General features: G+C 40.0%; 1 long non-coding RNA gene across 1 annotated transcript; it reads left to right on the top strand.

Annotated features, from left to right (window-relative positions):
* Positions 1–52,538: 52,538 nt before the first annotated feature.
* Positions 52,539–70,224, top strand: LOC126198718 (uncharacterized). Its single transcript, XR_007540095.1, has 2 exons — positions 52,539–53,020; positions 69,837–70,224. It is a non-coding gene; the product is annotated as an uncharacterized LOC126198718 (long non-coding RNA).
* The last annotated feature ends 1,865 nt before the right edge of the window (positions 70,225–72,089 follow it).

Genomic DNA, 72,089 nt, shown 5'->3' with positions numbered 1-72,089 from the left:
TATATTAAAACCTCATTTTATCATCATTTTCTGACTTCCATAATCACTATAAGGTTTTTCATTTATCGCCCTTTTAAAACTAATTAAAATATAAAAGACTGCACAAAATAACCATTAATAACACACACTTTGGTCATCTGATATGCAACAAAGAAATGAGAACACAGGGATGTCAAGAGAGCTGCTATTTAGGTGTGTCCATTGTTGTTTGTGAGTGCTTCTAAGTACCCTTTTTTGAATAGTGGTTCCTGTAATCTGTTGATATTATAATTGTGACTCCAGATGTGGTAGAAGCACAAGAGATGTGTAAAACATTTTGAAAGACCACGCAGGATTGCAACTGGTGCATGCTTGCTAAAGCTTTGGAAAAGTACATTATGTACAATACATTATTGTCATTTTGTTACAGAGAAGTATTTTATGATAGTAATTAAGTATGTCAGATAATCTGGTGCCCAGTTACTCATGAGGTGGGTAATTGAGAGTACACTGTACTTTGATTATTTCAAATACAACAGAATTAACTTCACTATGACCAGTTAGTATTCGAATTACGTACCTTAATTTTAAGTTGAGAATTGTAAAAGTGTAAAGTCAAGCAAATTTTATGATTTTTTTAAATTGATTTTGAGGTTATCTTACAAAGTCTAATGATGAAAAATTTAGTATTTTATTACAGCATTCTTCCTTCATCAGATGCCTTAAAGAGAAACAGAATTGCTGTTTTCACAGTGTGTCATTTCCTTTCTTTCTTAAGTAGGGTAAAGTCCATCCCTGATTAAATTTATGGGAGGTCGACTTTAGAATATTATAAGAATGTAGTCGATCAGTAAAAATAATAAATATATTAGCTATCTACAAGTTTCATTATTTATACTTTATTATCTAATTAAAGTCATATCCAAAAAGAATATTTGAATGTTTATTTTAATACAGAGGACACTGTTACAACTATTATTCATATAATTAATGTGAAGTTCCTTTGTGTTCTGATTAATAAAATAACACTTTACACAATATACAAACATAGAATCACTGTTAATGGAAATGAAATGATCACAAAGAAAGTTTTTCTTATTCAGCATCTTTTAAATTACTCATAGAAATGAGTCCAAATCTTCCCTTTCTTATGACTCGAGTTGCCACTCTTGTCACTATATCATTAGGGTTGACAATTTCATCTCCTGTCATTGCAATTATTTTGGTGATGTAAGATTTATTTTAGTCTCTTTTTTTACGTTTTGAATGTGACTAAAACCAAGTTACCAACCTCATACATATTTTTGTTATGCTGTTCTTGATTTCCTTCTGCATCAGTGAAATCTAAACCATTGCTTCCTTCATTTGTTGCTTCTGAACACTCAAGATTTTCACCAGGTTCCAAGCATAGAAGACTATCAATTCTTCCATCTTCCTGTTTTTGACATCAAAAGCTAAGACACCTTTTCCTAGAAATACTTTTAAACCTTCCCCCCACCCGCACCCCCCTGTGTGTGTGTGTGTGTGTGTGTGTGTGTGTGTATGTGTGTGTGTGTGACAGACAGAGAAGAATCTGCAGAGCTACTCTTTTCCTTGTCATCAGGAATTTTGGATCCCTCCTTCACACCAACCATGACATAAGTGTTTGGCTTTATAAAGTGCATATAGAAGGGGAGGAGCTCAATCAGCAGATGTAGCCATCACTACATTCGTGCTAGTCTTTTAGGTATCTATCATCCTTTCCACGTGCTTTATACCATGCTCAACTAAGACTTTTATGGACCCAGGATCATCACGAAAGTTAGTTTCATCAAAATTTATTATGTTTTTTGAGGACACTCCATCAACAAATTCTTGATGGTTCTCAAAGCAGTTTTTCATTTCTTTTCTAGTGATAATGCATCTTGATCACTTCACATTCTCAGGCATTCTGTGTAAAAGGTCTTTGTGATGGAAGAAACTTTTCATCCAATCCTTGCCAGGTCCATTGTCTTTGAAACACTTCTTGCACCTGCTCTTATGATTCAGATAGTTCTGAGCAATATCCGCAACATCTCTAGCATGTACTGGAAGTCCCCATGCTACACAAAGCATGATACCTTCTGTTAAATTCTTTTTACCCTCAGCATTAAGTGCAATTTGGCGGCCATAACTAAGAGGATGTCTGTTATGGATTCCGTCATTCAGTGTTGTGTATGGCACGCTATACTCCACTGATGCTCAGCTAATACTCATTCTACCAGATTGGACAGCCTTCGATGCCAGTTCCAGATACTTAGGAGAATAATTTTTTTTTCCCACAGTCCAACCTCCACCTTGTAATTATAATCTTCTTGTAATCATGATCGACTTTACCCTAAAAAAATTATAAATTTTCTTATACTGATAAATAACTACTTTAATATTTATGATTTAAGGAACCCCCAATTCGGGCTACGATCGGAAAGTAATTTATTTATGTGTTCTTACTCCTTTCCCATTCTGACGAAAATACAACTCTGTGCTGCAATTTGATTTCGTCTTATAGAAGAGAATTGAAAATAACACCTTTCATTCAAATGAATGTTAAGTATAAAATGCATTGTTATCACGGAATTTCTTCATTCATAGAAGTTCCTCTTACTATTTTAACTATGAGTCAGTGTTGCCACCTAGCAAAATACTAAAATTTGTCAATGATAGTAGACAGAATATAGAGAAAGGCGCAAGTGATCTATTTTACCCTGTTTTGCGGAACCACGTGAAACATTGTGTTGTGTATGACACAACATAACAATGCGTGGATTAAGAATTGAACAACAGGCTACAAGTAAGATCTTGTAAGCTATGTAATTATGTGGAGATAAGGCTGTGTCAAACAGAGAATGGCTGTCAGAGTATTCAGAACGTTCTGCAGTCAGCTGTGGTCAGACAGCACGGCCAGTTGTCAAATGGCGGTCATTGCGAGTGAGTCAGCTGCTGTCCAGTAAACGTGAGTAGCAGCTCTGATCATGGTCAACTGTTGCCTCTATTTGCAAGCACAGTGAGGAAAGGAAGAAAGTGAAAATATAAAACTATCACTAAATGACAACATGGCCGGGAATTTCACCGTCTTTGCAAGGAACTGTGGTCATGTGAAGCCAGTTCTTCAGTTATTTGTCAATGTCTTGCCAAACAACTGGAAACGTTACACAAGCTCATGTAACCAAAAATTTCAATCAAAATGTTTGAGGCAATCCCGTTATTTATGATTTTAATTGATTCTTGATTGATTCTGCTGGGTAAAACATTATTTATGATCAAACATTATTTATGGTGAAAAGCATTTATTATTTACCATATCTACATACAGGATGAATCACCTAACATTTGCACTGCAGCTATCGTGGAAATGGAATGTGCTGTTGATGTGCGGCTCTCACGGAATGGTCTGGGGCTCGTATTGTTAGTCAGTTAACAGATTGTAATAATACTTAGAAAGTGTATTCTGTGTGCAAACATACACCTATTTAAATTGAACAATGCCTCTTGACATTCACAAACTAAAAGTAAGCTAAATTAGAATAAAGTGACTTTTGTTGCAGTATTCTAGTGCGAGTCATTTGTGAGATACCATATTTCGAAAAGTTTTCACACTGACCCTTGTTTTTGCTATTTAACCTGCATAGTTGCTAGGTATGATGTTATTGTGTTTGCTTACAGTGTGCTTGTGTTTTCCTTTAGTGCATTGCAACTTGTTAGTCAGTTAATGTGGGACAGTCGAAGCAGTCCCACTAGGTCATGAGTGGAAGATGGGATTTACCAACGCAGAGAAAGCTGACATGCTCATACTAGTAGTGCGGTAAAGGGGCTTCTGGTGCATTTTGTTTGTGTGGGTTGCATACCTTCAGGGGCAAGCATACAGTCAGGGATGAAGAATCCTCCTCCCTCTCCCCCTAACCTGTCGTTATGCTAAGTGAGATATGACCCCCCCCCCCCCCTCCCAGGGATAATCTGTCCTCCTGAGAAGCCCATCCCTCTCTCTCATCCTCTCCACCCCTCTGGGAAAAGCGATAGTTTTTTTGTCAGCCTCTCCCCAGTTCGGTTCTGAGCCACATTTCCTTCTCCTGGGAAATCCCCCAGTACTCCCCTCTCCCACTTCCCTCTTCCCTACCACCATCTGGAAATTGGCGGGAAAAAAACTCAGTCTGTGCAGAGCTGTTGGTGTGGAAGGATCTCATGATGTGAAATTCAAATCAGTGTCTTTTGACAGAACAATATACTGTTCAATTCAATTTAAATATTCTTTATATTTTGCAGGAGACAAGACTCTTCCCCTCCACTCCCCTACTTGTAAATTGGTGGGAAAAAGACTCAGTCTGTGCTGAGTTGCTGGACTGGAGGATCTGATGATGCAAAATGGGCGGTAAATTCGAACAACATGTTTTTATTTATTTAAACATTAATACCCTAGAAATTGCCTCTGAGCCACCTCCGCTCTCTCTCAAGTGGCTACTTCCGTTGTAACACCTGCACCTCAGACCTGTACACCAAGGTGTTCTCCCCCCATCACCCCCCCCCCCCCCCACTTCCCCTCTCCCAATAGTGATTTGGTGGGAAAAAGCTGTTGCAGAGTTCTAAGAGCATGCTCTGTCTTTGTCACAGAATGCCTCCTCACATTCAAACTCTTGAGGTATTCAAATGCCTCATCACCTACAAAGTCCCTTAAGGTAATCAAGTAGTGGCACAAAGGAATTGTAAATATGAGGTTAATACTGCATATCACTTTATGAATTCAGTAATATATCTGATTTCGTTAAGCTGACCATTTCTCCCTGTGCAGGTGGGAGATTGAAATTTCATTAAAAGATCTAGCAGCAGTTAGGAACACTCTCATTACCACTCTAACTCATGAATCATATCTGAGGCATTCCTGGCTTTGTTTCCACCTGCCTGGTTGCATGTCATTCTTTCAAAATTGCTTGACTAATTAATTAAGTTGGTCATGACAGTCCCTTTGCACGGTGAGTAATATTTTTCCCCCTGAAGTCATATTACATTTGCCTAGTAACTCAGATGGGGATCCCTGGAGCGAAGGTGATGTTCTTTTGAGAAACACTACTAATAACTGACCTTAGAAACTGACTGCAGAAGGATTCTACTACCACCAACATGGCGTGAGGACTACAAAGAGAAGTAGTGAGAAATTAGTGATCATACGGAGGCAGATCACCCTTTCTTCCCCTCACTCTATATGTGTGTGGAACAGAAAAGGAAATGTGGTACAGGGCAGCCTTTACCATGCCCTTTACAATGGCTTGCGAAGTATGCGTATAGGTGTAGGTGTAAATTTATCTATTAAGATGTTAGTCCATCCATTTATACACACACAAAACTCATGAAATAATGTTACCTATTATTTAACTTCTGCTGCAGATTGTCTCTCAGTAAAAACCTTTGCATTAGCCTCTAATTTTCTCATTGCAGTTACTATGTGAGATGCTGTAATATATTTGTCCACAACTCTTATAAGAAGGAGTATAGAATTGACCTCTAACTCAGAGTATTACCTACCCACCATATTATCACGGATCTTCCAGTCTTTGATATATAACATTTGAATCCACATGACTTTGACAAGTAAGAGTTTTCCCCACATTAAGTTGCCCCCGATACTGGTCTCGAAATCCCATCATGTTCTGACAGAACTGCTCCATTAGTTACAAGTCTGTCCACTCCATCACCTGTCACTGACTGGGTAGGGAGGTACCCCACAGCCATATCGCCATGGCTGCCCTGCACTTCCTATTTATCTTTTTCCTAAGGTAGTTATTTTCATGGGGGGGGGGGGGGGGAGACTGGGGCCAGAGCCCTGGCACACATAGCACCTGTGCCCCCCCCCCCCCCCCCCCCCGCCCAGTCCCCGGCTAATCCACTTTCAAGTGCCATCCCTGACATTTGTGGGTGGAACCACCTTTGAAGCCTTTCCCAGCTATAACACACAGTGGAATCACTTTTGAAGCATATCCCAGATATAACACATCGTGGAACCACCTTTGAAGCCTATCCCAGCTATAACTCATGGTGGAATCACATTTGAAGCCTTCCCCATCCCATCCCAAATCTACCCTGTACCGCAGGGTAGATACACACACGCAGAAAAATTGTGCAATTGCTCTAAGTGTTTTCAAATGTACAACATTTACGAGCAAATTTAAAATATGTGGACTGACGTTTGTGGATGTTAGCACGTCTAGCACTTGTCTGTATGTATCACTGTGTTCGAGCTTTTTGTGAGTGCGGGAGTTGGCTGTAGTTGACACGCATACATATATAAAATCCAACATTGCTGACAGGTACTATACCCAGTTTCACAATACTTGTAATCCAATTCACCTCTGTGTGCTGCTATGCGCACATAGAAGGTACAGTGATAATGTTTCGAGTGAGTTGGCTTAACCTAGTCTAAGTACCACTGCCTGTCAGTACCTGCAGGTGCAGGTCTCTGCTTATCAGTCACACCTCGATCGTGTCTGCTCGCAAAGGCATTCTTCAATCATTGTACCTGCCATGGGCAGTGTAGCAGGAATGTGCAAGTCAAATATTTACCTGAACTCTCTGAAGTGTGGAGAAGGAAAATAGGAAACAAATAAGTAAATACATACATACATACTTACTAAGTTTTGATTTTTTTTTTAAATATTTATTGGTAAGCCAATTGAATATTAGATGTAAAGTTCCTGAAGCCTTCATAGAACCATGATGTCCATAACACCACCATCCATCGCCTCAGCGATTTGTGTGATAAAACTGTGTCAATACACCGCCACTTTCTGAGCACAGTGCAGTGATGTAAACAGTTTAGGTGAAGCAGCAGTTGTGAAATATCTTGTTATTACTTGTTGGGCATTAGAGAATGCAAGGAACGCAACATTTTTGACACAAATCGCCCATACTCGTAAAACGCTTGGGAGTCTGCTGCAATATTTGCTCTTTCAGGAATCATTGTGTAATGTGTAATAATGCCCCTGCATTTATACTACATGTTGTACTATTATTCCTGCTAGCGCAATAAATTTATGAGTTAGGTGTATAGTATTAATACATATACTGCAGTGCCTGCATGGAAGGGTTTTATGATTTGACTTTAATACATACCTCCACACTTTGCGACGTCACCATTTAGCATTGTTTTGACCAATGTATCACCACTACAGGTAATATAAAGCAACAATCCATCTCTGGATACGGTTTTACGGTGCTGTGGTTTATTGTGAATGCTTCCTGACAGAAGGAACGTTCCCACTAGAGTGGTGCAGAACGGCCCGCCACATCCTATGTGGCCGCTGGCCAGCAACGCGGATCCGGGCTGACGCCGCAGCCCACCGCACTGTGCAGGCTGCATCACCGCATGGGTGACGCTAGGTGGACATATCACTTAAACACTTACCTCGTGTCACTGGACAGGCAAAGGTCCAAAGTTTTAAGTTCGCACAGATGTTATACCATACACTCTACATGAGCACCAAGCGTTGCTCAAGAATGTCGAAACATACAAATCGACAGGTCCTTGTTTATTAAAGTCACAGCTTCAACAATCTGATCTCCCACCTCTTCAAGAGTAGCTGTCATAAGGTGCTTTTTATGCATATCTGAAGAAAAAAAACATCGCAAGGTGTGAGCTCCAGTGACGGGGGAGCCCAAAAGCAGTGAACAAGATCTTATCATCCACCTCTTCCAGTACAACGTTGTGGGATGCAGTTGTTAAGATAACACCCTATCTCAAGATGAAAAATGAGGCTTGGAGCTGTCATACATAAAAATGAAATCTTTGGAATCTTGGTGAAGTTGACAAAATAACCAGTTTTGTAGCATGTTCAGGTATGATATTCCTGTCCAGTTTCCTCTGCAAAAACAAAAGGTCCATGAACTTTGCGAATAGAAAAGGCACAAAACAATTCAGTTTCGTTGAGTCTCTTTCATATTCTACTCCAACACCAAGGTATTGTGAGTCTCAAATTCTTACATTACAGCGCTTTACTTTACCAGATAGATGAAACATCGATTCGTCTGAAAAGATGAGTCATTCACAAAAAGTGTCCTTTGACATATCCTGGAGAATGAAATGCAAAATTCTTACCTTCTGAGAAGCAACTTAAAAGGACTGTAGCCTTATTGGAGAAACAGCTGTAACATCTTGGCTGTAAAACTAAACAAACGGAGCATTGTCTGAACGTGGAAGAAATATTGGCTACGTGTGATGTAATCAAAGGAAGAACTACTGTGGAAACCAGTACAAAACTTGGAAATAATAAAGTAAGTGCATCAAATAGTTATAATGACAAACGTGATTCCACAAACAATGTCAATCAGAAACATATGAGTCCAGATAATAATTACAAGCAACAACAGCTGTGCACTGTAAATTTTTCGCACGTCGCATCCTAAACAAAGAAATGTGATTGACTGGCTTCAAGTGTGCAAAAAAGAACAAAAAGTGTTGATTTTTGCCGGTAATCATGGACGTCAGATAGTAGAAAAGGTAGCAGATACACAAACTAATGCAAGTGTCCAAGCCTTTCTCAAACCAGGAGCAGGCATAGCAGAAGTGACGTAACAGTGGTAAAATTGTGTGAAAACGTTAACCCAAAAGACTGTGTCGTAATTTGTGCAGGTGCGAATGATGTTGCCAGAGATAAAGGTAGTAAACTCATCACTGTTCTTGAAAGTGTGCTACCCAAATTGTTGTTGTTGTCTTCAGTCCTGAGACTGGTTTGATGCAGCTCTCCATGCTACTCTATCCTGTGCAAGCTTCTTCATCTCCCAGTACCTACTGCAACCTACATCCTTCTGAATCTGCTTAGTGTATTCATCTCCTGGTCTCCCCCTACGATTTTTACCCTCCACGCTGCCCTCCAATACTAAATTGGTGATCCCTTGATGCCTCAGAACATGTCCTACCAACCGATCCATTCTTCTGGTCAAGTTGTGCCACAAACTTCTCTTCTCCCCAATCCTATTCAGTACCTCCTCATTAGTTATGTGATCTACCCATCTAATCTTCAGCATTCTTCTGTAGCACCACATTTCGAAAGCTTCTATTCTCTTCTTGTCCAAACTATTTACCGTCCATGTTTCACTTCCATACATGGCTACACTCCATACAAATACTTTCAGAAATGACTTCCTGACATTTAAATCTATACTCGATGTTAACAAATTTCTCTTTTTCAGAAACACTTTCCTTGCCATTGCCAGTCTACATTTTATATCCTCTCTACTTCGACCATCATCAGTTATTTTGCTCCCCAAATAGCAAAACTCCTTTACTACTTTAAGTGTCTCATTTCCTAATCTAATACCCTCAACATCACCCGACTTAATTCGACTACATTCCATTATCCTCGTTTTGCTTTTGTTGATGTTCATCTTATATCCTCTCTTCAAGACACCATCCATTCCCTTCAACTGCTCTTCCAAGTCCTTTGCTGTCTCTGACAGAATAACAATGTCATCGGCGAACCTCAAAGTTTTTATTTCTTCTCCATGGATTTTAATACCTACTCCGAATTTTTCTTTTGTTTCCTTTACTGCTTGCTCAATATACAGATTGAATAACATCGGGGAGAGACTACAACCCTGTCTCACTCCCTTCCCAACCACTGCTCCCCTTTCATGTCCCTCGACTCTTATAACTTCCATCTGGTTTCTGTACAAATTGTAAATAGCCTTTCGCTCCCTGTATTTTACCCCTGCCACCTTTAGAATTTGAAAGAGAGTATTCCAGTCAACATTGTCAAAAGCTTTCTCTAAGTCTACAAATGCTAGAAACGTAGGTTTGCCTTTCCTTAATCTTTCTTCTAAGATAAGTCGTAAGGTCAGTATTGCCTCACGTGTTCCAGTATTTCTACGGAATCCAAACTGATCTTCCCCGAGGTCGGCTTCTACTAGTTTTTCCATTCGTCTGTAAAGAATTTGTGTTAGTATTTTGCAGCTGTGGCTTATTAAACTGATTGTTGGGTAATTCTCACATCTGTCAACACCTGTTTTCTTTGGGATTGGAATTATTATATTCTTCTTGAAGTCTGAGGGTGTTTCGCCTGTTTCATACATCTTGCTCACCAGATGGTAGAGTTTTGTCAGGGCTGGCTCTTCCAAGGCCATCAGTAGTTCCAATGGAATGTTGTCTACTCCGGGGGCCTTGTTTCGACTCAGGTCTTTCAGTGCTCTGTCAAACTCTTCACGCAGTATCGTATCTCACATTTCATCTTCATCTACATCCTCTTCCATTTCCATAATATTGTCCTCAATTACATCGCCCTTGTATAGACCCTCTATATACTCCTTCCACCTTTCTGCTTTCCCTTCTTTGCTTGGAACTGGGTTTCCATCTGAGCTCTTGACGTTCATACAAGTGGTTCTCTTATCTCCAAAGGTCTCTTTAATTTTCCTGTAGGCAGTATCTATCTTACCCCTAGTGTGATAAGCCTCTACATAGTTACATTTGTCCTCTATCCATCCCTGCTTAGCCATTTTGCACTTCCTGTCGATCTCATTTTTGAGACGTTTGTATTCCTTTTTGCCTGCTTCATTTACTGAATATTTATATTTTCTCCTTTCATCAATTAAATTCAATATTTCTTCTGTTACCCAAGGATTTCAACTAGCCCTCGTCTTTTTACCTACTTGATCCTCTGCTGCATTCACTACTTCATCCCTCAAAGCTACCCATTCTTCTTCTACTGTATTTCTTTCCCCCATTCCTGTCAATTGTTCCCTTATGCTCTCCCTGAAACTCTGTACAACCTCTGGTTCTTTCAGTTTATCCAGGTCCCATCTTCTTAAATTCCCACCTTTTTGCAGTTTCTTCAGTTTTAATCTACAGGTCATAACCAATAGATTGTGGTCAGAGTCCACATCTGCCCCTGGAAATGTCTTACAATTTAAAACCTGGTTCCTAAATCTCTGTCTTACCATTATATAATCTATCTGATACCTTTTAGTATCTCCAGAGTTCTTCCATGTATACAACCTTCTATCATGATTCTTAAACCAAGTGTTAGCTATGATTAAGTTGTGCTCTGTGCAAAATTCTACCAGGCGGCTTCCTCTTTCATTTCTTAGCCCCAATCCATATTCACCTACTACGTTTCCTTCGCTCCCTTTTCCTACACTCGAATTCCAGTCACCCATGACTATTAAATTTTCGTCTCCCTTCACTACCTGAATAATTTCTTTTATTTCATCATACATTTCTTCAATTTCTTCGTCATCTGCAGAGCTAGTTGGCATATAAACTTACACTACTGTAGTAGGTGTGGGCTTCGTGTCTATCTTGGCCACAATAATGCGTTCACTAAGCTGTTTGTAGTAGCTTACCCGCGTTCCTATTTTCCTATTCATTATTAAACCTACTCCTGCATTACCCCTATTGGACTTCGTGTTTATAGCCCTGTATTCACCTGACCAGAAGTCTTGTTCCTCCCGCCACCGAACTTCACTAATTCCCACTATATCTAACTTTAACCTATCCATTTCCCTTTTTAAATTTTCTAACCTACCTGCCCGATTAAGGGACCTGACATTCCACGCTCCGATCCGTAGAATGCCAGTTTTCTTTCTCCTGATAACGACATCCTCTTGAGTAGTCCCCGCCCTGAGATTCGAATGGGGGACTATTTTACCTCCGGAATATTTTACCCAAGAGGACGCCATCATCATTTAATCATACAGTAAAGTTGCATGCCCTCGGGAAAAATTACGGCCGTAGTTTCCCCTTGCTTTCAGCCGTTCGCAGTACTCATTAACAAACAAAGTTGATGAAATAAATATACTCCTCATTAGTGAATGGAAAGATGTTTCAGTGTTATGTTTTTGTGAGCATTGGCTACAAAGTGAGTATTTTCAGTACTTAAAAACATTACATTTTAACCTTGCAAATTGCTTTTGTAGAATGGAATCAAAACATGGGGGAACTTGTGTGTATATGTAAAAGAGAATGTAGATTATAAGAGTATAGCATGTGTTTGCAAACTTGGTTGTGAAAGAGACTTTGAAATCTCAGCTGTTGAGTTAATGTCTGAAAACACTATTATTTTATGTGTGTTTAGATCTCCTGTTAGCAACATAAGTCCTCTTTTTTTGTCTCTCTCTCTCTCCTCCAAAAAAATTGGACCTTGCTTTAGGCAAACTTAAGACAACTGGGAAAACAGTGGTACTATGTGGTGATTTTAATATTGACTTTCTGAGCCATAGCCCTCAAAGGGAAACTTTTTCAAATATTATAAAAGCCTACAATCTTTGTCGTACTGTTAGCTCTCCAACACATGTAACTAAAACTAGTGTCACTCTCCCTGATCAGGTATGTGTAAACATGTACAACAGAAAACTTTGATACCAGCTGTAGTGACCACCTTTCTCAATTACTGACCATACCTGTGAATCACATTTCGACCAGTATAGAAAATGTTACCCATAAAAGGATTTATAGTGGGAAAAATATTGAATACTTCCAGTACCTAATCAGCGAAGTCTTGGAGAGAAGTATATGATACCTCTAATACGAATGAAAAGATGGAACAATTTTTGAATATTTTCAAGCATAATTCTGACATAGCTTTTCAAACAAAGGAAAGTGATTTCCGAAAGCACAGACAGATTCAAAAACTGGATTACACCAGGTATCAGAGTATCTTGTAAAAAGAAGCGGGAACTTTTTCTGCAGTCAAAAATTCGCAGCAGTCCAGAATTTATTAATTATTTCAAAAAATACAAGCTAGTTTTGAAACGTGTCATAAAGGAGGCAAAAATTAAGGAAAATGACAAATATATTATGAAGTCATCCAATAAAACTAAGTCCATGTTGAAATCTGTCCAGGATCTTACCGGGAAGAAGACAACTCACAAAAATATTGTGATATCACATGATGGCAAAAATCTCACTGACCCTAGGGCAGTTGCAAACAGTTTCAATTCTTGCTATGCAACTGTTGCTGGAAAATTAGTGAAGGAAAAATTTGGAAATCCACCTAATACAACATGGAAAGAACTTTCATCTATTGAAGTAAATAATATATCCATGTTCCTCAGTCCAGTAAGCCCAACAGAGCTCCTAAATACCATTAATTCACTGAAGAGTAAGTATTCAACTGGTATTGATGATATTCCGGATTATATTATAAAAATAACAGCAAGACAAATACTTTCACCTTTATTGGACATATGCAAATTCATCCTTATCATGTGCTGTCTTCCCTCAGCAACTGAACTGGCAAAAGTAATACCCCTATATAAAAAAGGTGATCATCAATGTATGGGTAACTGTAGGCCTGTGTCTCTATTGTCAGGGTTTTCGAAAATTATTGAAAAAGTGTTCCTTTCAAAACTAATTACTTTCTTCAACAAGAATAATATTATTTCTGGATGTCAACATGGATTTAGACCACAGAGATTAATTGAAACTGCCACTTTCAATCTGATAAACCATGTCTTAAATGCAGCGGACAGCCACAGAAATATCTCTGGTTTATTCTTGGACCTAACAAAAGCTTTTGACGTGATTGATCGTTCTATACTCCTGAGGAAGCTCGAATGGTATGGTGTAAGACCAAATCAGTGAATTAAATCATATTTGGAATATCGTTCTCAGGTAACTGAAATTAAGTACATGGAAGGAAATGAACTCCAGGTACACCTTTCAGAACCGTGTAGACTGTCATGATGTTCCACAGGGCTCCATTTTAGGTCCCTTTCTTGTTTTGGTCTACATTAATGATTTCCCATCACACGTCAGTGATTCTGAACCAGTACTGATTGCAGATGACACCAGTCTATTGATTGAGGGAAATAATGAAGAAAAACTTACTGCATCTGCAAAAGATATTACAAAAGGAGTGTCTGAATGGTTTACTAGAAACAGGCTAATAGTTAATCCCCAAAAAACGGTACTCATGAATTTCCACACTGATCAAAATAAAAATCCGGCACAACCTGTAATATGTATGGATAACCAAAACATTAGTGCTGTCAATGAAACTAAATTTCTTGGGATTCATATCCAGGAAAATCTTAAATGGAACACTCATATCACAGCCCTAAATTCAAAACGAACAAAAATGAGGTATGTGATAAGAATTTTCTGCAACAGTACTAGTGCAGAAACAGTTAGGGCTGTATACTTTGCTCGTGTACATTCAATACTGAAGTGTGGTATCATTTTCTGGGGAAATGTACATCAGGCCATAACAGTTTTCAGGAAACAAAAGGCAATTATAAGAATAATGAAACAAGTGAGCAGCAGAAAATCATGCAAACCTTTCTTTAAAGGTCTAAAGATTCTACCCCTTTCCAGCATTTATATACTGGAAGTAGTCACGCATGTCAAAAAAAGCATACTGAGAAAAGAAAACCTTTTTCCTCAAAACAAAAGTGTCCATGATTACAGTACCAGGTCAGACAGTGACATACATGTTAATCATTGTAACATCACATTAAGCCAAAAAGGTGTATATCATGCAGGAACAAAACTTTACAACAGATTACCAAGACACACAAAATCTCTCACTGAACTACAAAGCTTTGTCTGTGACATCCCACCTTCTGAAAAACTGCTACTATTCAATCTCACAGTATCTTATGCAAGAAAAAATGTGATTTGTATCTTTAATTGTAGAAATAAGTTATAAATATACAGTATTTCAAAAATTTCTAATTATTAACTTTATAGATCCAATTTGTCATAAAAATTTATAAAATGTATGTTTGACATTTGAAAAACCAGTAGCTAAAAAGGTTTTCTGTCCAATATCCTGTGTACAATATATGTACTTAAAAAGATATTTATATGGACAAATAAATAAATAAATAAATAAACAATTGCTGCTGTAACTGCAAATTGTAAGGTTTCATTTGCAGGCATTGTTTCAGAATACGCCATACTGTTGTTTGAGGAAGTTAATGTTCCTCACCTCCATGTAGACACATCTTCGATACGCTCAACACATACCTTTGCATACACAACCAGCTTCCAAGAATTTCTGGATAGCCTCTCTCACTCTGATCAATTTGATCTACTACTTAATTAAATTGATCAGTTAATTAATCGCTCCCCCCCTCGGGTAAACCCCCACCCCTATCACCCTCTCTCCAAGAAATTGGCGGGAAAAAGACTCAGTTGATCGGTCATTTGGAAGTAATTCGATTGTAGTTTATGGAATATTGTTTAAACAATGTAGACAATGTATAGAATATTGTTTAGTTATTTATGGCAGTGTATGAAATATAGTTTATTTATTTAGTTAAGGAATTTGTCTGGACATCGATTACTGTGTATGGAATATTGTTTAAACAATTTTGACAATGTGTGGAATATTGTTTATTTAAACAATTTAGGGGATTCAAGGCAGTGTAAGAAATATAGTTTATTTATTTAAAGAATTTTTCAGGAAATCGATCACCACCCCCGCCACCCCATCCCTCGCCCCCCCTCCCCTGTCCCCATCCCCTCCTCCACCTGGAAATTGGCGGCCCTTCAAGAGTTTTTTTTTATTTTTATTTTTTTATTTTTTTATTTAATAAGAAAATCAGTATGCGGGGCTTTGATTTCTCTTACACATCATTCTCTGCTGTTTGGAAAGATGGTCTTGTGAGAAGTTACATCGATCGCATTTCTTTATTTATTCCGACTGCGCAAGGAATACCATCATGAAACACACATCACACATAACTACACGGTTAAAAATCATTCGATTGCAAAGCACGCACTGCCCGCCGTCCCAGGATTCTATCACACACGCTCCCAGGAGTTCGGTTGCACCGGCGGCCCCCGCAAAGTGATGCGGCTGTCAACTGCCAAACCATACACAGGTGTCAGTTCGGGTCCTGCACGGATGAGGTGGCGTCACGTGAGGAATACCTGTCGAAATATGTGCTCACCTCAGCACTGTTGCTGGAGCAATGACGCAGAGCTGCAGTCCAGCGTTGAGAGAGATGTTTGCATAACCTATCACCCTCAGTGAGATGTTTGCATAGCGGCTCACCCTCGCAGGCGCAGCTAAAAGGTTCTCACTGTTATACTGACATCACATGTATATGTAAATAAGAGCCAAGTCTACCTCTCGAAAATAGTAAAGTGCTGCAGAAATAGTTAACGGTCGCTTTTGTAGGAGCTTTCGTGATGTCTCAGCTTGTCTGCATGGAAATTTTGGTCTTCTGTACCTGTTCACGAAAATAGCCCGAATAACACAGAATTAATTCTTCTTGATGATCTAACAGGATAGCCTATTTCTTACTGGGTTTACCTGTCAAACTGCTGCTGCTGCCAGGGTGGGGGCACTGTCCACATTTTCTTTTTCTGCAGACGAGAATTTCAGTGGCAACAAACTATTTCGTACAGACCGCCATATTGCACTGACAAGTAAACACTGCAAAAGTGGTCTACAGATCGTCAAATACATCCCACGCAATCACCATGCTGCAGTGCAGCGCTGACGGAGGAAACTGCTGCTGTAAACATGGCCCATGACCCCAACTGCAGAAGTGCATGTCAGCTAGAGAGAGACCATGCGGCCATGGACGAGCACCACCCGAGGAGGGCATAAGTGGTAGGAGTTCGAATGCCAGCAATACTCCCAGTGCAAACACTTGTCGTATTGAATCTTCTCAAATTTCCGTTGAGTACACACACGACACATGCGGTCCCGAAGGCAGCTCAACGCAAACTGGGTATTAGTTCACTATTCACCCACCCAGGGGAGGGGGGGGGGGGGCGAGCCAAATTGTCATAAGCCAAAAGCTTTCTCGGACTCTCTGAACTGATGTACAAAGGATGGGCTAGCCCCATCTTGGAACAAAAATGTCCGCTGAGATGCTGTTTCTGGCCCTGTCCTGCTTGGTCGCTATATCTACTACTTTCAGCAATCGGTGTCGAAACAAACTAAGCTGAGTTAGTGTGACAGGACTGTGTCTTGACCATTCGATGGAAATGGGAGCATATTATCATAGCTCCACCAACAATACTCGATGTGTTAGGTCAGCGCCAAACGAAGCCCACTCCTGCAACACAAATTGGCATAAAAGACAGTATGGAAACTAGGAGAAGGACTGGGATTTTGCTACTGTGTTGTGGTGCGTCCCCAAAGTCCGTTCAAGTACTGCTGTCCAAAGCAGATCCGTGTCCCTCAGGGCCCATTCATGTCTATCACCCCAACATGCTATCTTCATTATTCTGTACCATCCAACTGTGTCGATGTTTGAAATTTTTTTTCTGCTGTAATACTCTTTGTACACTGCCATACATTATATTTTGTTTATTTTGGAACAATTTATTTAGGGACGGATTTGATATAGTATATTTATTACGCTGAAACAAAACACTCACCATGACGTGCTTGAGGTCGCAGTAAATAGTCTACAGGCCTGCAAACTACTCGTAAATAATGCAGTACACTGATGTGCAGAGACGCAAACACCTCGTACATTACCGAAATAATGCAGTTCTCAGCATACAGACATGCAAACTACTCGTAGATCACCGAAATAATGCATGTAAAGGCGCTGCAAACACGCTCACAAGGCTTAAACAGTCGAAAATAATTCAGTGCACAAACACCAATTGCACGTAAAAAAACGTGTTCGAACTATCATGAAAGTCATGTCTACAGTTAGAGTTCTTCGTGTGCTTACTGACTTCACATGTATAAATAAGAGGCAAGTCACCCTATGGGCCGCACCTGTGTTTACCGTTGCTGGCGTGAAGCACCTCTACCTCTGGATAATGACGTCACAGGTCACGCTATAGAAATCTGTTCCAATGCTTCCCAGAATAGCACAGGCTGCATTGTTTTGCGGTCCTAACGGGACATGCAAGACGTCTCTGGCCATGTATGTGGTTACCCAGCCACCACACTTACCTGTCAGTCCGGCGCAGGGCTAATTGCCAAGCAAGAGATGTCTGCATAGCGACTCACCCACGCAAGTGCTGTTAAATTCTCTCAACATTATACTGATGTCTCGTGTCTATGTAAATAACAGCCAAGCCCACTTCTGTATGCGCTATAGAAATCTTCTGCAATGCTTTCAAAAACTGTTAACGAAAATAGCCCAGAATAACACCAAATGCTTTCTCCCTCGTGATCTTAATGGGACAGCTTGTCCATTACTTATCAGTCCCTTCTAGGAATTGGTGAACTTTCACAGAACTAGTTAACCCTCACTTTCAGCTTGCCTGAATGAATATTCCTGTCCTGATATGACCTGTCCACGAAAATAGCCCAAAATAACACTGATCGCATTCTTCCTGATGGTCCTAACGAGGCACCCAATCCATCACATGTTACCCTTCCTGGAAATCGTTAAGTCCTGCTTTCAACAAACATCTCCAAAACACAAACGTTCCCACTACTATGTAGAGGCTCCTATGCCCCAGCACAAAGTATGTTTTGTGAATGAATGGAGCATTTTGATGCCTCTTACTGAATTTACCTGCCAAATTACTGATGCTGCCGGTGTGGAAGCACTGTCCGCCTTTTTTTCTGCAAAAGAGACTTTCAGCGACAATGAACTACGAGGGCTATCCACAAAGTACATTACGTTTTCGTTTGTGTCCGTTAGGGGCGGGGCTAGCGCGGCCATCTTGGTGTCATGGCATTTCGCCGCTCAGTCTGCATCCTGCTGTGCTAGTGAGAGGTTCGTGCTGTACTCCGTTGAGTTACTGTGACAGTTTGAAATGTCAGCGTTAATTGAAAATGCTGCGAAGTGTGAAGTGCGTGCTGTAATAAGGTTTCTGACTGCAAAAAACTGTGCACCGATAGAAATCTATTGGCAGCTTTGTGAAGTGTATGGGGACAACATAATCACTGAAGGTGGAGTGCATCAATGGGTCATAAAATTTAAAAATGGCCGAACTAACGTTCACGACGAAGAGCGAAGTGGAAGACCCAGCATAGTGACTCCCGAACTTGTCGAAAAAGTCGATGCCGCGGTCCGTGAAAACCGTAATTTCACAATAACGGAACTCTCTATGAGTTTTCCACGAATTTCACGAAGTTTGTTGCACGAAATCATTACCGAAAAGCTTGGTTATCACAAGTTTTGTGCAAGATGGATACCAAAAATCTTGACAGAGATTCACAAAAATCAGCGAATGGCTGCAGCGTTAAAGTTTTTGGACGCTTACGAGTAAGATGGCGACTCATTACTCGATCGCATCGTTACTGGTGACGAAAGATGGGTTAAGCATGTGAACTGCGAGACAAAATTGCAGTCAATGCAGTGGGGGCACACAAATTCCTCCCAAAAACCCAAGAAATGCATGCAGACAATGTCGGCAAGGAAGGTGATGGCGACTGTCTTTTGGACAGAAAAGGTGTGATTTTTGTGGATTTCCTGGAAAGAGGCACTACAATAAACTCTTAAAGGTATTGCCAAACTCTGCACAACCTCAGAAGAGCAATACAAAAGAAGTGCAGGGGAAAGTTGGGCTCAAAGATCTTGCTGATTCACGACAACGCCCGGGCCCACACGGCAAATGCCACTCGTGAAGTTCTCGAATATTTTAAGTGGGAGTTGTTCGCTCATCCGCCGTACAGTCCCGACCTGGCACCGAGCGACTTCCACTTATCCCCAGAAATGAAGAAGTGGTTGGCTATGCAGCGTTTTGATGACGATGCACAGCTTCAAGAAGTGGTAACCACGTGGTTGAAGGCGCAGGCGGCCGAATTTTACGACGAAGGAATTTCCAAGATCGTCCATCGCTACGATAAGTGCCTTAATTTAAATGGCAACTATGTAGAAAAGTAGTATTTAAGTGTGGCTTTCATCTGTATATAATAAAAAAAATTCCAATACTTTATTTATTTTTAATTCCAAAACGTAATGTACTTTGTGGATAGCCCTCGTATTTTGTACAGATCAACATATTGCACTGACAGTTAAACCCTGCAAAAGTGATCTACAGATCGCCAAAGACATCCCACATATTCACCGTGCTGTGCTGTGCAGCGCCAACGGAGGAAACTGCCACCCTAAACGCAGTCCATAGCTGCAGCCGCGGAAGAGTGTGTCAGCCAGAGAGAGAGGCCAGCTAGCCGTGGACGACCCGACATCCCAGGAGAACGCTATCAATACTCCCAGTGCAAACATTCATCATACTGAATCTCCTCAAATTTCCGCAGAGTACACACATGACACATGCCGTCCCAAAGGCAACACAACGCGAACTGGGTATTAGTTCACTATTCACCTGCGGGGGAGCCACGAGCCAAATTGTCATAAGCCATACGCTTTCTCAGACACTCTGAACTGATGTACAAAGGATGGGCAAGCCCCATCTCGGAACAAAGGCGTTACTGTTTCAGGCTCCAACCTGTTTGCTTGCTGTTACGCTTTTATACGGCCATCTCCAGACTCACAGGAATATTGGGAACCAGGCAGATATTTATCAGTGTAACTACAGTTAAATAGGATTGCTGCTGCAGTCTGACATCGAGCAATGTACTGGAAATATCTCCTCTTGACAGCTGTGCTTATTGAACTAATTTCAGTATCTATAGTGCACATAATTTTCCACGTAAAAAGAAAAAATCTTTCATTCCCCTAATGGCTATCGATGTGAATGTATACCTCCCTCATGATAGGACACGCAGTAGCGACCGCCAGACACTCGTACATACACCGACCGTGAAGACCACTGTACAAAGGCTTGGTCGGTTCCCTTCGACACAAAGGCGTCACTGTTTCTGGCCCTGACCTAATTGCTTGCTTTCTACACCCATCTCCAGACTCTTGGATTACAAGAACATATGTATTTTCACATGGTTGGCCAGAATATTATACCATTCACGTGATACTTCTCGATGTCAAGCACATAGCAGTATGCTACCGATCGCTCGCGCAACATAATTCCGAAGATATAGGCTAGAAATGATTTCTCTACAAAGCCGAAGCTTAGCGAGGTGGAGCGTACTATAAACCATTGAGTAACTAGAAACTTATCCTGTCTATGAAGACCTTTACGTGAAAACACGAAAAAAATAGAGGAAACTGATATTTCCACTCGCGAATACCGATGTTGGAGATATAACAGATTGCAAAACATCCTTACAATTTACAAACTCAGCTAAGGTGTTTCTCATGTCTAGAGAGCCAGCAAACGTGTCCTCAGTCCGTCTTTCACCTGCTAGATGCACTCAATACACACTACAATCGATGTTCTCTCAACCAAATAAAGACGGGAAATGTGAAGGAGCAGTCAATCGCATAATTTACAAGGGAGGGAATAATGGCCAAACGCAAACACATGTCCATATTGGATATTCTCAAATTTTTATGCGATCATGAAAGCTGTCAAACACATACTAAATATTAGTTTGCTATTCGGCAGTCTAGAGGACGACACGCTTTAAGTCAGCTACATTCCTGCATCCTAACAGGCCTTTCCATTCAGACAGCTCCTGCCATTAACGGGAAACGTGAATCATTCCCGGCACAGGCCACCGCCGGCGCGCCACACACCCCTAGACGGAAATGTCCTAGGAAATCGGTCGATTGATAGTGGTTCAAATGGATCTGAGCACTATGGGATTTAAATTCTGAGGGCATCAGTCCCCTAGAACTTAGAACTACTTAAACCTAACTAACCTAAGGACATCACACACATCCGTGCCCGAGGCAGAATTCGAACCAGCGACCGTAACGGTCGCGCGGTTCCAGACTGTAGCGCCTAGAACCGCTGGGCCACCAAGGCCGGCCCATTGATAGTGACCTGGCCAACTATCTCACGAAATAAGCATCAAACGAAAAAACTATAAAGAACGAAACTCTTCTAGCTTGAAGGTGGAAAGCTGATGGCACTATGTTTGGCCCGCTAGATGGCGCTGCCATAGGTCAAACGGATATCAACTGCGTTTTTTTTAAATAGGAACCCCCATTTTATTACATATTCGTGTAGTACGTAAAGAAATATGAATGTTTTTGTTGGGCCACTTTTTTCGCTTTGTGGTAGATGGCGCTGTAATAGTGACAAACGTGTAAGTACGTGGTATCACGTAACATTCCGCCAGTTTGGACGGTATTTGCTTCGTGATACATTACCCGTGTTAAAATGGACCGTTTACCAATTGCGGAAAAGGTCGATATCGTGTTGATGTATGGCTATCGTGATCAAAATGCCCAATGGGCGTGTGCTATGTATGCTGCTCGGTATCCTGGACGACATCATAGTTACGTTATTTAAGGAAACAGGAAGTGTTCAGCCACATGTGAAACGTCAACCACGACCTGCAACAAATGATGATGCCCAAATAGGTGTTTTAGCTATTGTTGCGGCTAATCCGCACATCAGTAGCAGACAAATTGCGCAAGAATCGGGAATCTCAAAACGTCGGTGTTGAGAATGCTACACAACATCGATTGCACCCGTACCATATTTCTATGCATGGCGACGACTTTGAACGTCGTGTACAGTTCTGCCACTGGGCACGAGAGAAATTATGGGACGATGACAGAATTTTTGCACGCGTTCTATTTAGCGACGAAGCACCATCACGAACAGCGGTAACGTAAACTGGCATAATATGCACTATTGGGCAAAGGAAAATCCACGATGGCTGCGACAAGTGGAACATCAGCGACCTTGGCGGGTTAATGTGTGGTGTGGCATTATAATCACCAGGCCTGTCACAGATGACAAAATTGTTCAGCTCTGTAAGTCCCTTGCTGAGAGAGACTGGTTCAACCAATGTCATGGTGACACAAGTTATAGTCTTAGTGCTGATTTGTCAGGGAAACTATTATTTGAGAGATTTTTTAAAGCATTTCTGACACAATTTAATGACAATATCCCCATAAAGAAATGCAAATTAACTGACAAAGGCTTTACAAACAGGGCCACAAACAGACAAAATTCATGGTTCACTAAGCAATTATCAAGTATGAAAAACCAAGTTATGGTGTTGCACAATATATGTAGCAATCAGAAAACAGAACATGCCAGATTAGCATATATAAAATGCAGGAATGAGTATAAAAAAGCCATCGTGGAAGCCAAAAAAGCACATAATTTCAATACCATTGATAATTACACAAATAAGTGCAAAGCTGCATGGAAAGTAATAAATGGTGTTGCTAAAGATGTAAGAAGCAAAAAAATTAATATAAGTCCCCAAAAATTCAATGATTTCTTTATTAAATCTGTTGAAAATGTAGGAAATACTATAATCAAACCTGATATCAGTTCATCAGAGTTACTTTCTAAAAATGTTTGCAGAACACCAACAGACACAGGTACGTTTATGTTCTCCGAGGTCTCACCTAGTCATGTCCTAAGCATTGTAAAACGGATGAAATCTTCATACAGTGTAGATATATACGACATATCCTGTAATTTACTAAAGAAAGTAATAGACTATATTGTGTACCCCTTAACATTCTGTATAAATAAATGCATATCTGAAGGATATTTTCCCGAAGAACTCAAAGTGGCTAGGGTAATTCCAATATATAAAAAGGGAGATATGGACTCACCTTGCAGTTACAGACCAATCTCCATAGTCCCAGCTTTTTCTAAAATACTGGAATGTGTAATTTACCAACAGCTATCTGTCTATTTTGAAAAATTAGGAATAATTAGTGAATCTCAGTATGGTTTTAGGAAAAAGTTGTCTACTGTGGATGCTATAGACTTTGTAGTCAAATACTTACATCAAGTGTTTGAGGATAAGGTCTATGCTCAACTCACATTTTGTGATCTAAGCAAAGCTTTTGACTGTGTAAAGCATAAGCCACTCCTAGAAAAACTGGAATTCTATGGCATTAGACATAACAGCCTTAAATTAATAAAATCATATCTTCAGAATCGTAAGCAAGTTGTTTGTGTAGGGAGAGAAATGTCGAGTATAGAGCAAGTCAAGGTAGGTGTTCCGCAGGGATCTGTGCTGGGCCCCTTTTTGTTCCTGGTAATGATAAATGATCTGCCGTCATTTATCAAGTCCACCACTGTGTTGTACGCAGATGATACAACATTTCTTCATGCTAGTGAGGATTTCAATAGCCTTAAAACTTGTGCAGCAAAGACAATTGACAAAGCATCCTATTGGTTCAAGGCAAATGGATTCCTGCTGAATGAAAACAAAACACAGCAGATGGTCTGTAGTCTTAGAGACAAGCTTCTGTCAGATGATCCAAGTTATGTCAAATTTTTGGGGGTATACATTGATGATAAATTATCTTGGGGTCAACATGTACAATATATTAGTGGTAAATTGTCTAGAGTTATTTACCTGTTAAGGCGACTTATTGATTGTGTTCCTGAAAAATATGTTAGGACATCCTATTTTTCATTCTTTCAGAGTATAATAACATATGGAATTATTTTGTGGGGGAACTCTAGCTGTGTACATGACATATTAATACTGCAAAAAAAAAGCTATTAGGATAATTACTGGTTCTGCATATAAGGCACACTGTAAACCATTGTTCTGTGAACAGAAAATCATGACTGTTATAAACTTGTACATATACTATGTTCTAATTTATACGAAGAAGAAATTACCAGAAACAAAAAGCAGAGAAAATGTACACAGCCACAATACAAGAAGGAATAGGTGCCTCTATATTCCTTACCACAGGTTGTCAAAGTCACTCAACAGCTACGAAATCATGGGGTACAAATTATTTAATAAACTTCCTCAATCTGTTCAAGAATTACCTGAACAATTATTCAAACAAACAATTCATGACTGGCTAGTCCTCCACCCATTCTATGACATAAGAGAATTTATCAACTGTAATATAATACTATAATGTTAACAAGAAACCTGTTGTTTCTTTCAAACTATTAATTGTATTTTAGTATGTATATGACGTTGTCTATTGCTGTAATGGCCGAATGACAATAAAATTGTTATTATTATTATTATGGGAGGAAGGATAATTGGCCCTCATTTTATCGATGCCAATCTAGATGGTGCAATGTATGCTGATTTCCTACGTAATGTTCTACTGATGTTACTACAAGATGTTTCACTGCATGACAGAATGGCATTTCTTTCTGTGGGGAAAGTTGAAGCATATTTGCTATCGTGATCCACCAACAATGCCTGACAACATGCGTCAGCGCATTGTCAATGCATGTGCGAACATTACGGAAGGAGAACTACTCGCTGTTGAGAGGAATGTCGTTACACATATTGCCAAATGCATTTTGAGCATTGATTGCATTAATGTGGTATTTACAGGTAATCACGCTGTAACAGGATGCGTTCTAAAAAACGACAAGTTTCACAAGGGTACATGCATCACATTGGAACAACCGAAATAAAATGTTCAAACGTACCTACGTTACATATTTTAATTTAAAAAACCTACCTGTTGTCAACTGTTCGTCTAAAATTGGGAGCCATGTGTTTGTGACTATTACAGCGCCATCTATCACAAAGCGAAAAAAGTGGTGGAACTAAAACATTCATATTTCTTTACATACTACACGAATATGTAATAAGAAAGGGGGTTCCTATTTTAAAAAAACGCAGTTGATATCCGTTTGAACAATGGCAGTGCCATATAGCAAGTCAACCATATCGCCATCTGGTTTCCCCCTTCAAGCTAGACAAGTTTCGTTCTTTGTAGATTTTTCATTTGCAACTTATTTCGTGAGATATTTGGTCCAGTCACGATCAATGGACCACCTTGTATATTTGATCACTATACTTACAGTTAAATGTTATGATTGCGGTCTCAGTTCAACATTCGACAATGAACGAAGTATCGGAAATACACCCTTCTGATGGCTGTGGCTCTGGAAATAAAAATATCTCTACCGTTCTAATAACTTGACATACTCTTCCCTTTGCTATCACAGTATTCCACATCAAATCCATACCTCCTTTACGACTGCACATAGACATTTCCTTTGCACATGTCGGAACACAAACACATACTTAGTAAGCCTGATGCTCAAGGCGAACCTATCATGCTTCCCCTATTACTAAGTATAATACTTCGTCAATAACTGATTGCTGGCGATACGAAATAATACTGACCGAAAATCAACGATGGGGCCCAACAACTACTGTATGTTACTGTCACAAGTGGTCTTTGTTCTACAGGTGCTGTGTCACAGTATTTGTCTGGAAGAAACCATTTTGTAGAGAGGTAATGCCATACCTCGATTTATAAAGCTGGTATTGCTTTTAACATGGATACTTTTATGCACCTGTAGAGCAAAGACCACTTGTGACAGTAACATACAGTACTTTTTGCGATCAGGTTTTTTTAACATCTTGCAGTTTGTAAGACCATTACGCCTCTCTTTCTAAGACACAGTGGCACCACTTGCAGGAAAAACTTATGAGACATGTGCACCCATCGTTGATTTTTTTTTGTATTACAGTGTTTTCATAGACCACCAGCATCTGCAACAAACGTCGCAGAACGTTTCAGGTAAAGTCTTGAGAAGATAGAAAATAAATATCCAAATTATCCATTAGTTATAGGTGGAGACTTTAATCTGGCGTCCATTGACTGGGAAAATTACGCGTTTATCACAAAGGGTAGAATCACAGACTCATGTGAAGTTTTTCTAGGATCGCTCTCAACATACAACCTTGAGCATGTGGTTAGGAAAACAACTTGAGATGGGAGAATATTACATATCTTGGCGACAAACAGACCTGATATTTTTGGGGAGGTTAATCTAGAAGAAGGCATTAGCAACCACAATGTCGTTGTGGCTTCTATGTCAGTGGAAGTTGCTAAAAAACCAAAGAAAAAGCATAGAGTTTTCTTGTTTAGGAAATCAAATAAAAGTGTCATTAATGAATATCTTCATAGTCAGCTCCAAGCATTCACCACGGGACACAAAGATATTGAGCATCTTTGGTCGGAATTTAAAGGTATTGTCCACCATGTGCTAGAGAAATATGTGCCTAGCAAAAATATATGGGAGGGAAACGATCCACCTTGGTTCAACAAACATATTAGTAAATTTCTGAGAAAGTAGAGAGTTTTGGACAGTCGTTTTAAAAGTAGTCACTGCCCCACTGACAAACAAATTATGCGAAATGAAAGTAGCAGTCGAAAGGTCAATGAGGGATTCCTTTAACGAATTTGAAAGCAATATTTTATTTGCAGATTCTAAAAAAAAACCAAAAAATTTTGGTCGTATGTAAAATCTATGAACGCTCCAAATAATTCAGTACCTTGTTTTTCTGACAGTACGGGTAATGTAACGGATGATGACAAACGGAAGCCCAAAATTCTAAACCTAGCCTTCAAAAACTTGTTTACGGTAGAGGACTGCAGCACCATTCCCCCTTTCAATTATTAAAAAAACACAAGGATGTCTGACACAGTGTTTAATGTATCTGGGACTGTAAAACAGTTAAGATCCTTTGATGGCAGGAAGGCATCTGGGCCAGACAGTATCCCTGTAAGATTTTATGTTGACTATACTACAAATATAGCACCCTCTTATCCATCATCTATCAGAGATCATTGGAACAGCGGAAAGTTCCATGGGACTGGAAGAAGACCCAGGTCATAGCAATCTATAAAAAGCGTAGAAAACCGGATGCACATAATTACTGGAGAATTTCACTGACATCGATTTGTTGTAGAATCATGGAACATATTTTGTGTTCAGATATAATGACCTTTCTAGACTTTGAGAAGCTCATCAGCAGAAACCACCTGGCCCTCTTTGTGCATGATATACAACAGACTCTAGATATCAGCTCCCAGGTTGATGCCATATTTCTCGACTTTCGAAAGGCGTTCGACTCAGTTCCACACTGTCCCTTGCTCAAAAAAGGCACGCTTATGGTCTATCGAATGACATATGCTGTTGGATAGAAAGTATTCTATGTCGTCCTGAATGGGGAGACTTCAGCAGAAACAACAAGACTCCAGCGACAGCGAAACATGGAAAGTGATGCAGTTCACAGAAATTACCACATCCATTTGAAGGCGTTGCGAATATCATCTTTGAAGAAGAAGTTTTTGGTGGGCAAGAACTTCTGTGTTTGTTATTGCTTTCGTCGAGGTGGTAGATGCTGCATGGAACTGTTGTAGTAACTCAGTAATAGACTTTCTGCTATTGTGATTTCTAAGAGACGAAAAGCGGAACGCAAAATTTTTGGAGAGGAAACAGGAAACGTAATATACATTCGCATTCTGGGAGGCAAAAAAGCTGAAAAGTTTCCTACTTCGGGGCTGGTTCTAGCTCCTAAATAGCTGTATCCAGCCAATCAGGTTTCGGCGTAGTGATACTTCCTGCAGGCCATGGCTTGAACTCCTCCTGCAGGAAGTAGTGCTTGGAATGTCTGTATGTAAAAAGCCGGTGTTTACCATGTTGCTTTTGATATGCCTTGAGCTTAGACAACCTCGTCCTCTGTGGTGTAATATGGGTTGCCGGCCCTCAGGGGCTAACTCGGGTCCGGTATAACGCTCATGAACGTTATAAACGGCAGATTTAGTTTCATAGCTGTGTTGTATGCAACTTAGTAACTGTTGTAGTGGCTGTTGGAAGGCTTCTTCAAAGGTAACTCCCGTTTAACATGTTGAGATGTTATGTAATGCAGTTGTTGAACTTTATTTTTAGTCACTGAGGTATATAGCGATATAACTCGTAAAAACAGGAAGAGAAATGCAGCAAATCTGGAGATACAGTGGGAAATTTGCATTTGCAAAAAAAGATGCTGCAATAGCAGGTAAGAATTCATATGAATGTCTCACCTGACATTCGGAAAATTTGTAAATCAAATCAGTGTCTCGTAAATTCACTCTTCATTATTAATCATAAGTACCATTAGGGAATAAATGGTTTAGGGTGTAAGTGTTAGAATTTCAGTGTTAGAATGGGCAATTTTTAGATCTTAGCTGCGCTTCTTAGAAAGAAAATGCTGTAGGACAGATTGAACAAAAGTATGCTGTCAGTTATACACAATGCTGGTGACTACTTTGAAACATGTATCTATTTTGTACGAGCTGTGAATAAACAGTTCCAACACTCATGTATATGGAGTGATGTTATAAAAGTCAGTAGAGTCTACACTTTGCATAGCTGTGCAAAAAAGATTCCCGATTTTTCTCATTACGCTACTGACTTTTCTGCCTACAACAATATACTCGACGATGTGCAGTCCACTAATTTCATAATTGTCACAGAAACACATAAACTTTGAAAGTTATATTCATAACTTACACTGTTGGATATTTATTTCCGCAAAGCATCTTCAGGAATATAAATGTCGCGGACTACTGAACACGTGAATTATCTCTAGTATCGTCCCACACTTCAAAATGATACTGCAACTTTGCTGTTAATTCGAAAGGATTCTGTCTGCAAAATGCGCCGAAAAAGCCAATTTTGTTATAATTTCTTTTACGCGTATGATAATTTATATATATGATATGAATGTGAACCACAGGTTTAATAATTTGTAGGGCAAAACTACCCCTATTTAGAGGACATATTGGCCGAAACTGGATGTTAATGTCGTCGTGAATACACGGGATACATGACGTAAAACCGCGTCAGCAGCGCCACATCTTGTCATTATGCCATTCTGTGTGACTTTACTATACTGGGTGGTCGTATATACTTCAAAAACAATCTATTCAACAACTTTCACATTCAAATAGCAGATTGAGAGCACAAAGTTATAACGAAGTGAGGCAGTTGTTAGGACAAATAGGGGCAGTACGTTCACCTATGACCTGTCAAGCTAAATACATCTGCTCCATCAGCTTACTTTTATAACGCTACGGATAGAGGCACGATTCATTGTAGATCTGTCTGAAACTTGCTTTCGAACCATATACAGTAATATATTGTATGCAAATTGTTGACTTCAGTTCTGGTTAGTTTAACCTGTTGTGCATCGGTGAGTTACATATGCATCACTAATGCAATTCTGGATAGTGTATGCCACTCATTTTCCTTGTCAACACAAGGAGGAATATATAAAGCATTACCAGAACAACACAACATAGAAATTAGAAGGGACGTACAACACAACAGTCATTTATTATCAACAGCCCTAGTGTCGCCTCATTCAATAAGTTTGGAGGGATGGGACAAAGTGGAATGTGAGGAGGGTGGGGAGAATTATCTTACAATGTAGCGTTTAACATCGACTACGCTACACCTCTTTACAAATCACACATACACACACCAGAGAGAGAGAGAGAGAATATTGTGATGTATAACCCCACTAAGTGAGAAACAAATGTGTAGAACCAATCAAATATGGAATAAATGATCTTGCCTGTTTATTGTGATGTGGGAAGAATTAATACAATTCTGACCAAATATTTAGTACTGCCCACTGTGGTCCTCGCTCTATGTACTCAAAAGGGGTGATAGCACATTATATGTTGGTTCATCTGTAAGGCAAAGTTCATGGCAAATGTAACGATGACAGTATGGACTGGAGTATTAGCAAACCAATGTTCCACATTCTGGTCCGGATAGAAGAATGAGTACCAATCGACTACCCTGTCATAATCTACCAATGGCGTCATTCGGATGCTGTATGAAGAGCCATGTCATCAGCACACTGCTATGCCAGTCGTTGTTGGCTCTCTTCACCTTAGCCACCACTCCTCAATCAAGTAGCTCCTCATATAGCATCATGAGGCTAAGTGCATCCTATTTCAGCTCTCCCACCAATCAAAAATCCCAGCCAGAACCGAAACTCGACTGTGGGACATCCACATAGTGGCCAAATTTGCTGTCCACTGAGTTACAGAGACTGACAACTTCACCCCTCTGTGTCAAGAATCAACCAGTTGACTTCTATGTTGTCCCCTTTCCCTTTGGCGTATTTGATCTGTTATCAGTACTGCCCTTGCAAAGTCAAATCCTTTTGCACAACACTCAACTATGTATGTGAAACAATTTGCCTTAATAGCTCTGGTCCTATGTATATGACATTACTAAGAGGAAATCAAACTGATGCTAATAACAGTGAAGCTAAATGTCTCAAACAGACAAAATGTCAGTCTTCTAATTGCCAAGTAGGTAACATGATCGAACATGTGGAGAGATTAATGCCGCGTGGAGTGGCCGCGTGGTTTGAGGCGCCATGTCACGGACTGCATGGCCTCTCCTGCCGGAGATTCGAGTCCTCCCTCGGGCATGGGTGTATGTGTTGTTCTTAGCATAAGTTAGTTTAAGTAGTGTGTAAGTCTAGAGACCGGAGACCTAAGCAGTTTGGCCCCTTAGGAATTTACACACATAACACTGTAAGGATGAGATCAGGGGTACTTTTAGTTGCAACAGATCCAGTGAAAGATCTCCAGGACGTAAAACATGTTAGAAAACAAAACGGTTCAATAAATATTTATATAGAAAAATAGGTATGCTAATGCACCTTCCTCAAATCCCAAGTGGAATGGTGCTCATGGATGTGGAATATGTCAAAAAATCTTAAAGATAATTTCATTTCAGGTAGTAAAAAAATTTCTCACAAGACATTTAAATATTCAATAGACTGATGTGCATATGATAGTTATTAGACTATTGTAACCATGTATCATCAAACAGAAAATACGTTCTACAGCAATTATTTACAATGATCACATTATAGTACTGAATTTGTATTGTCAAACTACACTTAATGCTCGGGTTATCTGTTATTATTAGTAAAACATGTACATGAGTTGGCTCTCATAAGAAATTCACTGCTGGAGTATAAGGAATTGGCCATCATTAGATTCTTAAGGCTCCTCCTTGATTAATAGTTACACTTCTTATAGCTGCTCACTAGCTATTTAACATGTATATGCCTCAACAATGGCGTTCTTTTTGGATTAACTTTTAATGATAAATTTCATTAAGGAATAAGTGCATTGGTAAGCAATAGTTAGTATCCCTCGTTCCTTAAACAGTCCTCTGCAGGAAGTTCTTGAGAATACATCACAGATAATTCTTATCTCATGTTACTGGACTGTGAAAGCTTAAACTTAGCTGAATGAGTTATCCAAGAAATAATCCCATGGAACGAATATAAACAAAACATGCTGGCTTTTTATTTTTATCTCACCTATGTCTATTTGTTTAACGATTCAGGAGCTCTGTGGTATGCTCCTGTATGTTGAACTGATTATCGAGATGTTGTCCCAAGAATCTAACACTGTCAACTTTTTCTATCAACTTGTCATCATATTTCAGGCCTATAATGGTGAGCAACCTCTTACTGTTCCTGAACTGCTCATAGCTTTTTATTTCAAAGTGACATAGGTTTGTTTATCAAATTAACATCCATGAAAACTTAATTAATCAGTCATTATGAGACTATAACTGATTTGCTATTTATTGTAACATTTGTGTCATATGCAAAGAAGACAAACCTGTGATCTGGTAATATTACCCATGAATTGTGACTGGCACACACAAGAAAATGGAAGTCCCCTGAGATGAAACCTTGAGGAACACGACATGTAATTAGTCCCAGATGGACGATGCATAATAGGTTAATACACATCTCATTCCTAATAACACAGATATGTAGGATTTGAATCCTTTTACAGCATTTCCTTTTGCACTGCAATACTGTGATTTACTTAAAAGGATACTGTGATATACACAATGAAACGTCTTTGATAGATCTCCAAATATGCCAATGCCCCATAGTTCCTTGTCTAACTAATTAATTGAACTCTGTGTATGTAGATAGCCTTCTCACTATCGGAAACCATTAGACTTTCAAGCTGTGATTTTGACAACATATTATTTGCTGTCACATGTTTAAGAAGCTGACTGGATATTATGTTTTCTAAATTTTTCTACAGTGGTGACAAAAGTGAAACTGGAGATGAATTTCTTTATCTCCTTTCTTAAACAAAGGCTTTAAAGTTTTTATGGTGCACATTACTTTTATTGGTGTATTGAGGTGTATTACTCAAGTTATTTGTAACGACTGATCAGAGAAATTCAATGATAGAATCTACTGAAACCGACAACGCCATCTTTTCAATAACAGTTATGAAATGCTCAACAGTAACTGCAGTTTGTTACAGAATTAAATGCGGTTCTCTGTCGATGCCTATCGTCTCATAAGTGTCGTATTTATCACTTTTGGCAGTCACTGGCGTAAGCCAAACGGGCATAACATTTTCGAGGAGAGAAACAGTCTCGCTACCATCAACACATTAACAAGATTGCTGGCCCCTTTATTGCCAAAACAAATACAAGAAATCACACACTGACACAAGCTGTTTACGTTGTGCTTTAGAAAATGTGTTCAGATGTGTGTGAAATCTTATGGGACTTAACTGCTAAGGTCATCAGTCCCTAAGCTTACACATTACATAACCTAAATTATCCTCACGACAAACACACACACCCATGCCCGAAGGAGGACTCGAACCTCCGCCGGGTCCAGCTGCACAGTCCATGACTGTGCTTTAGAAATGTTGAGGAAAATCCATCCAGTGTGAAAACATTTTATACCATCAGAAAGAAAAGAATGTTTCTCCAAATGAGTTGTTTTGGAACTTGGTATTTGATAACTTGCTGCAGAAAACTGTATGTTGTATTAGACACAGTTTAAGCTGAACATAACAGCAAATCTTCAGAACTGTGTGTGAGTACACAGGCAACACACTCACCTCTGTGTAAAGATAAGTTTATGTAGCGGATCCTGTGAAAATATGCGCCAAATGTGGTAGTGTCAGGATGCACGGAAAACAGGAATGATGACTGAGAATGGAAGAGAGGCAGGTGACGACGCATGATCCTGCCTGAGAATAATGGAAAATATGTCTTGCGAAGTCCGCGATGACATGGAGCACAGATGATGGCACTGGTTGCAGCACGGATATTGGCGAAGACAGTATGAATCGCAAAAACGCTGACGCATGGAACAGAGGTACATAGTGACTGACAGAAGCTACAGTTAGCAATCAACATGTTAATCTGACGAGTTCAGATCTACAAGAGAGAGACAGAGAGAGAGAGAGAGAGAGAGAGAGTGAGTGTGTATGTGTTGTGGGCACGCCCGCGCGCACGCTACAGTTAGCATTCAACATGATAATCTGACGAGTTCAGATCTACAAGAGAGAGAGAGTGTTGTCGGCGCGCACGTGCGCACGCTGCAGTTGGCATTCAACATGTTAATCTGACGAGTTCAGATCTACAAGAGAGAGAGACAGAGAGAGTGAGTGTGTGTGTGTGTGTGTGTGTTGTGGGCAGGCACGCGTGCAATATACGCGCGCGCTCACACACACACACACATACGCACACACACACACACACACATACGCACACACACACACACACACACACATTGTGACCCTTTTTTGTTATATTACATGCAGTGCTGCAGACTTCGTCATTCAACAAGTCACAAAGATAAGTAAACCTTTTTAACTCATTTGTGTGACTTTGTTAATAATTTTTTGGAGTTTTGTAGATCCTTCATCCGCCTGACACTGGGGCATAGCTGTGTAATAGTGCAGGCAGAAATTGTCTTAGCGGTGTACTGCACTAGAAGCCATTTCACAAATTCACAAACTCGGCCTCCACAGCAGTAGCAATGAGGCCTTTACAAAACCGGCGACGAGGGTTTACAAAAGTTTGTGGTAATGATACATGCAGAATGAAATTGCCACTGCGTCAAAACACAGAACTGTGATACTAGAACCAAAAGGTCAATGCAGTAATGTTAAACATAGGTATAATTTCTTTTTTGAAAATAGACAACTCTGGCCCCATTTCACTGTGTGGTTTTATTATTCCATTGTCGCGATTTTGCATTTTTGAGCCAAATAGGAAACTGGAAACAATAAACATGTGAAAAGCACAAATACATGTAGCATTACTTGCGACATAATTACACATCAGACATGTCCTCATAATATGTAGTTAGAATATTACATTTTTTATCTATCATTATTTCATTCCCTTCATCCCATATGTCCGGGAGTAGGATGTCCATAGTACAGCGTCCTGCTCTTCAGCCAAATACTTCAAAAATATAAACAAAGACATAACAAACAAAGTTAAATGATATGTATTAATAAACTTTTTAATATCTCTAAGAAGATGAATGTTTAACATGGTTTACAAAAAATTATACTGCTGTTTTTCTTCATTTTTAAAAATTACAAACAAATTGATAAAACAATGAGGATAAAAAGAAAAAACAAATATTTAAAACACATTGGAAAGGATGGCAACATACATTAAAAAGCATTCCACTTACACTAAAAAGGTAAAGGACGTACACTGTGACAAGTCTGAGGATTAGAAAATGAGTTCCATAGGGTACAAGTATGCAGATAAAAAATATAGGAGTCCGTTAGATAGTAATTATGAAGATGAAGATGCAATCAGGTGCTGAAGTGGATAATGGGAAGACATACAGACGGATGTGTGGACAGGATGTGGTATAAAGAGAAGGGACAGGGAGAGAGCACCAGGGATGGAGAGAGAAGAGCAGCCCAGATGTGGAGTGCGATGGTGGGGTGCAGCTTTAGCTGTAGGACTGACAAATGTTAGGGTAGATTTAATTATCTCGGGAAAGGTGTTGTTTGGAGTTATGTAGGAACAGGATATTGAGTCTGTGTACGGGCAGGGACTGTTGGATGTCGGTACAGGCACAGACAGCATCATACCATCATTGGTGAACAGAGAGGAAACAATGGGACTGCTGGAGTGTAGTTTGCATAGTGGAGGATGTACAGAGATGTTTAATGTTGGTGAGGTTAAGCAGGAATTCGATGGAATGGAAGAGGATCCTCATGGGAGAAGGTAAGCAGATGCGGAATTCAATGCAGAGTGCACCACATTGAACGATTTGGAAGGGCTGACAGTGGTGCAGATATCCACTAAATGTTTGTATAGGAGAGAATGTCAAATCAACATTTTGTACATGTAGAGGATGGTGGAGGGGTGCAACCCAAAGCTCAGCCAGTCAGTTATTTTAGTACAATTAGTCTATTATTTCCTTGCAGTTGCATAGTTAATAGGTTAGGTTTTCATGTTAGTTGCAAGTCAAGGAAGAGTGCCAGATATTTTAGTGTACTACTAAACACAATAGGGTGCTTGTAAGTGGTGAGTTGGAAGATGTTGCAGATGGTGCTTCCTATAATTATTGTGTGGGTTTTAGAAAGGTTGAACCTGAGGAGCCTGTGGGTGTACCAGGAGGTAAAAGGATTTAAGTCAATTTAGAGTCATCGTTGGCATATCTGAAGTGTAGGGTAGAGGGCTAGGGAAGTGGTATCATCATTACATCAAAAGATGTGGACTGATGGAGTTGGTTTGGTTACATAGGAGTTAGTCACCACGGGAGATGTTAGGACACAAACCATACTGTTTGACTCGAAGCATATTCTGTTGTTTCCAGAATGAGATTTTCACTCTGCAGCAGAGTGTGCACTGATATGAAACTTGCTGGCAGATTAAAACTGTGTGCCAGACCAAGACTCTAAGGACCTTTGCCTTTCACGGGCAAGTTCTCTAGAACAGGAAGTTTCGTATCAGCGCACACACAACTGCAGAGTGAAAATCTCATTCAGGGAACATCCCCCCGGCTGTGGCTAAGCCATGTCTCTATGATACCCTTTCTTCCAGGAGTGCCAGTTCTACAAGGCTCGCAGACAAGCTTCTGTGAAGTTTGGAAGGTAGGAGACGATGTACTGGCAGAATTGAAGCTGTGAGGACGTGTCGTGAGTCATGCTTGGGTAGCTCAGTTGGTAGAGCACTTGCCCGCGAAAGGCAAAGATCTCGAGTTCGAGTCTCGGTCCAGCACACAGTTTTAATCCGCCAGGAAGTTTCAGGTGCTATTGTTTCAGATATTGATGGATGCATCCGGGGTAAATTGGTATTTAAGTAAGAAAGACAGAACATAATTGAGTAGACTTGTCTCAGATTGTCAGGCAGGGGATGGTTGTTGTGGAGGAGCAGATAGTGAGGGTTCTAATTACTGCTGGTGAGTCGATACAGTGCTTTCCATTGCTTGAAAGAACTGATTGGAATTGTAGAACTGAGTTTGTTGTATGTCTGGCATCAGCCTCAGCATGTTTTATCATTTAGTAAGTCTCTGTATTTACTGATGGCATGTGAATGTATCATGGTCAATGGTCAGACGGGTACAGGGTAACAAAATTCTCAGAAGAGGAGTAAGGTATGTCATACGAGGTTGGCGATGATGACACGTTGTCTTAGTAGGTATGCAGGTGCCTATGGCTTATGACATGGTATGCTGCAGAAAGGATGTGGTATGAGTGAGTAGGAGGGCACCACCAGTTCTCGGTAAAACTGCTGACGTATCGTGCCAGAACTTTTCTTTCTGGTGTCATATGACAGGAGACACAATTGTGTGTGTCATATTTCACTGACAGCTGCATCAGCACTTCATTCTCTCCAAGGCTATTCCACAAATCGTGATATCCACTCTCATGCCAAATCCCAGGAGGAGAGGGACCCCCCCCCCCATAATACTTCAGTTATCATGAAACACACCTTGGCACAAGTGCCCCCGCTCTGCCGCCAATGCCATGCAGGCTCAGTTCCTCTCCCCCCTTGAGAATTTTTTTTTAATAATGCGATAGTGTATGCATCGCCATTTGTTGTCCACTACATAGTGACACCATTAAATATTATGATTATGATTATCATTATTATTATTATTATTATTATTATTATTATACTGTGTATGCTTCATGATACTTAGTTTCTTTGCTATAATTGTTACAGACAACACACCAATGGTTACACCCCACAGGATTTTCAGCATTGCTAGAGTATGCCATAGGATGAATAGAACAGCTGCAATGAGCATCTGATCCAGTGATTAATGATGACAACTCAGATGTTTCCACAGTCACAGCCTACAGGATGTCATCTCGATATTTTGCACACGCTGTCATCTGAATACATCATATTTCCTAACACATACAATGCAACTGTCATTGGTTATAAATGTTTACATGTAGTTTTGACTTCGAAGTGGTTATAGAGAGAGAAAATGCACAATAAGCTGGTGCTTAAGTGCACATTCACAGTATGAATGGGACTATGTATGCAATATGGTGGAATATACCCCTAGATAGGTATGTAATACATGCATATGTCACATCTCACCCCCCTAATGATATTCACACACTTGGCAGTAAAGTGTCTATAATGGGTGTGTGTGTATGTGAAACAATGGGACATGAATTTATATCTAAAACATCTAAGTGTCATCAAACTGAAAGACCTGTAGTGCACATTACAGATTGCCACAGATAGATTGTGTTCTTCACATCCATATGTGAGAGGGTTGCATTATGAATCTGCTGAGTATTTGCGCAATAACAGTGTAATATTCATCAATTGGAGTACTGCATCTATGCGTGTATCCACCCTGTACCAACGTACCTAAGTGTTGAGCCTGTAACTACAAAATCAATGGAGGCAGAATTTTCGCATGAAATGTTCATGTATGTAATCGCTTGAATACAGTTCAGGCTGAATTCAAAGCACATGAAAACAGTTATTTGGATAATTCTGTGAAGCTGATTGACTGAGTGTGTATAAATGAAAAAAAGTTTTATAAAGTTGTTCTTTTTTGCTTCCATCTTTCAATAGCTTTAATGCTGAAAAGATCCAGTAATAATGACACAGGTGTAGTAGTTTAAATAACTGTTTACTCTCAGAAAGATTGCATTTCATTTAAAAAAAAGATATTGCCTGTAAACGAAAGGATTTTATTTACATAACAGCAAGTGAACAGCAATAGAATATTTACTGCAGCAGAGGTACATTACACTACTAACGATACATTTATTTTCTTCAAAAGGAGATTGTGTAAATAGAGAGTCATTTTATTTACATAATGGAAACTGATCAATTCCAGCAGGACATTGCGACAACCCACACTTCTACCATTGCTACATAGTGGCTCCAGGAACACTCTTCTGAGTTTAAACACTTCCGATGGTCACCAAACTCCCCAGACATGAACATTACTGAGCACATCTGTGATGCCTTGCAACATGCGGTTCAGAAGAGGTCTCCACCCCCTCGTAATTGAACAGATTTATGGACAGCCCTGCAGGATTCAGGATTCAGTTCCCTCCAGCACTATTTCAGAGATCAGTCGAGTCCATGCCACATCATGTTGGGTCCTTCTGCATGCTCATGGGAACCCTACACAATATTAGGCAGATGTACCATTTTGGCTCTCCAGTGTATTTTCTACACTTTCAGGTATGATACTCCCTCACCTTTCACCAACTGGATAGCACCCACGTGCTGAAGAGCAGGGTGCCTTCAAATTATAGAAGAAAATGGGTCAGTGTCATGGCAGTTTGTACTTCAAAATGCTTACATTGAGACCTGTGTGGTGAAACTTCCCTCTTAGATGACTGGTTTCTACAGGGTCAAAATTTATTTATTTATTTATTTATTCCATGTGATCTGATGGTACACAGTGTGTTGCAGATGTCGGAAAATATCATTTAACATTGTTAACATATATTAACGTAAGCCTATAGTATCCTAATGTATTATATTGCTCAATGTTTTCAATTTAACACGAACAGCACGATTACTGTGCTAAGTATTCATTTACAGAGTAAAAACAGTGACACAACAAATATGACTTCACGGCTTTGCTAAATTTTATGTTGTCTTCGATGTACTTAATACTAGTAGGAAGATTGTTGAACAGTTGGAGGCCCATGTGGAAAACTCCCTTTTTACACAGTTGAGTGTTTGTACGTATAACATGCAGGTTTGCGTTTTTCCTGGTGTTGTGTTCATGTATTTTATTATTTTTTACGACTCTGGGGTCAGTTGGCACTATGTGTTTTCTGAAGAATTTTAGAGTCTCAAGAATGTAGAGGCAAGGCAGTGTAAGGATTTCCAACTTTCTGAAGATGGGTTTGCAGGAGTCTCTGGGTTTGCTCCCAGTAATAATCCTCATTGCTCTCTTCTGGATTCTGAATGTGCTCAGAGCAGTTGGAGCATTTCCCCAGAATATTACACCATATTTTAGGTGGGCTTGTATGTAAGCGTAGTATGCACTAGTTAATGTTTTCAGGCTAGCACATGTTTTCAGTACAAATCCTGGCATTTACCTTTCCTGTATGTGTATTCCATTTCAGGTTATCTTGAACCCACAGACCCAGGAATTTGAAAACAGTGTCGGTATCTATTGACTGGTTATTTATAGTGACAGATGGCTGAGAGGAATTTGCATTTTGTGTTGTGTGGAAGTTCATGGAAGCTGTCTTTTTGGTGTTGATAGTTAATCTGTTGATTTTTGCCCAGTTGCTGAGTTGATCAGTAGCCAAGTTCACAGCTTTTTGCACAGCCTCTGTATTCTCCCCTTTGAGGAGTACAGTTGTGTCATCAGCAAATATTATTGTTTTGTGTGCATCAACATTCAGGCTCAAGTCATTAACATAGAGGAGGAAAAGTAGGGGTCCCAATACTGAGCCCTGTGGAACACCTTGCTTTACAGTTTTATTATTTGATAGTATTTCAGTTATTGAGTTGCTTTGTCTATTAGTATATTTCATGCTGACTCTCTGCATCCGATTGGTTAGGAATGTAGCAATCCAGTTGTTTGCAATTCCTCTGATACCGTAGTGTTCTAATTTTTCCAGTAATATTTTTTGGTCAACAGTGTCAAAAGCCTTTGACAGATCCATAAATATGCCTGTTATGGGTTGTTTTCTATCTAACAGTTCTAAAAGCGTATTTATGCAATCATATACTGCAGTTTCAGCAGATTTGTTGCTTCTGAACCCATGTTGAGCTAAACTTAGTAAATCTTTTTTTTTCAATGAAGTCCATCATTTTTTTGGACATTATTTTTTTCAAAAACTTTAGAAAACCAGGATGAGATTGAGATAGGCCTGTAGTTATTCACATCTTTATTATCACCTTTTTTGAGGACAGGAATTACTTTAGAAAGTTTCAGAGCTTCAGGGAAGATACCTGCCTGGAAAGAACAGTCACAGAGGTGAGTTAATGGTTCAGCAATTGTGTGTTCACAATTTTTGATTACAGCTGCTGGGATACCATCAGTTCCAGCTGAATATGAATTTTTTAACTCTCTGAGGGCTTTTGCAACATCATTTTCAGTGACTTTGGTAATGAAAATTGATTCTGCACATGTGTGATATTTTTGGTTTGCTGGTTGGTAATTTGTGTTAGGATTATTTTGGACCAGTTTTTCAGCTATGCTTGTAAAGAAATTGTTGAATGAGTTCACCACAACTTCGGGATTAGATATAGATTCATTGTGGAGTTTGATTTCTATGTTCGTGTGTGAAGCTTTCATTTCCCCTCTTTCCCTTTTTATGACATTCCACATTGCTTTTACTTTATTGGTGGATTTGTCAATGTACTCATCATTCTGCATCCTTTTTGCTTGTCTTATCACTCTTCTTAGGATACATGTGTAGTTTTTATAGTATTCTGTTAGTTGGGGGGAGTCACTACTTTGTTTACATAACACGTGGAGTATTCCTTTATGTTTGCAAGAGATTTTTATAGCTGGTGTAATCCAACTCTTGTTTCTATTATTATTATTATTATTATTATTATTATTATTATTATTATTTATTCTTACTGGTTTTTGCGGAAAGGCCTCTTCAAAGTGGTGGATCATTTTGTCAAGAAATATGTTGAATTTCATGTTGACATCATTGGCTGTGTACATCTCTGTCCACTTTTCTTTACTAAGGAGGGCATTTAGCTTGTTCAAGTTCTCTTGGGTGAAAAACCTTCATAAAGTTTTAGGTGGGACTGGGTTTGAGGTATCTTTGCTAACATCGACCTTTAGAATGACAGCTTGGTGGTCGCTGAATCCTGCATTGTATACTTCTCGAGTTGGGTTAAGTTTATTTCTATTTGCAAAAATTTGATCTAGAGCTGTCTTGGATGTGGGTGTTATTCTAGTGGGCTCGTTTACAAGGCCATGCAGATTATAAGTTTTTGCAATGTTAATCAATGTTTCCCTGTTTCTGTTGTGAGTGAGAAAGTCTATATTAAAGTCACCACATATAATCACATCCTGTTTCCTCTGACTTATTTTGGATAGAAACAAGTCCATTTGTAACAGAAAATCATTAATACTACTGGAGGGGAGAAGGTAGATTGTAGCTACAATTAGATTTAGATCTGTAAGCTTTATGGCTGCATAGCACCCTCTAGCGTCGAGACACTTCTGGAGGCGGTGTTTCCATTAGTGATGGGGAGCTCGTGAATGAGTCGTTCAAATCAATGCTTCACTCCAGTGAAGTGTGAACTAACCACTCAATTTCAACGAACTGGTACTTCAAACTCTTCACAGATAGCACACTCCACACTTTTTTCTAGTTCACTCATTCGCTTCCCCTCTCCCACTACATCGACGCTACGTCACTCATTCTCCATTCGCTTCAGTCCTCCATCTACTGCCTGTCGACGAATCGTGCGGTGTTTGTGGCGAACGATAGGTTTCGGAAGGGTTGGGGTGGTGAGAGGCGAAGGGAAGGCACCGTCAGCTGCTTCCTGCAGTGCTGACATCATTACCCATGACTGTATGTGCAGTTAATACTTCGCGTTTACTGGTAGCCTACCGTTGGCAGTGCTTGCAGACAAATGAATATTAAAGATACAAACGAAGAGGCTGTGAGCATGCACAGACAACATGAAAATAAAATGCTTACCTTGTGGGTCTGTAACTGAAGCATGCGTGGAATCCATGCTTGAAAGGTAATCATTCATGTAGGAATGTTTATCTCGTACACATTATTGAAATAATTACACTAAATGTCAGTTTGAGGATTGTCCTAATTATATATATACCCACAAGGTAAGCATTTTATTTTCATGTTGGCTGTGCATGCTCACAGCCTCTTCGTTTGTATCTTTAATATTCATTTGTCTGAAAGCACTGCCAACGGTAGGCTACCCGTAAACGCGAATTATATATATATATATATATATATATATATATATATATATATATATATATATATATATATATATCAACGGATTTGGCGAATGTTCAGAGATTTACGTTTAAAAACATGATTTGTTCCACTTTTTTCCTGTCAGGAGATTGCTTCTGTCAGTTATAGGATGTACTGCCTTCGAGAACACTCTTTCACACTGCTGTTCAGACCACCAATGAAGTGGATTGCCTTGTCTCTCTAGCAGGGGCTCTTGTAAATATTTGTCCACTTCCACTATTGCAGCAGCTCTTGGGTGTGGATTACTCTGCAGCCTGGAAAACACTTCATCAAATTCGAGCTGGAGACTAGAAGTACACTCCTGGAAATTGAAATAAGAACACCGTGAATTCATTGTCCCAGGAAGGGGAAACTTTATTGACACATTCCTGGGGTCAGATACATCACATGATCACACTGACAGAACCACAGGCACATAGACACAGGCAACAGAGCATGCACAATGTCGGCACTAGTACAGTGTATATCCACCTTTCGCAGCAATGCAGGCTGCTATTCTCCCATGGAGACGATCGTAGAGATGCTGGATGTAGTCCTGTGGAACGGCTTGCCATGCCATTTCCACCTGGCGCCTCAGTTGGACCAGCGTTCGTGCTGGACGTGCAGACCGCGTGAGACGACGCTTCATCCAGTCCCAAACATGCTCAATGGGGGACAGATCCGGAGATCTTGCTGGCCAGGGTAGTTGACTTACACCTTCTAGAGCACGTTGGGTGGCACGGGATACATGCGGACGTGCATTGTCCTGTTGGAACAGCAAGTTCCCTTGCCGGTCTAGGAATGGTAGAACGATGGGTTCGATGACGGTTTGGATGTACCGTGCACTATTCAGTGTCCCCTCGACGATCACCAGTGGTGTACGGCCAGTGTAGGAGATCGCTCCCCACACCATGATGCCGGGTGTTGGCCCTGTGTGCCTCGGTCGTATGCAGTCCTGATTGTGGCGCTCACCTGCACGGCGCCAAACACGCATACGACCATCATTGGCACCAAGGCAGAAGCGACTCTCATCGCTGAAGACGACACGTCTCCATTCGTCCCTCCATTCACGCCTGTCGCGACACCACTGGAGGCGGGCTGCACGATGTTGGGGCGTGAGCGGAAGACGGCCTAACGGTGTGCGGGACCGTAGCCCAGCTTCATGGAGACGGTTGCGAATGGTCCTCGCCGATACCCCAGGAGCAACAGTGTCCCTAATTTGTTGGGAAGTGGCGGTGCGGTCCCCTACGGCACTGCGTAGGATCCTACGGTCTTGGCGTGCATCCGTGCGTCGCTGCGGTCCGGTCCCAGGTCGACGGGCACGTGCACCTTCCGCCGACCACTGGCGACAACATCGATGTACTGTGGAGACCTCACGCCCCACGTGTTGAGCAATTCGGCGGTACATCCACCCAGCCTCCCGCATGCCCACTATACGCCCTCGCTCAAAGTCCGTCAACTGCACATACGGTTCACGTCCACTCTGTCGCGGCATGCTACCAGTGTTAAAGACTGCGATGGAGCTCCGTATGCCACGGCAAACTGGCTGACACTGACGGCGGCGGTGCACAAATGCTGCGCAGCTAGCGCCATTCGACGGCCAACACCACGGTTCCTGGTGTGTCCGCTGTGCCGTGCGTGTGATCATTGCTTGTACAGCCCTCTCGCAGTGTCCGGGGCAAGTATGGTGGGTCTGACACACCGGTGTCAATGTGTTCTTTTTTCCATTTCCAGGAGTGTAGATTCAGTGGTTGTAACTGAGATTGTTGCAGTAGCAGTGGATGTGTTCATCACAAATTTCTCACAGTGCCTGATCAGGATTAATTATACCTTCTTAGCAGAATTTTTATCAGAAAAACCATGCAATTTGAACCAGGGATCCAATGAAGTTGCTTCTGCGAAAAAGCCGGCCGAAGTGGCCGTGCGGTTAAAGGCGCTGCAGTCTGGAACCGCAAGACTGCTACGGTCGCAGGTTCGAATCCTGCCTCGGGCATGGATGTTTGTGATGTCCTTAGGTTAGTTAGGTTTAACTAGTTCTAAGTTCTAGGGGACTAATGACCTCAGAAGTTGAGTCCCATAGTGCTCAGAGCCATTTCTGCGAAAACGGAATTTTCCTCTATATTTCGAAATCGTCGTTTTAGATCTTCAGCTAACTTTTCGGCCATCTGTTGCACGTCTACATGAATTGCAGTGTTATTACCAACGTGCAACACCTTTTTTTCAACGAGTGACTAAGGAGTATAACTTTAGAAAATGGTTCTGAGCACTATGGGACTTAACATCTGTGGTCATCAGTCCCCTAGAACTTAGAACTACTTAAACCTAACTAACCTAAGGATATCACACACATCCATGCCCGAGGCAGGATTCGAACCTGCGACCGTAGCAGTCGCGCGGTTCCGGACTGCGCGCCTAGAACCGCTAGACCACCGCGGCCGGCCAGTATAACTTTAGAAGCAGTGACAACGTTTCACTTGACATTTCCTCTGTGCAGTCGCTGAAAACGTTCAACAGGTCACAGGCTTGTGATACACTTCAGAGTGATAACTGCCATTAGGGAATTCTTAACATTGGTTATTCTTTGCAGCAAATCACAGGCTGAATTCCAATCTTGTAACAGTGTCCTGTTTTAGAGTCAGAACTGGCTCTTTTAACTGTTCCTGAATTTTTTCATTTTCGTGCAGGCCTGCGAACTTGTTTTTAAAAAATCAACAATTCTTTTTACTTTATTCAGAATGGGTTGAATGTGCGGAAGCCCATTCTGAACAATTAAATAGAGTGTGTGTGCAAAGCAGGGGATGTGTTTCCAGGCTGTAAGTCTTATAGCTGCCACAATATTAGCAGCATTGTCGCTAACAACACACAGGACTTTTTCTTGAATCCCCCATTCCCTTGCGACACGTCGCAGCTCTTCGGAGGGTTTTTCTGAGGTGTGCCTTTTTTCGTATTTAAAGCACTCTAGAAGGGAAGATGCCAGCTCCAGGTCTTTAACGTAGTATGCTGTCACCGACAAATAACTCTCATTTGTGCTTGAGGTCCACCCATCCATTGTCAGCACAACCGCTTCTGCGCAATTAATTTTGACTCTCACAATTTCTTTCATCATGGCATACTGTTGTTGTAGTAGTGTATTGGAAATGGTCTTCCGAGCTGGCATTTTGTAAGCACCATTCAGTTTGCCTACAGAACTTTGGGAATGTTTGCTTTCCACTACGATGAAGGGCAAATAATCCTTGCAGTTTGTGGTGGCTAGGTGATTGTCCCCATATGGTATTTCTAGTATATCCTGTTCAGCTTGTTTTGTGGTAAAGTGAATGATTTGTGTCTTTGTTAGATTTAATTTCTGACCATTGTTTCTCACCCATGCCACAATTTCACACAGAGACTACTGAAGATGACTAATTAAATTTTCACTTATCTTGCAACAGACTGTTGCTGTAGAGTCATCAGTGTAAAGAATAGTGTCTGAATTTATGTTAGTTGGCAGGTCATTTATATAGTACAAGAACAATATTGGCCCAAGGATGGATCCTTGTGGCACACCTTGTTCCGTCTTTTTCCAACTTGAGAAGAATCTCTTACTAGTTTCTTCTATTACTGTTCATTGCTTCTTGTTTAATAGGTAGGATGAGATCCATCTTGGCCAATTTTCACTAAAACCATATGCTTGTAGCTTGAAAAGTAGTAGTTTTTGATCTACTGTGTCAAAAGCTTTACTTAGGTCACAAAATAAGCCTGATACATCCATATTTTATCTAGACTACTGCTAATTTTTATAATAAGTTAGTTAATGGGTTGCACTGTGCAGTGTCCTCTTTGGAAACCATGCTGATTGTTCTTGATAATATTATGCAGATTATTATAGTTAACTATATGGTTACATGCAACAGTATCGAAGGATATTGACGGAGATCCGAGATGTGAAATAATTTGGGTGAAGGTCACGGTTAAAGCAGGCTCAGACATGGTAATTGGATGTCTCTATAGGCCCCCTGCCTCAGCAGTTGTTGTGGCTGAGCACCTGAAGGATAATTTGGATAATATTTCGAGTAGATTTCCCCACCATGTTATAGTTCTGGGTGGAGATTTTAATTTGCCGGATATAGACTGGGATACTCAAACGTTCATAACGGGTGGCAGGGACAATGAATCCAGTGAAATTTTTTTAAGTGCTTTATCTGAAAACTACCCTGAGCATTTAAACAGAGAACAGACTCGTGGCGATAACATATTAGACCTTCTGGTGACAAACAGACCCGAACTATTTGAAACAGTTAACGCAGAACATGGAATCAGCGATCATAAAGCGGTTACTGCATCGATGATTTCAGCCGTAAATAGAAATATTAAAAAAGGTAAGAAGCTTTTTTATGTTTAGCAAAAGTGACAAAAAGCAAATCACAGAGTACCTGACGGCTCAACACAAAAGTTTTGTCTCAAGTACAGATAGTGTTGAGGATCAGTGGACAATGTTCAAAACCATCGTACAATATGCGTTAGATGGGTATGTGCCAAGCAAGATCGAAAGAAATGGAAAAGAGCCACCGTGGTACAACAATCGAGTTAGAAAACTGCTGCGGAAGCAAAGGGAACTTCACAGCAAACATAAACATAGCCAAAGCCTTGTAGACAAACAAAAATTACGCGAAGCGAAATGTAGTGTGAGGAGGGCTATGCGAGAGACGTTCAATGAATTCGAAAGTAAAGTTCTATGTACTGACTTGGCAGACAATCCTAAGAAATTTTTGTCTTATGTCAAAGCGGTAAGTGGATCAAAACAAAATGTCCAGACACTCTGTGACCAAAATGGTACTGAAACAGAGGATGACAGACTAAAGGCCGAAATACTAAATGTCTTTTTCCAAAGCTGTTTCACAGAGGAAGACTGCACTGTTGTTCCTTCTCTAGATTGTCGCACAGATGACAAAATGGTAGATATCGAAATAGACGACAGAGGGATAGAGAAACAATTAAAATTGCTCAAAAGAGGAAAGGCCGCTGGACCTGATGCGATACCAGTTCGATTTTACACAGAGTACGCGAAGGAACTTGCCCCCCTTCTTGCAGCGGTGTACCGTAAGTCTCTAGAAGAGCGTAGCGTTCCAAAGGATTGGAAAAGGGCACAGGTCATCCCCGTTTTCAAGAAGGAACTTTGAACAGATGTGCAGAACTATAGACCTATATCTCTAACGTCGATCAGTTGTAGAATTTTGGAACATGTATTATGTTCGAGTATAATGACTTTTCTGGAGACTAGAAATCTACTCTGTAGGAATCAGCATGGGTTTCGAAAAAGACAGTCATGTGAAACCCAGCTCGTGCTATTCGTCCACGAGACTCAGAGGGCCATAGACACGGGTTCACAGGTAGATGCCGTGTTTCTTGACTTCCGCAAGGCGTTCGATACAGCTCCCCACAGTCGTTTAATGAACAAAGTAAGAGTATATATCAGACCAATTGTGTGATTGGATTGAAGAGTTCCTAGATAACAGAACGCAGCATGTCATTCTCAATGGAGAGAAGTCTTCCGAAGTAAGAGTGATTTCAGGTGTGCCGCAGGGGAGTGTCATAGGACCGTTACTATTCACAATATACATAAATAACCTTGTGGATAACATCGGAAGTTCACTGAGGCTTTTTGCAGATGATGCTGTGGTGTATCGAGAGGTTGTAACAATGGAAAATTGTACTGAAATGCAGGAGGATCTGCAGCGAATTGACGCATGGTGCAGGGAATGGCAATTGAATCTCAATGTAGACAAGTGTAATGTGCTGCGAATACATAGGAAGATAGATTCTTTATCATTTAGCTACAAAATAGCAGGTCAGCAACTGGAAGCAGTTAATTCCATAAGTTATCTGGGCGTACGCATTAGGAGTGATTTAAAATGGAATGATCATATAAAGTTGATTGTCGGTAAAGCAGATGCCTGGAAGAATCCTAAGGAAATGCAATCCGAAAACAAAGGAAGTAGGTTACAGTACGCTTGTTCGCCCACTGCTTGAATACTGCTCAGCAGTGTGGGATCCGTACCAGATAGGGTTGATAGAAGGGATAGAGAAGATCCAACGGAGAGCAGCGCGCTTCGTTACAGGATCATTTAGTAATCGCGAAAGCGTTACGGAGATGACAGATAAACTCCAGTGGAAGACTCTGCAGGAGAGACGCTCAGTAGCTCGGTACGGGCTTTTGTTAAAGTTTCGAGAACATACCTTCACCGAAGAGTCAAGCAGTATATTGCTCCCTCCTACGTATATCTCGCGAAGAGACCATGAGGATAAAAACAGAGAGATTAGAGCCCACACAGAAGCATACCGACAATCCTTCTTTCCACGAACAATACGAGACTGGAATAGAAGGGAGGACCGATAGAGGTACTCAGGGTACCCTCCGCCACACACCGTCAGGTGGCTTGCGGAGTATGGATGTAGATGTAGATGTACATGCAGCTCTTTCAAATATTTTGGAAAATATTGATAACAATGATATTGGTCGATAATTACTCACTTCATCATGTCTGCCTTTTTTGTAAATGGATCGTATTTCAGCATACTTAAATCTATGAGGAAAACGTCCTTCCTCGAAAGATGGTTTCATTATAAGGAACAGAGGATGTGCTATACTATGTGTTACTGCCTTTATTATTTTTGTAGGAATTTCATCCCGGCCTACAGAATTTAAATTCTCCAAGGACTTTATGACATCAGCTACTTCAGAACAGGGTATATGGGTGAACTCAAATGTAGTGGGGTTACATAAACTGGAAACAGGATACACATTTGGCAGTGAAAGTTCATCAGTTTTACACGGATTTATGAAGTGGCTGTTAAATGCTTCACAGATTTTTGTAGGGTCCTGAACAGTGTCACCTTCAACCAGCAGTCCAAGTTTCCGTTGTCTGCCTTTTTTCCCCTATTTCATTCTTTATAATACCTCATCTTGCTTTAGACTTATTTTTAGCGTTTGAGATGTAATTATTATTCGCCAATTGTTTGGCATGCCTCACAACTTTATCAAAGATTTTCTTATATTGCCATACATAATTTAAGAATTCTGTGTCTCGACTGACATTTACCTCCATATGAAGTTCCAGTGGTTAGCACACTGGACTCGCATTCGGGAGGGCGACGGTTCAATCCCGTCTCCGGCCATCCTGATTTAGGTTTTCCGTGATTTCCCTAAATCGCTTCAGGCAAATGCCGGGATCTTTTGAAAGGGCACGGCCGATTTCCTTCCCCATCCTTTCCTCACCCGAGCTTGTGCTCCGTCTCTAATGACCTCGTTGTCGATGGGACGTTAAACACTAATCCCCTCCTCCTCCTCCATATGAAGTTCTCTTTTCCTCATGCTTGAACTCTAAATACCACTTGTTATCCATGAACACTCTTTAGGTGTGTCAGTTTTATAGTTATAAAAGGAAAGCATTCATTAAACACCATCAAGAAGGCCTCCAAAAAGTTATTGAAATTTTCATTTATTGAGGGCTTAGCAATAAATGGCCATGAGATGAGGCTGATTTTTTTGACAAACATTTCTATATTTTCTTGTTTAAAAATTCTGATTTTCTTGTATGTGTTCTTTCGGCTAATACAGGGTATCAGCACTAATAGTGCACTGTTGTCTGAGATCCATAAGCTTACTACACATTTTTCTGTTACTCTGTAGTTTAAGCTACTAGCAATGTTATCTATGCAGGATGCCGACGAAGCAGTTACCCTTGTCATTTCTACAAAATTTAGAATAAAACCATGTGTGGACATCAGCTCCTTCATCTTAAAGGCAAATTTGTCATTTTTTCTCACATATATATTAAAATCAGCACAAACAACGTTTTTACATAACTTTTCAGTTTTGAGTTGGTGGAGTAAATTTTCAAGTTTAACCAGAAAACTGCAGGAGATTGAGTAACCAGGAGTACTATATATGTTGAATATAAGCATGTTACAGTCCTTAAGTTCCACGCAGAATGTCACAAATGTGCGTTCCTCATTTAAATTAATGAAATTTTGCTTAATTTGGTATTTTACTGATGAATGAACTAGAACACATGGACCACCATGCCCATTGTATCTAAAGAAGCTAGCTGCTACTTCGTAAGCTGTAAGTTTGTTCAATAAATTTATATATTCATCTCTTAGCCAATGTTCACTTAAGCGGATAACCTTTCAGACCATTTTGCTCTCTCTAGAAATAGTTCTAAGTCACGAAGCTTACTGACCAGATTACTTGATAAACCTCCAATATTCAAATGCATAATAAGGTAATTTTTTGCTATTCTGGATGTGATGTTATCAAAGTTATCTACTATAAACTGGCCAGACACAACTTTTTGTAGATTACTTATCTTCGTGGTTTTTTCCTCCCAGATTCTACTAAAAAATCCTTAAGATGGCATGGTGGTGAAGTTTTTCTTTTGTTATGAGTGGCTCCTATTGATTCTTCTGCTGTTGTTACTTCTGTTGATGTTGTTGATTCTTCTGTTGTTGCTTCTTCCCTTTTTGTTTCTTCATGTGATGATGATAGTCCTGTCAATGCTGATGCTATCACCACTTGTGACAGTAGCTCTGTTGCTGTCTCTGATGATGGTGGTTCTGCTGTTGATTGAGATGATGTTGTTACATGTGTAGTTCCTGCCACATCTGATGAGGATTGTCTTGATTCACTCGATGCTCTGTTTTCTGTCGCTGATAAGGGCTGTGCTGTTTCAGCTGATGATGGTGCTTCTGTTTCTGATATTGACAGTGGCTTTTTTCTTGCTGTAGTTTTTGATGGCTTCACTGCTGTAGTTGGTGGGGGTTGCTGTACTATTATACCGTTTAAGTGCATACCATGTCTTGTAAAACTGTCTCTCTCTAGGTAGTTAACAGGTAGAAATTTTCATACATTTTGCATATGTTCTCGAACTGTTTGTTGGCTTTCATGATTTCTTTGTTTACACACGATCGTTTATGAGGTCTTGTCTATGCGGAATTTCAATGATGAACATTGTTTTACTCTGATTGGTATCCAGTATTTCCTTTAAGTTTTCGACGGCACTCGATAATTCACGTTGGTAAACATCATTGGCTTTCGCTGCTATCACTGTGCATTCATTTTCATTTGATTTAGTTCCGGCGTTTATGGATTTTGTAATTTCGTGCATAGGTGGCCCTGGTTTCACGTAACTAGATACGTTTGTACTATGTCCATAACGTAAAATTTTTGCGAGTCCACGCCCATGGCTATCCGATTGATTGTTACTTTTGAAAATTTCGTTCCTACCTTTCCCATCGTAATTATACGCACTAATACTCGTATTTCGAAAGCCAATAATAATTTCCCATATTCGAAGTTCACCCCCAGGCAACTAGAAGTAGTGACGTCATTCTCTGCTTCCGTATCGTAAAACTTGGGCAGAATACTTCTTCTATCTTGTTGTTCTGTGACCTTGATGTTCTGTTTCTTCCCGTTAAGTGAATACGAAATTGGGCATGAATTGTGGAATGTTTGATGTTCCGTTCCTTTCCGTCACGTGAGTGCGAATCGACTTTAAAAAATCAAATCACTCTCATCAGTCAGCGTTATGCAAACGAAGTGACGTTCTGTTGACATTCCGTTTACCCTGAACACCAGTCCTTTTGAAGGTGACGCCTTTCATTTCATTGACTTCCACTGTGAATCGACTTGAGCTGTCTACGGGAAGCACCTGCAACGCAAGACAAGTTGAGAGACATTTAAATAACCTTGGACATTTGTCTTATTTTTTGGGCGAGCGGCGGAGTTTTAACGTTATTCTTTGCTAGTTCAGTTTTGACAGTTCTTTGTGATTGGGTTCGTTGTCATATTGTTGAATGGAAGTTTGGAGAGTAGCAAATAGTTATCGTGCTTACCGTCGCCTTTCTGTGCAGTAGAGATAGCGCATTGAGATATGCCTATATTTCTTTAGAGAATTTTTTGTAAGACAGGGATTAGGTACATTTGGATTCAGCGCATGGCAACACTGCGGTAATTGTCTCATGTTGAAAGATGACAAGCGTTTTGCGCATTTTCAAAAGCACGAGATGATTGGGATATAGGATGTGATTGCACTGTTGTTACATGTAAATTGTTGTTCGTAGGTTCTGTAGTACATCGTTGCGCTACGGAGACAGCCTTGAAAATCCACAGGTAAATAATGTAACATGCGCGCTGCTCAATTACAATGTTAAACGTGAATTGTAAAAAAATTCATTGATAATCTATTGCCTTCCAGGCGATTGCTCCAATAAGCAGTTGAGATATGCCGATAAATAAGTAACACATTCATTTATGATGTATTCGTGTACAAACAAGAATGAGCACAAAATTGCACGATTCATTTATCGCAATACTTTTCGTATGTTACGTTATTTTGCCCGTACTTCGTCCCGTGGAATGAAATACACCTATCAGAAGGTAAATGAGTAACTGATCAAGTTGCGTCGCGTCTCCTAGTATGTTTGCACCCCAAAGCTTATCAGACTTGATGTGTTTCTCATGTACTTACCGAATTTGAAGGAGTTGTTTGCTCGCGTTATACAGAACTCAGATGATCCATTAAGGTTAGACATACCACCATTGCTCAGTTTCGTGATAGGGAACCTTGGCTATACATATTATGCTCCATTTACGCAGGGATTTTTAGAGACTGTTATGTAACGTATCAGATCTTTGGCGTTTTTGGAATACTTGGCGGAAGGAGAAACTCCATAACGGAATGTGATTCCTGTTAGTAATTCGTAGTGTTGCAGGTATTAAGTTATTTAGTGTGTTTCCAAATCAGGTGGAACTCTTATTTAGCTAACTGCTTTCCATGGTGGAAAAACATTCCCAAAGTAGTTTAACTTATCTTTATATGGTAATAAAACTCCAGTCAGAATTCCAAATTGGTTACTTTACCTTTATTAAGTTGTTATTATTTCTCAAATTTTACAATAAAAAGTTATTCGCGGTCTACATGTGCTATTTTGATTGCAGCGTTTACAAATTTGTTTTCAGTAGGTTTCTTAAATTACCACAAGGTGAATGCCTGAGTGGTGCTTCTTAAGAGGGCACTGCCAAATCTGTCAAAACTGAGCTTGTCTACCGTCTCTAATAACATAGAGACATTGAATGCTGCTCTTTCCTTTTGTACAGTTCTTGTTTTGCTGTGCACTATTGTGATATGTTCAACAAGATCTATGTTGTTGTTGTCTTCAGTCCTGAGACTGGTTTGATGCAGCTCTCCATGCTACTCTGTTCTGTGCAAGCTTCTTCATCCCCCAGTACTTACTGCAACCTACGTCCTACTGAATCTGCTTAGTGTATTCATCTCTTGGTCTCCCACTACGATTTTTACCCTCCACGCTGCCCTCCAATGCTAAATTTGTGATCCCTTGATGCCTCAGAACATGTCCTACCAACCGGTCCCTTCTTCTTGTCAAGTTGTGCCACAAACTTCTCTTCTCCCCAATCCTATTCAGTACCTCCTCATTAGTTATGTGATCTACCCACCTTATCTTCAGCATTCTTCTGTAGCACCACATTTCGAAAGCTTCTATTCTCTTCTTGTCCAAACTGGTTATCGTCCATGTTTCACTTCCATACATGGCTACACTCCATACAAATACTTTCAGAAACGACTTCCTGAGACTTAAATCTATACTCGATTTTAACAAATTTCTCTTCTTCAGAAACGCTTTCCTTGCCATTGCCAGTCTACATTTTATATCCTCTCTACTTCAACCATCATCAGTTATTTTGCTCCTCAAATAGCAAAACTCCTTTACTACTTTAAGTGTCTCATTTCCTAATCTAATTCCCTCAGCATCACCTGATTTAATTCGACTACATGCCATTAGCCTCGTTTTGCTTTTGTTGATGTTCATCTTATAGCCTCCTTTCAAGACACTATCCATTCCATTCAACTGCTCTTCCAAGACCTTTGCTGTCTCTGACAGAATTACAGTGTCATTGGTGAACCTCAAAGTTTTTATTTCTTCTCCATGGATTTTAATGCCTACTCCGAATTTTTCTTTTGTTTCCTTTACTGCTTGCTCAATATACAGATTGAATAACATCAGGGAGAGGCTACAACTCTGTCTCACTCCCTTCCCATCCGTTGCTTCCCTTTCATGCCCCTCGACTCTTATAACTGCCATCTGGTTTCTGTACAAATTGTAAATAGTCTTTCGCTCCCTGTATTTTACCCCTGCCACCTTTAGAATTTGAGAGAGAGTATTCCAGTCAACATTGTCAAAAGCTTTCTCTAAGTCTACAAATGTTAGAAATGTAGGTTTGCTTTTCCTTAATCTATTTCCTAAGATAAGTCGTAGGGTCAGTATTGCCTCACGTGTTCCAATATTTCTGCGGAATCTAAATTTATCTTTGCCGAGGTTGGCTTCTACCAGTTTTTCCATTCGTCTGTAAAGAATTCGCGTTAGTATTTTGCCGCTGTGACTTATTAAACTGATAGTTTGGTAATTTTCACATCTGTCAACACCTGCTTTCTTTGGGATTGGAATTATTATATTCTTGTTGAAGTCTGAGGGTATTTCGCCTGTCTCATACATCTTGCTCACCAGATGGTAGAGTTTTGTCAGGACTGGCTCTCCCAAGGCCGTCAGTAGTTCCAATGGAATGTTGCCTACTCCTGGGGCCTTGTTTCGTCTCAGGTCTTTCAGTGCTCTGTCAAACTCTTCACGCAGTATCATATCTCCCATTTCATCTTCATCTACATCCTCTTCCATTTCCATAATATTGTCCTTGAATACATCGCCCTTGTATAGACCCTCTATATATTCCTTCCACCTTCCTGCTTTCCCTTCTTTGCTTAGAACTGGGTTTCCATCTGAGCTCTTGATATTCATACAAGTGGTTCTCTTTTCTCCAAGGTCTCTTTAATTTTACTGTAGGCAGTATCTATCTTACCCCTAGTGAGATAAGCCTCTACATCCTTACATTTATCCTCTAGCCATCCCTGCTTAGCCATTTTGCACTTCCTGTCGATCTCAGTTTGGAGACATTTGTATTCCTTTTTGCCTGCTTCATTTACTGCATTTTTATATTTTCTCCTTTCATCAATTCAATATTTCTTCTGTTACCCAAGGATTTCTACTAGCCCTCGTCTTCTTACCTACTTGATCCTCTGCTGCCTTCACTACTTCATCCCTCAGAGCTACCTATTCTTCTTCTACTGTATTTCTTTCCCCCATTCCTGTCAATGGTTCCCTTATGCTCTCCCTGAAACTCTGTACAACCTCTGATTTAGTCAGTTTATCCAGGTCCCATCTCCTTAAATTCCCACCTTTTTGGAGTTTCTTCAGTTTTATTCTACAGTTCATAACCAATAGATTGTGGTCGGAGTCCACATCTGCCCCTGGAAATGTCTTACAATTTAATACCTGGTTCCTAAATCTCTGTCTTACCATTATATAATCTATCTGATACCTTCTAGTATCTCCAGGATTCTTCCATGTATACAACCTTCTTTCATGATTCTTGAACCACGTGTTAGCTATGATGAAGTTAGCTCTGTGCAAAATTCTACCAGACGGCTTCCTCTTTCATTTCTCTCCCCCAGTCCATATTCACCCACTATGTTTCCTTCTCTCTCTTTTCCTACTCTCGAATTCCAGTCACCCTAGACCATTAAATTTTCGTCTCCCTTCACTACCTGAATAATTTCTTTTATTTCATCATACATTTCTTCAATTTCTTCGTCATCTGCAGAGCTAGTTGGCAAATAAACTTGTACTACTGTAGTAGGCGTAGGATTCGTGTCTATCTTGGCCACAATAATGCGTTCACTATGCTGTTGGTAGTAGCTTACCCGCAGTCCTATTTTTTTATTCATTATTAACCCTACTCCTGCATTACCCCTATTTGATTTTGTATTTATAACCCTGTAATCACCTGACCAAAAGTCTTGTTCCTCCTGCCACCGAACTTCACTAATTCCCACTATATCTAACTTTAACCTATCCATTTCCCTTTTTAAATTTTCTAACCTACCTGCCCGATTAAGGGATCTGACATTCCACGCTCCGATCCGTAGAACGCCAGTTTTCTTTCTCCTGATAACGACGTCCTCCTGAGTAGTCCCCGCGCGGAGATCCGAATGGGGGACTATTTTACCTCTGGAATATTTTATCCAAGAGGGCACCATCATCATTTAACCATACAGTAAAGCTGCATGCCCTCGGGAAAAATTACGGCTGTAGTTTCCCCTTGCTTTCAGCCGTTGGCAGTACCAGCACAGCAAGGCCGTTTTGGTTAGTGTTGCAAGGCCAGATCAGTCAATCATCCAAACTGTTGCCCCTGCAACTACTGAAAAGGCTGCTGTCCCTCTTCAGGAACCACACGTTTGTCTGGCCACTCAACAGATACCCCTCCATTGTGGTTGCACCTACGGTACGGCCATCTGTATCACTGAGGCACACAAGCCTCCCCACCAGTGGCAATGTCCATGGTTCATGGGGGCAGGAACGAGACCTAAGGAAATTTAAAACTTTTACTTGGTAACTATATACCCATAAATATAAGTAGAAAATGTATATAATAGTGATCCACTGTATAACTCTTAAAGTACACTATAAACTCGAAACCTTTCTCGATCCATTACATTCCTAGTCACCCGACTTTGCGCCAGTCCTTGGATTAAAGGCCAGACCTGTCCGGTGTTTGTCAAGTGAGGGCATTATTAACACACCCATTGGATGTGAATCTGAAATTTAGTGGCCTAGTTGGTTCTATTTGAAAGTGGGCAGCTAAGTGCTGGTACCAGATTTCACCCTCCTTTCTATCACATCACAACCACAGGTGAGACTGCGCTCTACATGCTCTCATCCATCACTCGCCAAACCAGTTACAAGATACCTTGCATGCAAGCTGCTACTTTTGTATTGACTATAGATGATTGTTCCAGTATATAGGTCACATGACACAAACAAAAGAAATTCGCCTCTTTTTGCAGCAATAACAGTGGAAGTTGTTGCAGTGTAATGGAACAATGGAAAATCCAGGATAAAATGCAACAGTATTTTAAAAATGATAGCTGTTACTCACCATAAAGCGGATCTCCGCTATGTGGTGAGTAGCAACTATCGTTTATATGATACTGTACAGTATATTGAAGGAAGATTAAGGATGAAGGACCCATTGATAGCAGCTTCATTAGACATGCTTTAGCAGTCTCAGCTTCTCAATTTGCTGCACATCAGCATTGAACAAATGTGATATCTATCATATAACATACTTTTTAATGTAAAATATGCTGTGATTGATCTCTTGATGTGCTTACAGCATTAACTACTTTGTACACTTTGAAATGCCATTCATCACATACTGTATTGTAGACTTCCACATTTTATTAATCCACAATTGCAGTGTTAGGATGCCCTTGCTGTGATGTTGCTTTCAGTCTGAAGTCTGTTTTGATGCACCTTTCCATTCTAGTCTATCCTGTGCAACCTTCCTACTGTAGTTGAGCCTTGGTCTCCCTTTAAAATTTTTGCCCCTAACACATTCTTCCATTACCAAACTTACAATTCCTTGATGTCCCATGGTGTATCCTGCCAACAGATCCTTTCACGTTGTGCCATAAATTTCTTTCCCCCTTTTGAATTCCGTACATCCTCATTATTCGCTCTACCCATCTAATCTTCAGCATTATTCTCGCGTCGACCGAAGCGTCCGATCCCACCCGTCGGCTTGACCCGTGCCGTAAGGCTGTTGTGGTGCGTAATGTCATGACAATGCGGAATTTAGTTTGTGAGAGTGGCGTGTTTGTAGGTGTCGTTTTGATGTGATCAGTTGTGCTCTCTGGTGGTGTGTTAATGTGTTGTGTGTTAGGTGATGTTTTTGGTTTAGTTTGCGTGTGTGGCGTGTTAATAGGTGGCGTATTGTTGCGGTCAGTGGTTCTTTCTGGTGGTGTGTTTATGGGTAGCATGTTACGTGGCGTATGGGGTTCATTTGCGTGGTAGCCTTGCACGTGTGTGGTATTGGTAGTGGCTGTGCTTTCAGCGGAATATTTATCATTGAGTTAACGATTTTGGTTTTGTTATGTCGGCGTTATTGTAGTTTTTTTGTGTTCGTTGTTTGTGAATTTTGGTAAATTGCTTTTTTTTTATGTCTTTCGTAGGTATGGATATGGCTGGCAAGGTCAAGAGTTTTAGGCGATGATGTGGGACAGTGCGTTGTCTCAATAAAATTTCTTCGGATTTTTGGATGAAGTCGTGAAGTGTGTCGTGAAGAAATGAGGCGTACTAAAGTTCCGGCGTCTCGGAGCAGGGATGGGTATATGTGGAGGTCGTAAGGGTAAAAGGTCAAGGGAAGTGTTAGATTCCAATTTTGTTTTGTTACGTGTTTTTTGAGGTAGTGATGATTGTGGACGTGGTTGTAGTTTTGGGTTTTATGATTTGGCATCGATAGTTTCTGTTGACCTATATAGGTCAAGGGAAGTGTTCGATTCAAATTTGTGGGATCGGGAGCAGCTGTTGAGCTATATAGGTCAAAGGAAATGCCCAATTCCAGAGGATATTGTGTTTAATGGAATTGGGGAGTTTTGTGTTGTTGGTTTTTTTCATCGTTTTGTTTGATTTGGTATGGTGGTGTGTGTCAAAATTTTTTTTATATTTACTTTGCCCCCCACACAAAAACCCCCCATTTCCCACGCGTGTCCCGTTAGTTTCATTAGTTTTTTTGTGGAATGTGTGTGTGTTGGTTTTTCAATGTATTTTCGTGTTTGTGGTCATGTTTACGTAATGACGTCATAGGCGCCATATTGGAGTCATGTATAGTCGTTTCCGCCATCTTTGGGATGCCATGGTTCAAAGCAGACACGTGGAATCAGATGATTCTGTATTTCCTTCTTCTGTAGCATCACATTTCTAAAGCTACTATTTTCGTATTCTCTGAACTGCTCATTGCTCATGATTCACTCCCTAAAATTACGTCCAGGAATTGCTTTTTAACCCTTAATTTTATTTAAAGGACATCATATTTGCCAGTGACTGTAGAAATTACTTATTTCACAATTCTAGTCTCAGTCTTAGAGCTGTTACCAAGTGGTACTGCAAAAAATATTGCTTCAGCACGCCCGACTTTTTAATTTTCCAACATGCATACAAGTCGTCATCAGAACAAAGCCTTTTCACTGTTTGATAATGGCCCACAAGTCTGAAATTCCAACTGTAAAATAATTTCTCTGGCAGAGAATACTGGCACCATGACAGACCAGGTCTGTCCATAAATCCGTAAGAGTAGGTGGGGGTCGAGATCTCCTCTGAACAGCACGTTGCAAGGCATTCCAGATATGCTCAATAATGCTCATGTCTGGGGAGTTTGGTGGCCAGCAGAAGTGTATCAACCCAGAAGAGTGGTCCTGGAGCCACTATGTAGCAATTCTGGACATGCGGGGTGTCGCATTGTCCTGCTGGAGGAATTGCTCAAGTCTGTCAGACTGCACAATGGACATGAATGGATGGAGATGATCAGACAGGATGCTTATATGTGTTTCACTTGTGAGAGTCATATCTAGATGTATCAGGGGTCCCATATTACTCCAACTGCACACGCCCCACACAATTACAGAGCCTACACAGTCCCCTGCTGACATGCTGGGTCCTTGGATACATGAGATTGTCTCCATACCCGTACAGATCCATCTACTCAACACAATTTGAAACAAGACTTGTCTGACCAGGCAACATGTTTCCTGTCATCAACAGTCCAATGTCGGTGTTGATGAGCTCTGGCGAGGCATAAAGTTTTGTGTCATGCAGTGATCAATGGTACACGAGTGGACCTTCGCCTCTGAAAGCCCATATCGATAATGTTTCATTGAAAGGTTCGCATGCTGACACTTGATGGCCCAGCATTGAAATCTGCAGCAATTTGTGGAAGGGTTGCACTTTTGCCACGTTGAACGACTCGCTTCAGTCGTTGTTGGTCCCATTCTTGCAGGATCTTTTTCGGCTGCAACAAAGAGATATGACGTTTTACCGGATTCCTGATATTCATGGCACACTCGTGAAATGGTTGTACAGGAAAATCCCCACTTCATCGCTACCTTGAAGATGTTGTGTGCCATCGCTCGTGTTCCATCACTCCTGTGGCAGCTATAACACCACATTCAAACTCGCTTAAATCTTGATAACCTGCCATTGTAGCAGCAGTAACCAATCTTAACAACTGTGCCAGACACTTGTTGTCTTATATAGTCGTTGCCGACTGCAGCGCCGTATTCTGCCCGTTTACATCTCTCTGTATTTGAATATGCATGCCTATACCAGTTTCTTTAGCACTTCAGTGTATATTACCTACAGTGTAATTGGTAAACCTGTCACTTATGATATTGTACTGTTGTACCCTAGCTTCTGTGTGCCACAACATTGAGTGGATGAGCAAGAGAGGAAGACATGTCATCTTGCCTTCCTTTTGTAATGTTGTTGCTTACATTAGGGAGAAGTGTGCATTGTATTGCATACACAATGCCTCAAAAGTATATGTTTATAGTCAGATTAGAATTACTTCGTAACTGACACAATGCAGTGGTGGGAGAGACAGTGTTGCCGGCATGCAGCCACCCACAGCCAGTCATGCTTCACAACATCCTGCATGTGGCTGCAAAACAAGCAACACAGCATACATGTGGCACTCAAGAAAGAACTAAGGTTGAATGGTAGCTGATCCCTACCATTCAACTCTGAAATGACAATCACAAAGTAATTTTATTTGGAATTTGAACTACAGTCCTTGTTATGATGATATAATTAGACAGACAGATTGCGGATTAAGCAATGTGGAGATCCATACAGTGGCGGATACATAAGGGAGGCGTGCAACCCCTCCCCCCACTTGCAGGGCCGTCCACATTGCCACCTGTGCCGCCCCCACCAGTCAGCCCACATGCTATTCATTCGTCTCTTTCATCAGTCGACTCGACTGAATCGAGTTATCGAGTAGGTGTACTTTCCTGTGTAGCACGCATGTCCGTGTTACTGTGTTTGACGATGTAATTAACCAATTAGTCAGGAAGAATAGACACATAGAATTCATCATTTAAGGAAGAGAACCACAATTGTAAATTTTTTATATCGTAAGATGGCATTGTCCTGTATATGTGTATATTCAGTTGAAATAAAACTTTCTTAAACTTTGCATGAGACTTGATTATATTTTATTGCAGTAAAAGTAAAGGTAGCTCAAGATATCTTTAGGGCTACCTCCTTGAGGTTTTTCTGTATGCGCCACTGGGTCCGTAAAAAAATAGAAATCGTGAACCTCCTAAAATTATTTCCCATTGTAATACTTACAATTCCAACAAATAAGTTTGGAAACTAATTCTATGTAACAAATGTCCATTATCAACAACATTCTTACAGAAAACCATTTGTTAGCAAACACTTTAGATTTGAAATACAACCAAAGAAAGGAAAGATTTTTAATGAGCCATTGTACCAAATACTTGCTTTCCTTGTTTTTAAATAAAACATTTTTCAGCATGTTCAGAATTTTTGTGTGACAGGTCATTTTCAGTGAGCATAATGACAAGTGACAGAGAAAATTTGTCATAAATTTTTGTTTTAAAATTTGTGACCCAGCAGAAGCATCAAGAACCTTTTAAAGTCTCTTTTAGTGTCTTTAGAATAGATCTTTGTAAGTATTTGAGTAGGTTTTCTAACTTTAGCATCAACGCAACCTCAACAAGAAACTTAAAGAGGACTTTGATGTTAAGTGTCTGCATTGCAGGAATGTCCTGTACATAACTTACCTAGTACTGGTAGAAAAGTTTGTCTCATCCATGAAGCATAGTTTCTTCTGTGTTACTAAGGCTGGTGTATTCCTAACTTATGAGCACATACTGCTTTCAATCAGTTCTTTCAATTGCCTTTTTGTCATTGTCCTTGCTGTAATGTTGAAGAAGCACAAAGTTATTTAATATCTTTGGCAGCCACTTGAAATTCTGCAGTTTCTTTTTGCAAGGATATGTTAACACATTTTCTTTGTGTGAAGGGCTTCTGAGAGGCATGAGGCACATGGGTTGGTGACTACTAGACTTGTAAACAGAACATAAGGGACAGCACTGAGAAACTAGTACTTGCATGTAATATATGCAGTTGAATCAGGATAATTCCATGTCAAGTGACCTGCATGTCCTCACTTGAATATCTCCACCTTTGCTTAGTTTTGTTAAATGACCAAAAGAAAATATATAAATTTTAATACTTTTGGAGTAAGAGACTCAAAAGTTAAGTGTGCCAAAATGTTGCGACATTTCAAAAAAAAATTTGCTTTGTTTGAAATTCTGTAATTGAATGAATAATTGTATAAAGCTGCAAAATTTGGCAAGTTAGTTAAATAGTTTTCATAGTGTACAGTCCGTAAGTACTAAGTCATTTGGTTCACCACTTTAGTGCCATGTAATCCATAGTGTTCAACATATTTTGTCATATCTAATGAATCAAAGTTTAAGTATTTTGATCCCTCTGTATCTTTTGCGGACTTACTGCATAGTATCTTGTTTATAAAACCAAAGGTTTTTCACTTTTGGATTCATAGTTTTCAAGATAGACCAGATGAATTGCATAAAAAAAAAATTACTGTGAAAATATGTGGATTTTAAACCCTTTTATCTCATAGGGGGTTTTCCATCCATACTTGGATTAAGTACCTCTATTTATAAAGTATCCCTGTAGCTCAAGGACCATCCATTAAAGTTTCTCATAAAAATTAATGTTCTAAGATCAAACAGTTTGTTGGAAGACAGTAGTAAATGAAAGCATAAACTCAGTATGCTCTGAATGCAAAATGAAACAAAAGTTATTCTCTAACTTTTCAACTTTGAAGAACTATATTAAGCAAGGAGAAAGACCATTAGAAGATTTAATCAAATTATATTTTTGCAAACAATATTTCATACTATTCCTCTGATAACTTGATCAATTCAGGAAGTGAAGAAAACCTGCCAAAGTGTACTGTTAGTAAGGTGAATGCCTTGTTACTATTTGTTGCTCTTTGGTTCCAGCAGAAGGCTGCAGAACGTTGGAGACTTTTCGTGAATACTGAAGAATGGGATACAACCCATTGTCTTTAAAAAATGATATCACAAGTTACCACAGATGGTGCATTGCAGACACAGATGAATGTTGAGAAAAACAAAGGAACGTAGAACAGAGAAAACAGAACATAGACATATACCATGTATATCCATATTTCGAATGTAATTTTACACATATTGCTTTTTTCACAGTAGAAAGTCCTAGTATCCTAGTCTTCACTTGACCCTATATAGATCAGCTGAAGGATAGGATAGGATACTGGTGCTAGCAAAAAAAAAGAAAAAAGGGGGGGGGGGGGTGCGACATAGGTAACATTAGCATGGAGCACCTCTGCTAACATATAGGTTGTATCCTGTACCTAAGTTGACCTATGTAGGTCAACTGAAGTACAGGATACAAATTTTACGTATATTGGTTTTTTTCATCTTCACTAGTATTGGTGTCAACAGTAGAATAGGAGACTAGTACTATCATAGGTGAAAAAAGGCAAAAATCATAAAATTTTTATCCTGTACTTCAGCTGACCTATACAGGTCAACTGAAGAATAGAATACTAGTACTAGCAAAGACAGAAAAAGTGACAAACATAAAATTTGCATCTTGTACTTTTATTTGCATAGGTCAGCTGAAGAATACGATATTAGTACTATTAAAGGTGAAAAAATGCAACAAATACACAATTTGTATCTTGTGCTTCAGTTGACCTATATATCAACTGAAGAATAGGATACAGCCTTTGTAGTTCAGCTGGGACACAAGATGCCAGTGTTATGTATGCTGCCCTTTTTGCCTTTGCTGTTGCCAGTATCCTATTTTTCAGTTGACCTGCGTAGTATAGGGTACAAATCAAATGCAGAGGAAACGGCAACTGGAACAACTCACTATGAGACAAAGGTATAATTCAAAATGTGTACACAAATGATTTAAAATTACCACAAGTGCCAAAAATTATACACAATATTTATCTCTTAATAACACAGTTATTTATTTTTATTTTCAGTTATGGCACTTTGCCACAGGAGATAACCAATTTGTTATCCATGGCACAAAAATAAACAACTAATATCTATGACTAAAATATGACATTGGTCAGACCCGACAAGTTGTATCCTATTCGTCAGTTGACCAGACTTCTCCTTAACATAAGGATCAATTGAGTTTTTCTGATCAGAGCTTCAGTAATGTATGATATCTACATTTCATCTTCACCATAAAACTAGTTTGAAAAACAGTTCTTCCAAAGATCAAGATGTACTCTTGTTTCAAAGAAGGATCATTACTTAAAAATAATTGAGTCATGTTAATGAAACTCTGTAAAATCAGTAAATATGGTTCATTTGGACAAAGTATTGTGTCAACCTATGTAACAAATTGGCTTCTGTAACAGCTTCAGTTTCATATTATCAAGATATACAGATGGAAGTGTGCAAAATCTTTAACAGTAGTTCTGCTCTTTTGTTGGAGCTTCCTGTCATAGAATTAAGGCAGTTTGTGAAAATGATTAAAAAGACAATGTCAAAAGTAAAGTTAAGCAGGCACAAGGGCTAATAAGTTGTCAATAGATATCTGCTAGTGGCTTTGATCATGATGTTATAGCGATTAGAATGTCCAGGAAAACGTGAGTGAATGAACTACTTTCAGTATACATATTCAGCATTTGTCAAGCTAGGAAGGAAAAAAATGTGCATATCATCCCTTGTTGCAGAAATTAAGATTCTTACATTGCCACAGAGCAGTTGGTGTATTAAAAAACTAAACAACATTTTGTGCCTCTGACAGATCCATTAAAAAAGCTGTACTTTAATCTTTTGAGGATGATGAGTTACGTATGTTATGCTCTGGCGTTAAGGAATTTGTTTCTGTAATGAATGGGGAAATAAAAGTTTAGAAACAAAAATGACTGTTTCTAGCCAGTTCAAAAGAAATATTTATTGCTGAACAAACAAAGCATGGAAAAAATAGGCTCTTCTAATTTATGTGACTGCCACTGAAATAGTGTCTTACTATTAATTCTTCAGGTGTCCACTCACCAAAATGCATTGAAGCTTGTTAGTTGCATCATTGATAAGAAGAAAATTACTCACTGCAGTAGGCTCCCAACTCATTTGTGAGTAAATGCATGGTGAGCATGGGGCCCGGAGCCAGTGTAGTACTTCTTTTGTTCCCGTGCTGCAGTCTTATTCTCGGACTGTAAAAGTCCTTCCTCAGGACTGATCTGGAGAACATATTCCCTATTGACAACATGGCATGTTTGCAGGACGTAGATAGTGGCTTTACCCATTTTGTTTGTTTATTTTATAACACATTTCAGTTAACTCACATTTGGTCCCTACGTCCATGTAAGAGATCACAGGTTATCTTCACAGTAGTAGCCTCTGACTAAACAGGAAGTGCCATGTTGATGCCTGAGCTGTGGCTTTTGAGTACCCCACTATGCTTTTACTGAATACCACTATGATCATAAAGACTACAAGTAATTTATATGGCATATATTGGCAGTATAGTAACGAAGTAACGTAAAATTGTGCCTTACAGCGATTCAGTGTAACAGTCATCATTCTATTTTCATAGATGTTACATTCAAGAAACAAAAATAAATTTAGATGGAGGTCATATTACACCAGTGTTACTTAGTGAAAAAAGTTACGAATACATTTTAAAGAATAAAGCATCATTAGATACAATTGACTCAGAGGTAAAAAGTCATATTTTTAAAATAATGGCTTTGAAAAAGGGATTTACATGTTTCCAACGTGCTTTGAGATCCTGCTGAACCCAGTGGTACTAGGGGGGTTAAACATCTGTGTGCTTACGCTCACTACCTAATTAAATGCAGTAAAAATGGCAGCTGGGAGTGCAGTTTCTCATTTGTGGAAACTTACGTCTCTTTATCCCAGGTGTGGGCTGGAGTCTACTGTCTACTGGTCCACCGAAGATGAACTGTTCTAGTTCACCTCCTTCATGGTGATAATACTGCCAACATGTCTTTTATGCTGAAAACCTCAAATCCACTTTGCAAAAGTGAGGCATCCTCTTCTCCTCCACCCCCAACCCCTTCTGTGTAACCCTGAGTTATATAATGAGTCTTTCACGAACTGGGAACTGGTTCAGACTTTTAACTTGTCCCATGGCACAGTTCTAGGCTGTGATTAGATTCAAAATTGATAAGACCCTCATCTGAATGTGTCTCACAGACTCCATTTCATCAGGACCCTCAACTTTATTTGGCTAGAAGTATCTTCCCTTCACAATGTAGAGATAGTATTATCTTCCAGTCCTTAAGCCAGGCAAAAACCCAATGTCTGTCGACAGCTATTGGGTCATTTATTAACTGGTAGTAAGTTTTCAGTTTTATTGTGACTGACAACTGCTTTCAAAACTCTTGTGTTTGATGATGCTCTGAAATATTGATTTACATGAGAACTTTGCTAAATACTTAAGATCTTCGTGGAAGATAGCAAACTTGCAAACTTGACATTTTGTAGAGAGAGAGAAAAAAAGAATCGTTGTTCAAATGATTGTTAATGCAGTTAATATGAATCTGGCATCCATTCTGAGATGCAAGGATTTGTAAAACACTTTGCAGGTTTTCTTACCGTTAACATCACCGCACCTGCCTCAAAATAATTAAAAAAAAAACTGCAGGTTTTATGCACAAACTACTAAGCAACAAGGTCAAAAGGAGAGAAATCAAGATACTGAAACTTGTAAGAAGTGTTATTGGAACAAAATGTTTTGAAGACTTTGAGTGGCTCTTGAACTTAAAATAGTGAACCAAATTAATTAAATCTTTCAGAATGTGCACAGAACAAATAGAAGGTTCTCTGAAGTGTTATGGTTGTAATGATTATCCACTGAATTACAGCATTTTAAAAAGGAACCTTTTTTAAAAAAAAATTACTGTGATATACTGTTAAAATTTTTGCACTACAAATTTATGAAAGGAATAGATTGATACTCACCATGTAGAGGAGACATTGAGTCACAGACAGGCACAGCAGAAAGACTGCTATACATTTTAGCTTTTGCCCCACCCCTCCACACACACACACACACACACACACACACACACACACACACACACACACACACACAAAACTTGCAACTTGCCGCAATCTGTGGGTGGGAGGGGGAGGAGTGGTAAGGAGGAGGCTGGGTGCGGAGGGATAGGAATAGCAGGGGTGGGGAAAGGTGTAGTGCTGCTTGTGGGAATATGCAGGGACATGATGGGGACAGTGCAGGGCTGCTAGGTGTAGGCAGGAGGTTTGAGGGGAGGGGGTAACCAGAAAAGGAGAAAGTAGAGGAAGGGGAAAATGCCTGGTGGGTGCGTTGGTGGAATAGAAGGTTGTGTAGTTCTGCGGTGGCAGCAGGGAAGGGAAAGGTAGGTGAAGAGCAGGGACTAGCACATGTTAAGGCCATGGAGTTATGGGAACATAGGATATACTGCAAGGAGAAATCCTACCTGCACAATTCAGAAAAGCTGGAGTTGGTAGGAACGATTCAGGTGGCACATACTGTGAAAAGCAGTCATCGAGGTTAAGCATGCCGTGTTGAGCAGCATGTTCAGCAACTGAGTGGTATAGCTGTCTCTTGGCCACAGTTTGTCGATGGCCATTCATGCGGGCAGTCAGCTTGTCTTTTGTCATGCCCAAGTAGAAAGCTTCACAGTGGTTTTAGCTTAGTTTGTACATCGCATAACTGCTTTCAATGGTAGCACTGCCTTTGATAGGAGATGCATGTGACTGGACAGGAGAAGGTGGTGGTGGTGGTGGTGGTGGGAGGATGTATGGGACAGGTCTTGCGTCTAGGTCTATTGCAAGGATATGAGGCAAGGAGTTGGCAACAGGGGTGGAGTAAGGATGGAAAAGGATACTGTGTAGGTTCTGTGGATCACAGAATATCACTTTGGGAGTGGTGGGAACGATAGTGGCTAGGATATTCCTTATTTCAAGGCATGATGAGAGGTAGTTGAAATCCTGGAAGAGAATATGGTTCAGTTGTTCCAGTCCTGGGTAGTATTGAGTCATGAGGGGAGTGCTCTTTAGTGGCTGAGCCATGGGTGTGTCTAAGATTACTGGTGACTGAAGGGACAATGCACAGGAGATCTGTTTCTGTACTAGGTTGGGAGGGTAATTTCAGTCTGAATGGTGGGCTCCACATGGTTCCCAAGTTGTGCAGCGACCGTAAACGATAAAATTACCAAATAAGCAGCAACCAGTTGCAAAATCATGTTTTCTTTATTTACTTTTGCAAATCGATTTCAAAACATGATTTTGCGACTGGTTGCTGCTTATTTGGTAATTTAATTTCAGTCTGTCAAGGCGTCAGTGAGACCCTTGGTATATTTGGAGAGGGGCTGCTCGTCACTACAGGTGCAGCCACAGATGGTCAGGCTTTGTGAAAAGGACTTCCTGGTATGGAATGGGCGCCAGCTATCGAAGTGGAGGTATTGCTGGTGGTTGGTAGGTTTGATATGGATGGAGATGCCAAAGTAGCTGTATACAGACTGGACTCGGCAGCCAGAAACAGTGGCCGTGTGTGTGTGTGTGTGTGTGTGTGTGTGTTTTGTACTTTAGAAAAAGGCCTCTTGGCTGAAAGCTCAAATGTGCAGCTTTTTTTTCTGTCTGTAACTTGGTGTATAACAATGGGTTTCCTACTCTTCCTCTATATCTCTTTATTAACTTTTCTAAATTTTTATATCGAAGAATATTTGTTAATGCCATTAATAAACAAGTTTGTAATTTATATTGAATTGTTTAAACTGCTTTTTATATAAATACATACAGTGCATTAGTCAAGTAAGCAAAAAATTTTATGATGCTATATGCTGGGGCTTGCCCTACTGCTCGTAGATTAGCATTAGTCTAATTCTAACAGTTTGTGCAAAATTTAATTAGTTTTATTTCTGTTTTGCCATTTTACAGGGATGGTTTGCATTCCCTGTATTGTAGTACCCTTCTTCTTATTTATATGGTACCGCTTCATTCAGCCAGTTGTCTTGCAATACTGGAATCCATGGAGGCAAGTGCAGAGCTCTAGTACTTCTATTGCAGATTCTGGACAGCTTGGCAGTGAATCACAAGGAGGGAAACTGGAAAATGGTGACACAAAAACTTCTATATCCTCAGCCAAATGCAGTGAAAACATTGTGAAGGAGAAGTCTCTGTAAAGCATTTATATTGGTTATTCTTCCTAGCATTCCTTTGTTATTTGTTATTTTAAAAAAATTCTATAAAGTGTAATATTTATTTTGAAATGTAAGCACCAATAAAAAATATTATCAATTAATCATAATAAAGTGATGCAAAATTTTATAGTAAGTTCCACTATGAAACCTTAACAGAAATATTTTATTTCTGATATCAGTTCCTGAAGAACCAAAATTGACAATGACTTTCTTTTATCTAAATTTTGTCACTGTGGCTGTAAAGCAGTTTTTCCTTGCAAGGAAAGAGGACAAAATTCTCTGTCCATTAGTTGCAAAGTATGTTGACTCTCATCTGTACGACAATGCTAAAAAACTGATAGTACTGTTGATTTACACAGCGCAGCGATTTACACAGCGCAGCAGTTGTTGCTGTAATATGCCAGTAATGAGCATCAAAAGAGATACAGGTATTAATGAGTGCAGGGTTGTTGTAGCAAGATTGAATTCCCAAATCGTCCAAAAATAAGCGAAAAATATACCTATTTAAAAAGCAGATAAAAATTTGTTTGGTGCCTTCCTGAGAGACAATCTCCACTCCTTCCAAATTAACAACGTAAGTGCAGACTAGACGTGGCTTGAATTCACAGAAATAGTATAGACAGCAATTGAGAGATTTGTACCAAATAAACTAACAAACAACTGAGCTGATCCCCCTTGGTACACAAAATGGGTCGGAACACTGTTGCAGAAACAAAAAAAGCCTGCCAAATTTAACCAAATGGAAAATCCCAAAGATTGGCAATCTTTTACAGAAGTTCAAAATGTAGTGAGGACTTTAATGCAAGATGCTTATACTAGTTTCCGCAACAAAACTTTGTCTCAAAATCTGGCAGAAAATCCAGAGAGATTGTGGTCATATGTAAAGTATGCTAGTGGCAAGACACTATCAATGTCTTCTCTGTGGGACAGCAATGGAAATACTAGCAATGACAGTGCTGCTAAAGCATTGTTACTAAACACAGCCTTCCAAAATTCCTTCACCTAAGAAGCTGAAGTAAATATTCCAGAATTCGAATTGAGAACAGCTGCCAACATGAGTAACTTAGAAGTTGATATCCTTGGATTAGTGAAGCAACTTAAGTCACTTAATAAAAGCAAGTCTTCCAGTCCAGACACTATACCTCCTTTCAGAGTATGCTGATGCAGCAGCCCCGTGCTTAACAGTCGTATACAACCATTCGCTCGACGAATGATCCGTACCCATAGCCTTGAAAGTTGCACAGGTCACGCCAATATTCAAGAAAGGCAGTAGGAGTAATCCACTAAATTACAACCTCATATCATTAATGTCAATATGGAGCAGGATTTTGGAAGATATATTGTGTCCAAACATTATGAATTACCTCAAAGAGAACATTCTGTTGACACACAGTCAACACAGGCCTAGAAAATAACATTCTTGTGAAACACAAGTAGCTCTTTACTGAAACGAAATGTTGAGTGCTATTGACAAGGGATTTCAAATTGATTCTGTATTTAAGATTTCGAGAAGGATTTCAGCACTGTACCTTACAAGTGGCTTGTGATCAAATTGTGTGCTTATGGAGTATTGTCTGTTATGCAACTGGATTCATGATTTCCTGTCAGAAAAGTCACAGTACCTAGCAACTGGTGGAAAGTCATAGAGTAAAAAAGAAGTTATTTCTGGTGTTCCCCAAGATAGTGTTACAGGTCCTCTGTTGTTCTTCACCTATGAGGGTTGAAACTTTAATAGTGGCAACTATTTATTTACAGCTCGTACAAAATAGATATGTGTTTCAAAGTTTTACTGACCTTCAGAGTAGTCATCAGCATTGTGTATAACCCGTTGCTAGCGATGTGGAAGTCACAGGATACTCTTAGCAGTACCAGTTGTGTCGACAGTTTGAGCGGTGCGGTCTATTGCCTGATGAATTTGTAGCAGTTCTGAAGAGAATGCCGTGAAGTGTTTCCTTCAGCTTAGAAATCAAGTTGGACTTGTCAGGGAGCG

Source organism: Schistocerca nitens, chromosome 8 (assembly GCF_023898315.1).
Source record: "Schistocerca nitens isolate TAMUIC-IGC-003100 chromosome 8, iqSchNite1.1, whole genome shotgun sequence".
Classification (NCBI taxonomy): domain Eukaryota; kingdom Metazoa; phylum Arthropoda; class Insecta; order Orthoptera; family Acrididae; genus Schistocerca; species Schistocerca nitens.
This window is presented reverse-complemented; position numbering and strand designations above follow the sequence as displayed.